Source organism: Lithobates pipiens, unplaced genomic scaffold (assembly GCF_037356315.1).
Source record: "Lithobates pipiens isolate NorthernLeopardFrog02 unplaced genomic scaffold, aLitPip1_a1.2 Scaffold_16, whole genome shotgun sequence".
In the NCBI taxonomy this organism is placed as follows: Eukaryota; Metazoa; Chordata; class Amphibia; order Anura; family Ranidae; genus Lithobates; species Lithobates pipiens.
The window spans coordinates 629,788,638-629,860,726 of record NW_027507748.1 but is presented as its reverse complement, the minus strand read 5'-3'; positions in this window follow the sequence as shown (position 1 = coordinate 629,860,726).

Sequence of the window (72,089 nt, the reverse complement as noted above, 5' to 3'; positions counted from 1 at the left end):
ATGATAGAACCAAACACACTGACGGAAGAGCAGGAGCCAGTGAAGAGTGCAGTTAGGCTGGCGTGGATGCAGAAGTAAGTCTCTTGATGGCAAGTGCTGACATGGATCTGGAATGCAGGGGTGGCCAAAAGACAGAGTCGGACAGTTTAAGTCAGCAACTAGTTAGCAGATCAGATTCAGGTGACAGGCTGGAGAGTAGTCAGGAAACAGGCCAGGTTCATTCAGGAGAACGGAGGAGCAGGAGGAGCAGGAACGTAATAGACCAAACAGAACTGATAAACTTCATTAGTGCAGCTGAAATAGCCATTCTGGTGCCAATGCATGCTCATGCATGTACGCACCCTCTAACTGGCCATGAGCAGGGTTTCTTAGGTTTGTGCATCTGCACACACAAATACTCCTTTCCTGGCAACTGCTCTCTTCTCTTCCTTGTCTCACATGAGACAACGATTGACTGGATCCATAGGCTCTAGTTGCTATCAGTCAAAATCCTGTGAGGATTGAGCAGGAGCATGGCTTACCGGTGCTGTTTGCAGCCCAGATCGCAAGTACGCATGGACAGGTGCCTCCATGCAAGGGTGCACACCGTAAGAAGGCATGGACAGCGCTAGCAAAGAGGTGGTAAGGGACTGCTCTGCGCAATATTGTTGCACAGGGCAGGTAAGTACACTTTGTTTATTTTAGCAAAAAAAAAAGTTTAATATCGCTTTAATGCATAAACAACTGCATACATTTTTGTTATTTATATCTGCCTTAAATTGAAATTTAAAGTTCAGCTTAAAATTCATTATCTATGTGATCAGTACTATCACTTACACAATATTCAAGAGGCTCATGAGCAAGAATTCTCCTTTATTCAGATTCTTACTGCAAAAATACATATTTCAACTCTGACAACACAATGCAGTGCTTCATTTCATCTGTTATGTCTTGACTAAATGCCAGTTACTGGATGTCATATATTCTCACCTCGTCATTGCAGATTATTCTGTAAATACCTTATCAGCAGCCCAGAAGAAAAAATATTCAATGAGAAGCTCACGGTGGATGAAGCCACACACAAAAGCTTAGATGACAGAAACCTAGATACTGTTACATGCCATTCTTCCAGTGAATCATTTCAAAGGAATTCATTACATGATGCCACATTTGTATGATTATACTTACTGGAAGTACCAGTAAAGCTCATGTTATTTTCCTTAATTTCAAAGCGAAAGCTTGGATGCGCTTGTTATTAAGATTATTCATCTGAGCAGGACTGAGAAACCAAGGGCCTTTGAGCTTCTGGAGAACTCTAAATCCCAATCCTGATAGGCTTGCTTATTTTTCTCTGTATGCTAATCCAGCAATGTGAACTCTTAGTAGATGTACACTAACAAGGGTGCTTAACGCAAAAAGGAGGTGCCCTGGGGATTTTATGGGCAAAGGATAAAGACCAGATAAAGGAGTAACAGGTGTATGTAAAAGAATTTATACAAAATCTATTAACTACAAATAAACAGAAATATATAAACCTAAAAACAAAACAGATAGTCATGCTAAATAGTTACATAACAGCTAGGTTCTGAAATGCACGGTTGATCTCATGATGGGAGGTCAAGCAAGGTGCATGTACATAGAAGTCCCAACATGTTTCGGAATATATGTATAGAGAATTAATTCCTTCTTCAGGGAGTGATTTGGAACAAGCTGTTATGTCTGGTAACACAACAGCAAAAAGATCAAAAAAAGGGTATAATATAAACAAGTATACAGATGTATGAAAACAGTAGGAAACAGCATGACAGATAAAAATGGCAGGCGTTTTAAATCAAAAAATACTCACAACGTGACTGTCTTTGGTGAACCAAGGTACACATCAGGATTCACACGTTGGCGATACTTTCATCTACAGAATGTCCCATCACACATTGGAGTACTCTAAGTTATGCCTGGACGGTAAAAATATGTCCCCCAAAGCACAGATGATACAGGGTTCACCGTGCCAAATTGAATTGAGTATATTATGTGACAATAGTAGAGCATGGAGAGTTTCTGCCACAAAAGCACTGGAGCCCATGAGGATCGGCCGAAATTGGAGATGGACCTAGCACACAAAATATGTCTATGTAAGAGAAATGGCATAGTAAATAAAGGGGCAAAAGCGGAAAAAGTAAGAATGCCAGGGTACAAGCATCCCACTCACAACAGGTCAAGTGACACACAAAATATGTCTATGTAAGAGAAATTATGTAATAAATAATGTGGCAAAAGCAGAAAAAGTAAGACTGTGTGCATCTACATATCATGCATATATGCATATGCATGTATGAAGATGCATCTACCTCAAAAACGCCAAGGTATAAGCATCCCACTCACAACAGGTCGAGTGACCTGTGCATCAGGATATCCTGACAATAATGAGCGCAGTGGGGGGGGGGGGGATCCAAAAGGAAACTTACTTATAACTTCCATTTAGGGTGGATATCCCCTACCTGGGATGTTGTGTGGTCCTGGCTGTGCAACAACCAGAGAGTGATTTTACTTAGCTTATGAAGGCAGAGGAGTCACGCCCCAAGTATGGGAGTAGTCAAATGGTCGGGGCTGGTGGGTATCAGGTGACCGGAGGGCCCACCATAATGTGATGAGTCTCATTGATCAGCTGTGTATCAAATATGTGCAGGGACTTGTCTACCTGACAGACGACATCTGGCGTCACCACACATGGGGCGCAATCGCGTCAGACATCACAAGGCCACCAACATGCTAAGTGAACGGTACGTCTCAGGTTGGGTGCAAATGAACAAACTGCACATGCATAGATCGGCATAAGACGCCGATCTACAGTGCAGCAAAAGGACTAAGCCCGAGGGGATGTCCCGTGATTCATTAAGCACTAGGGGGCCCCCCGTGCCTGGGAGCTTCGGTGTCAGAAAAGTGGCAGAACTAATAGAAATTGTAATCTCCTCCTTACAATGAGTCTCCAAAGGGCGTGCAAGAGGACGATGAAGGAGAAGAAAGCCACTCCTGAACATTAGAAAAACACAACAATGTTAGTATTAATAATACAAATAGCAAGTACATATGCATATTGCAAAATCACCACGCTCAATTGAGCATCATACATCTCCGGAGCCTACTGCAGAAGGATCCTGTGCATCTTTGGCTCTGTTTCAGGTCCGAATTTAGGCAAAAACTCGGACCAGATTTGCCCCTGAAATGGTGAATAAGAATGTACTGAACCCCTTGCTGCAAGCCGCTCCACAAATAGTGTGAACCCAGCCTTAGGGTTCTAAGGGAATTATCTCAGTTCTTTGATAAATCCTATGTACCAGTGATGTAGTGTAAAGTACAACATATGTCCTCCACATGCACAACAATATGGTGGGGTGCACTTGCACTCCTTAACCCATTCTTGCCTGACATAGGTTACCCCCCTAGGATCCGTGGGTCACTATGGCCACAGGACCCTTCCCTGGGTGCCATAAGAGAGGCCTATTGGAGGCCCTCGGCCTGGTCATACCAGCACGCCAGGGAGCATACCTTCCTCAGGTCTCATGGCAATGGACCTCAGCAGCAGCCCTTCTCACACAGATTTCATTTTCAGAATGCATTCCCATTAGAGGTTAGGAGAAGGAAGAGAGTCTATACAACAAGTGTCTATACAACAGTTTATTACATGCTCACAAGCTTCAGTTATATTAAATGGCGATGACATCCTCTTTCTGTTGCAAACAGGTAGCAGGCAAGCAGAGAGATGATTCAAGGAGCTGCCCATATCTTTAAAAATTCCAACATTCCATACTCAGGGCAGGTGAGCATTCTTAGTAGTAGAGATGGCCTTGCGGTTCGGCCGACGGTCGGTTCGCAGCGAATTTCGCGATTCGCCAAACCGGTGGCCTTCTGTCGCTGTTCGCCCGGTGGACATATGCGTTTACATTATGAAAGAACTTTGACCCATGATGACACATCCATCATGGGGTACAGGACAGCCAATTGAGACATTAGGTCCACAAAAGTCCTTTTAAGGACTGGTATAGGTGTACAGTATATAGGGTTCTGGTGCACTAATGTGCTGGTGATTGCTGAGTGCACTGTTGACTGATTCTGCAGCTGTCTTTTGTCAGTGTAGGGACAGGACGATATGTGGAGCAGGGACAGTCAGTTTAATCACTAGCTATTTCTATTAGGTCCACAAAGAGTGCACTGCTGCCCGATTCTGCAGCTGTCTTTTGTCAGTGTAGGGACTGAGGGACAATCTTCAAATCACTAGCTATTAGGTCCACAACGGTCCTTTTAAGGATTGGTATAGGTGTACAGTATATAGGGTTGTACACGTATAATCTACTTTCTTTCAAATATAGAATGAATATTATACTTGACTGCTGCCCGATTCTGCAGCTGTCTTTTATCAGTGTAGGGACTGAGGGATAGTCTCTATCATGGTGCTGGTGCTCTCTATCATGGTTCTGGTGTCAGTGCTCTCTATCACGGTGCTGGTGTCAGTGCTCTTTATCATGGTGCTGGTGTCAGTGCTCTTTATCACGGTGCTGGTGTCAGTGCTCTCTATCACGGTGCTGGTGTGGTGTCAGTGCTCTCTATCTCGGTGCTGGTGTCAGTGCTCTCTATCACTGTGCTGGTGTCAGTGCTCTCTATCACAGTTCAGGTGATCATCTCCTGCACCATCTTCATAGCCTGCCCTGACCTTTCCTCTCCTCCATGGCCTTCATGCGCTCCTGAATTGTCAAAATTTCACAGATAAAAAAAGAATGCTTGTCGTTGTCGATCCCAGATTCACTTAATACTTTTGTTATGTCAGTGTCCATGTATTGGGACTATGTGTGCACAGCTATTAAGTATTTTGTGGCTGAAAATATGACCTCTAGGTTCTTAAGGTTCGTCTGGCATTAAAGTCAATGGGGCCCTCCGCAAACTTTGCGGTTCGCAAACTTTTGGCCGCGTTTGCGGTACGCGAAACGTCCTGCCGGAAGTTCGTCCATCACTACTTAATAGTCCATCTTTGTTCTCCCGCAAGGGGAGCTCTCAGAAGCTGTCCTCAAAGATGACATGTTGAGTGTTCTCAATTCTGCACCGCTTCCCAGGCCCACTCAAGTATTGAAAGCCCTTTGCCCAAGATGCCCCACACTGGCAAGACTGACACTTTCTTGCTATCAGTAGTACACCTCATTCCCTTCTCTTGCTTTTATCTTGTCAACTTCACAGCTTATTCCAACTATAGGGTTCAGAAATCGTAATTAAGGCAACATCTGGTGACCAGTTTGAGAAAAACTATACCAGCACCTCTATGTTCTTTCACGTCAAATGAGATTTACTTGATATCCTACTTTAATTTTCTGCCACCCACCCCCAGCAACCTAAGAAGGATGTAATATATTAATTTCTTATTAGGTTATTATTGCCATATAAGGGATGTTGATTTTCCATGGATCTTTAAAAATGTCAGTTATAGCAGAATAATACTACTCCTTATAATAATAACATTTTTTTAACGTGTTATTACAATATCAATGGTAGAGTTGTACAGAACATAAAAGAGGGATATGAGGATATAAAAATACAGAAAAACCACAGATGTTTTAATGTCTTCTTTTGGATGTGCCTCAAGTAGTAACTGTTACAATATTGGATGATAAAAACCTAAGAACACATAAATCTAATTCTGAGAATTAATGTTCATTGTTGTGGACATGTGGTATCTATGAGTAGGTAAAACAAGAACCTAAATGAACACAGAATGACTCAACAAAAAATGTTCAAGATGGTCTTCACACATTGCTGTGATCCCCTGATTAGACCAAATTTGAGCATGCATTGAGTAACAGAACAGACATCCTTACAGTGTAATTTTAACAATATGTTTTTGGGAGGAGGAATATGGAAGGCAATACCATTTTAGACAATAAAAGCTTTTATTTGTTATTAATAATATGTACTGTATTATTAGCTCTATCTATGTTTTTGTGATGTAACCATACATAATACGTTTACTGATATTGAACTTAGCTAGAGATAGTCTTTTTACCACTCTACTCTACTATGTGAGTTGGTTCATTTAAAGGACCAGCCCACCCCAAACTGATATTTAATTTTTATATCCATATTATGGAATTAAATCACCAAATGGTTGTCTTTCAAGTTGTGTTAAAATCTCTGTGACTAAGGTCTAGGTCTGCAAAACTGTTCACAATTTAATTTAGATAAAATAGGAGAAGTGGCAATTGCCATTTTGTAGCAGGGGGTTATTGGGAGCAGAGCTTGAAACCTTGGTGCAAAGATTTTGCTTCATATTGAGACTATGGAGATGAATTACTAAAACTGCAGAGTGCAAAATCTGGTGCAGCTCTGCACAGAAACCTTTGTGTTTTTTTTTTTTTGCCAAATGCTAATTGAACAAGCTGAAATTAGAAGCTGATTGGCTACCATGCACAGCTGCACCAGATTTAGCATTCTCCAGTTTTAGTAAATCAACCCCACTGTTACCTACATTGAGGGCAGAGTGACAGTGTGCATCAGGCAGTAGTGTAGCATGGCATGGTAAGTTTGCCTTATTGGGGTGTATTCTAAATAGAGATGGGCTTGGATGTGTATGGGTTCCTAGTTCCAACCCCCCTGCTCAATCCCAACAGGAAGCCGACACTGCGCGCTGCTAACCACAGGCAATGAGACATTTCCCAATCTGTGCAGCTGTGGACCAGGAATTGTCTCACTGCCTGTGATTAGCGATGTGCAGTGTCGGCTTCCTGGTGGAATCGAGCAGGGGGGTTGGGACTAGAGCTCATTCCTAATTCTAAATGAGCAAAGCAACAGTGTCTATTATGTCACTGACCAATATCTGCAATTACACATTTAGTTTAATTGACTGTTAAAAAAAAGGTTAAGGCTGCTTTCACACTGGGGCGGGAGCAGCGTCGGCGGTAAAGCGCCGCTATTTTTAGCGGCGCTTTACCGTCGTTTTACCGGTGGTGTGCGGGCGCTAGCGGGGTGGTTTTAACCCCCGCTAGCGGCCGAAAAGGGGTTAAACCCGCCCGCAAAGCGCCGCTGCAGCGGCGCTTTGCCGGCGGTATTGCCGCGGTGTCCCATTGATTTCAATGGGTAGGAGCGGTGAATACACCGCTCCTTCACCGCTGCAAAGATGCGGCTAGCAGGACTTTTTTCACCGTCCTGCCAGCGCATCGCTCCAGTGTGAAAGCCCTCCGGCTTTCACACTGGAGTTAAAGGGGCCGGTTTTTTTCAGGCGTTACACAGGCGCTATTTTTAGCGCTGTAACGCCTGAATACCGCCCCAGTGTGAAAGCAGCCTTAGTAACAGACCTAACAGATGTCTGTCTAATTTTGTAAGCTAACAGCTATGTATATAATTGTTATTTTCAGACATGTGTCTGTTATTTTTTAGCTTTCATTGACTGGGCCCCCCTCCTTTAAGCCGGCTATACATGGATCAAAATTCACCCAGTTCAGCAAGGGCCGGCTAAATTTTGATCCACATAAAGGCAGGCTGGTTGTACACAAGTCAATCTACTAATCTCTCAACATTTAACTACTCATGTACTCACCTTATGCCTCTCTTGCCCCCCTTGCTGAGCAACAAACAATGCAGAGCAGCCCTAATAACCATAGGCAATCTCCCCTGCATTGTAGTAGTGTATATGGATTAATACAGTATCAGCCAAGGATATGGGGAGTAAGGCACCACATCCCGATGAATGCAAACTACTAGGAATATAGGGAATGGGGATTTTAAGGTGCCAGATCAAGATAATTCGCTACAACATATTTTTAAAATGTAACAAACTTTATTCCATACATTAACCACTTCGACCCCGAAAGGATTTGCCTTCTTAATGACCAGGCCATTTTTTGCGATACAACACTGCGTCACATTAACTGAAATTGCGTGGTCGTGCAATTCTGTACCCAAACAAAATTGATGTCCTTTTTTCCCCATAAATAGAGCTTTCTTATGGTGGTACTTTATCACCTCTGCGGTTTTTATTTTTTGCGCTATAAACAAACGAAGAGCAACTTTTTGCTATAATACATATCCACAAAAAATATCTAAAAATCTAATTTATTCACCAGTTTAGGACAATATATATTCTTCTACAAATTTTTGGTGAAAAAAGGCGTATATTAATTGGTTTGCGCAAAAGTTATCGTGTCTACAATCTATGTATTAGATTTAGGGACTTTAATTTTTTTATTGTTTTTACTAGTAATTGCGGTGATCTGTGACTTTTAAAGGGACTGCGACATTGTGGGGGACAAATCTGTCCCCAAATGACACTTTTTGGGGACCAGTGACATTATTACATTGATCAGTGCTATAAAAATGCATTGATGAATGTAAAAATGACACTGGCAGGGGTAAACACTAGGGGGTGATCAAGGGGTTAACTGTGTTCCCTCAGCATGTTCTAACTGTAGGGGGGGGGGGGGGGCTGGCAGGTACATGACAGAGATCATTGTTACTGATCACTGGTAACAGTGGATCTCTGACATGTCCCCTTTCAGAAAATAAAACCAAAAGAACATAAATAAAACAAAAATGTTAAGCAGCTAACACACCAAAATGGATATTTTAGTTCAAAACAGTGGAAAATTACGTAAAGTGTAGCGCTAAAAAGAAAATATTGTGCATAAATCTATGAATAGATATCACACATACGTGCAAAACCACATGAACTCACGTAATTCATATAACATGTGTTACATTAATTAACAGCAAAAAGTGTCATGCCACTTCCATATAAACATGTACTTGTATGTATCCAAACATATATGTGAATAAACAGATAATCAATGTGAAAAAGAAAATTATAAATATAAAAAGTCCCTTTAAAGGGAAAAAAAATTCAAGTCCTATGTGTGCAGTTGAATATCAGATAGATCATCCAATCCTAGAGGTATGACATGCAGACACCCATGCAACAATACCACCACCTTAGTAGATGCAGGCTTAGCAGATGTTTCTGACCCAAAAGAATGTATATTCCAAGGGTCATACATGGTTTTATGGTAACTGTAGGAAAGTAGAACTCCCAGGTGCTGGATTACCAAATTCAATAGAAAAATTTCTTCCAAACACAAATTGATATGAACAGGTTCTCTCCAATTACATGAAAGGCCAGACTCCACAGTGAACATATAGAGTGGAAAGATAAGGCCATATAGCGTAATTCCGTTTGTAAAATAAATTCATTAAAAAAGTAACAAACTTACATTTAAGTCATTTTTCAAGCGCTTTCAATATAAAAATGGTGGCTGCGGACCCCTCCCGCCAGGTTTCGTCCTCATAGACATCGTCTGGGGTTTACCCCCACTGCAGCCTGACTTACTTATATAAACAATTGGGCCCAATGAGCAAGAATCCATCTTCCTGTGCCACTGCTTATCACTTCCGGTTTTGAGTTAAGATGGCCGCCAGGTGTGCGTTCCACACCTCTATTAAATTATGTTGCTTTGCATTCCACCACGATAGCCTATGTTAGAACCCATTATATCACTTCCGGGTGGAATTTAAATGGCCACCGGGCGTGTGTTCCACGCCTCTATTTATTCTATCATTTTGCATTCCACCATGATATCTAATGGTGAAACCCAAAACATCACTTCTGGAAGTGATGCAATGAATCCCAATGCATCACTTCCGGGTAATCTCAGGATGATCTCTGGATGTGCAAACCACGCCTCGGTACCGTTGTACTATTTACGTTCCATTTGCGTTCCACAATCCGTCAATGGCGACATGAGCGGCCTCTAATTTTCAGCCAAAAAAGCCACCAGGCGTGCGTTCCACGCCTAGGTTGTGTCTATTATTTGCATTCTACATTCCTCTATATATGGAGTATGCTAAACGGCCCCACCCCAAACACAAATTTAGGATGGCCACACAGCTCCTCCCACATATATTAAAAATAACGCTGTGTCCTCATAAAAGCGAACAATACATCCGCATATTGGGGACAAAAAAACGCAAAATATTTTTGCTCATCAGAGCACGTATTTGCGATGTAAGTAGCGCAATGTAAGTAACAATATATTGTGGATATACCTCAAATGTAAAAAAAAAACCCGGAGTGATTCTAGTACACATTAACCACCTCAATACAGTGCAGTTACACCCCCTTCCTGACCAGACCAATTTTCAGCTTTCAGCGCTCTCACAGTTTGAATGACAATTACTCAGTCATGCAACACTGTACCCATATGAAACTTGCGTCCTTTTTTCCACACAAATAGAGCTTTCTTTTAGTGGTATTTAATCACTAGTGAGTTTTTTATTTTTTGTGCTATAAATAAAATAAAACGTACATTTTGTGAAAAAAATGCCTTTTTCTTTGTTTCTGTCATAAATTTTTGCTAATTAGTAATTTTTCTTCATACATTTTGGCCGAAATTTATACTGCTACATATCTTTGGTAAAAATAACCCACATTAGTGTATATTATTTGGTCTTTGTGAAAGTTATAGAGTCTACCATGGTGCCAATCGCTGAAAATTGATCACATCTGATCAGGCCTTCAGTACATCAGGTGTATCTCATTTCTTGAGACACTAACAAGTCAGGAAAGTACAAATACCCCCCAAATGACCCCTTTTTACAAAGTAGACATTCCAAGGTATTAAGTAAGTAGCATGGTGAGTTTTTTTAAGTTGTCATTTTTTTCCACAATTCTTTGAAAAAAATGAAGATTTTTTTTTATATTATTTTTTTTTACAAAATTGTCATATTATCAGGTTATTTCTCACACACAGCATATGCATACAACAAATTACACCCCAAAATACATTCTGCTACTCTGCCCGAGTACGGCGATACTACATGTGTGAGACTACGAGCACAAATTACGCATCTCATTTCTCAACCACCTATTACACTTTTGAATGCCCTGGAGTACCAGGACAATGGAATTTCCCATAAAATGACCCCATTTTGGAAAGCAAACACCCCAACATATAATCTGTGAGGCATAATGAGTCTTTTGAACGGTTATTTTTTTTCCAGAAGTTTTTGGAATATGTGGAAAAAAATTAAAACGCATTTTTTTTTACACAAAATTGTCAATTTATAAGATATTTCTAGCACATAGCATGTATATAGCAAAAATTACACACCAAGGGGGGGCTTGGCTTAGCAGCGAATGTAGGAGGACGTGTGTTCCCGAAGCTCCGCCGGCCATCCGTGCATTCATCCTCCCCAGCCCGCTTTCGGGCAGCAAAACACTCCAGGATAGCTCCACCGGGTACCGGGAGACGAGCGGGCTTTGCCACCGGACGCCGTAGGACACCAGACATGTCTAAAGGGCATAAGATGAGCAAGGATCCCCCTGACCAAGATGGCGCCGGCACGCGACGGGCGGCGAAAGACTACTACAAGGAGGCCGCACAGAAACTCCTGTATGGAGGGAAATCTTACAAGGAAGCCCTAGCTGGTCAACCCACATCGGGGGCTACCCCTCGGGGGTCTCCAGACGCCGATGACACTCTCCCCTTGGAGGATGCTGACGGATTCCCTGTGGTGTGGAACACAGTGAGTACCCCTAGTGGCGCTGTCCCTGAGTCGCAAGCTCACTCTCCTGCTGCTGATGTGTCACATTGAGAGACATATTTACTGCGGTCACCTCATGTAATCTCTCTATAACTGCTCTTTCTGCTGATATCAAAGGTGTAAAGGCTGAAATTACATTTGTCCGCCATGATATGCAAAAACTCAGGGAGAGGGCCTCAGCCCTGGAGGGTCGGCTGAGCACAGTGGAGGATGACATGGTACCTATGCAGAGAGACTTGCGATTTAATTGCCATCTCACCGAGCAACATGCTATGCGACTCGACGAAATGGAGAATCGCATGAGGCGCAATAATGTACGTGCCCTGGGGATACCGGAAAGGACTGAGGGCAAGAATCCTGTAGACTTTATTGAGAACTGGTTGATCTCGACATTTGGTAGAGAGTCCTTCTCCCCCCTCTTTGCTGTGGAGCGAGCTCATAGGGTGCCCTCCCGCCCATTGCCTCCAGGTAACCATCCGCGACCCTTCCTGTTCAAACTTCTCAACCACAAAGACAGGGATGCTGTACTTTCCAAGGCCAGGGGATTCTCTGACAAGATGGTGATTGATAATGCCAGAATATCGCTGTTTCCTGACTTCTCAGCAGAACTGCAGAAAAAACGAGCAACATTTATTGAAGTCAAAAAGAAGCTCAGGGATCTTAATGTCCAATATGGCATGCTGTACCCAGCTCGTCTTCGGGTTACCGCCCTGGGCTCTACCCATTTCTTTGACAGTCCTGCTGCGGCCAGGCAATGGCTGGACCGTGAAGTTAAAGTGCTCAAAGAAGCCAGGCAACAACGTCCTCCTGTTTGATCCTGGATCCGGAATGATTCTTTCTGACTGGGACTATCTTTCTGCAGATTCGGCGGAGTGAAAAGAACTCAGATCTTACTTCTACCTAAAAATAGACTATGCTGCTTGTTCGGGTGAAACCCCTTTTGTTACCTGGGAATGTTTTCCCTGGGTGTTTCCGTGGCCTTCCCCCCCCCCCCCATAGAGGAATTGGGGACGTGTTCCACCTCTGTTCTACAGGTCCAGGGCCAGGTTGGCTCTGCAACTGACTTTCTTATCCCCTACATTTTGGATTTTCTTTTTCTTTTTTGCTTTGTTTCACTTCCCCTCCCTTTTTTTTTGCAGAGTCACTCTGATTCAGTAACCTTTTTTTTGCTGCAGAGGCATCACCTTCATGACTGGTTCCAGAACTATGGAGGGAGGCCCTTTCTTTTCCTGCCCGGGTACTTTAGCATCAGGAGTGCCTATGCCGGGGTGATTTGGTTCAATAATACCTCTCTGTTTATCCTAACACTTATGCTGGGTATGCACATTTTTATGTTTTTGTACAATGTCCACAACCGTTAAGTGCCTTTCCTGGAATGTTAGGGGGCTGAGCAGTCCTGTGAAGCGTCTGGCGGTCCTCAGACATTTGAAGGTCATGGGTTCAGGTATTGTCTGCCTCCAGGAGACTCATTTCCCCCCGGGTCACGTGCCTAGCCTGAGTCCAAGGATATATGCCACTCAATTCCATTCCACGTTTTCTGCATTTGCTAGGGGAGTGAGTGTCTTGATTCGTCAGGATACCTGCTTCACTTGTTCTTGGGCGGTTATTGATCCTGGGAGAAGATATATATTTCTATTTGGTAGACTTGCTCACTGGGCATGCATTATTGCTAATATCTATGTACCACCCCCTTACTCGGCTGAAGTTCTTTGCTGTTTAGCCAGGTTTATGGCCCCACACCCCGCGGTCCCCCTGTTGGCGCTGGGTGACTTTAACAACTATCTAAATCACCGGTGGGATAAGATACCCGTCCCCCCATCCATGCCCTCTCGCCCCATGGGTGATACTCCATTTGCAGACCTACTGGCCGAACTTGGGTTGACGGATGTGTGGCGGACCTCCCACCCCCAGGTCAAGTGTTACTCGTGTTGCTCTACCGCTTATGGAAGCCTGTCGCGCATTGACCTGGGATTGGGTAATGCGGCCTTACTCCCTTTTGTCGTTGACTCCGGTTATGGAGATAGACACATTTCTGACCATTCATCTTTTTGGGTTGAACTTAAACTATTTACTGCTGTTAGCCCTAGGACGTGGAAACTGAACCCTTTCTGGCTGGCACTTTTTCCCTCACCCGACCCCATTAATGGCAATCTCCAGAGCTTTCTGCGGGACAACCTTGGCTCAGCTCCTCTGGGTACGGTTTGGGACACCGCGAAAGCCTTTTTAAGAGGTCAGTTCATTGCTGCCATTAATTCTGTTAAAACAAACACCAAGGCCTGGGAGAGGGAGGTATGCAAAACCCTTAGGGACACGGAAGACCAATATGTCAACCACCCCTCAGACACTACCAAAAAGCTCTGGTTGGGAGCCAAGGCTATGGCTACTCAGCTTGCTCTACAGTTAGCGGAAAATAAGAGATTTTTTTTGCAGCAAACACATTTTGAGGAGGGAGAGTCTACTGGTCACATGCTGGCCATGCTGGTGAGAGCCCAGGGATCCACCCCAATGGTTACTTCCCTGTGTGATACACAGGGAGTACTCCACACGGACACCCCCTCTATATTGCAAATCTTTCCCTCATTTTATACAGATCTGTATGCCTCCAAGGTCCATCCCAGTGCAGAAGAGATTGATGCTTTTCTGGCACGGAGTGAACTGCCTCGCTTATCTGCTTCAGACGCTCGTAGGTTGGATGCCCCATTAGCTATAGCTGAACTTGCTCTGGCACTGGAGCAAACTCATAACAACAAATCTCCAGGGGCGGACGGGCTTCCCTCTGAGGTGTATAAGCGATATGCGGCCACTTTACTACCAACACTTTTGAAAGTTTTTAATAGTGCTTTGGAATCTGGCACGCTCCCGGATTCCATGAATGAGGCAGTCATAATTGTGATATTGAAACCGGGTAAAGAGCCCACGTCCCCTGATTCCTACCGACCCATCTGCCTACTTACTTACGGATATCAAGCTGTTAGCTAGAGTCCTGGCAAACAGGTTATCCCAAGTTATTCAGAAGTTAGTGCACTGTGACCAGTCAGGCTTCATACCCACAAGATCTACGGCACACAATATACAACGTCTCTATTTAAATATTCAAATCCCCGTACTGAATCCCGGTAACCGAACCATCCTCTCGCTGGACGCAGCTAAGGCCTTCGACAGCGTCGAGTGGCCTTACCTGTGGAAGGTTTTGGAAAGAATGGGTCTGGGCAAAAGGTTTATTAGCTGGGTTAGACTACTTTACGCCAAACCTGTGGCTAGGATCCGGGTTAATTCTGTAACGTCAGAACCCTTCCCACTGTTTCGTGGCACTAGACAAGGCTGCCCTCTATCTCCCTTGCTGTTTGCCCTGGCTCTAGAGACTCTTGCTGCTAGAATAAGGGGAGATGACTGTATTGTGGGATTTACTCGGGATACGGGAGTGGATGTGGTGTCGCTGTACACAGACGACACTCTGTTATACCTGGGCGACACGCAGGGCTCCCTGACGGCCGTTATGACCCTGATTACGGACTTTGGCACTCTTTCTGGCTTCTCTATTAACTGGAATAAGTCGGTGCTCTTACCCCTGGATCCTATACTGGGCCCCCTCCCTGACTGTGCAGCTACGATTCAGGTAGTGTCCACTTTTAGATATCTGGGGGTGCAGGTCTCCCGAGAGGTCACTCACTATGTCCAATTAAATCTGGTCCCCCTGCTGGCTAAATTTAGGGAAAAATGCAAGGCTTGGTGTAAACTACCATTGTCAGTGGTTGGGCGGGCTAATCTTATAAAAATGGTCTGGGCCCCCCAGTTGTTGTACATTTGCCATAACTCCCCGGTGTGGATACCCAAGTACTGGTTTGATAAAATAGATTCCCAATTCAGAGAGCTAATTTGGCGTAAAAAAGCTGCTAAAATTAGTCTAAGAATACTACAGTATGGTAAGGAGGCGGGGGGCCTGGCTGTTGCTCATGCCAGGGCCTATTTTTTGGCTTCCCAATTGCAGCAGCTTGGTGGATGGGGACTGGAGGATTCGCTGGACCCCGTTCGCTGGCTGCTGAGCCACGTGGCTCGCCACCGTGTGGCATTCTCAAACTTAGAAGCGGGCTTCCCCTATCTCCCTAGGGGGGCTCCAACTGTGGTTTTATTGAACACACTTTGGAAATATGTTAAGCGGCTGCTGAAGATCCAGGGCTTTTTCTCTCTTACTCCTATTTGGGACAATGGTTCTTATCATCAGCTGCTGAAGCTCAAGGGTTTCCGCGGCTGGCAGGCGAAAGGCCTGGAATCTTTGTCCCAATTGCAGTGTCAGCCTCCCAAAAACGTTCACATCTCTATCTATTGCATAGAGCCTACAAGACGCCGGCTAAACTGTATGACTGGGGCCTCTGGGACTCTCCCTTGTGCCCTAAATGTAAAAGAGACCACGGAGACCTTCTCCATATGTTCTGGAAGTGCCCTAAATTGATTCGCTATTGGACTGCGATTTTGGAGACCATTCATCAGGTTTTCAGAATCGTGATTCCCACAAATCCGATAGTCTGCCTGCTGGGGGCCCTGGATGAAGAGTCCCTAACCCCAGCCGTCCACACGACGATACTCCGGTTGCTTTATGTAGCCCGTAAACTAATAGCCCAGATGTGGATCACGCCCAGGGTACCCAGCAGGCAGCAGTGGATTGATCAGGTTAATAGGATGCTGATACGTGAGAAGCTGGCATACCAACATAGGAACACCCCCCAAAAGTTTTATAACTTATGGCAGGACTGGCTGGACCTGCCGGGCCTGGCACCGCACCAGTTGATTCAAAATAGATTGCTGCAGGGCTGATTTGACCTCAACCTCTACCATGAGATCTAAACTACCTGTCTAGAGCTTCTGTACACAATTGTTTGAGGCATGTTATTGAATGCTACTAGGTGAGGGTATTATGCCCGCTACTACTCTCATGTGTTATGATTCTCAGGGATTTCTGACTCTCTTTCCCCCCCACTATACTTTTTTTTCTTTCTTCTTCTTTTTTGTTTATCATGAAAAGAAAACGAAAAGTCAAGAATTGTAAATGTACGGAAAGCTTCTCCTCCTTCCCTCTTGTTTATTGTGAGGATGTCCTGACTGCTGACGCCTTGTTTATTTTGTTTATATACCAACGCTTCTGTTTCACTTATTCACATTTACTGTATCCCTTTGATTTAGTACCTATGTGGAGACTATGTTTGTTATCCAGATTCTATACTCTGTACGTTGGTACATTGCGTGATTTCTGATTAAAAAAAAATGACACCCCAAAACACATTCTGCTACTCCTCCCGATTATGGCGATACCACATGTGTAGGACTTTTACACAGCCTGGTCACATAGAGAGGCCGAACATTGAAGTAGTACCTTCAGGCGTTCTAGGAGCATAAATGACACATCTCATTTCATTCCTACCTATCACACTTTTGAAGGTCCTGGACCACCAGGACAGTAAAATTACCCACAAAATGACCCTATTTTGGAAAGCAAACACCCCAACGTATATTCTATGAGACTTGGGCTGCAAATAGGTACTCGGGTACTCTGATGGGCTGGAGATAGGTACTTGGGTACTCTGATGGCCTGGTGACAGGTACTCGGGTACTCTGATGGCCTGGTGACAGGTACTCGGGTACTCTGATGGCCTGGTGACAGGTACTCGGGTACTCTGATGGCCTGGTGACAGGTACTCTGATGGCTTGGTGACTGGTATTTGGGTACTCTGAAGGGTGGTGACAGGTACTCATATGGACTGTGACAGGTACTCAGGTAATGAGATGAACTGTGACAGGTACTCAGGTACTCAGATGAACTGTGACAGGTACTCAGATACTCAGATGAACTGTGACGGGTACTCAGATGGACTGGGACAGGTACTCAGGTACTCAGATGAACTGTGACAGGTACTCGGGTACTCAGATGGACTGGGACAGGTACTCGGGTACTCTGATGGACCGTGACAGGTACTTGGGTACTCTGATGGACCGTGACAGGTACTCGGGTACTCTGATGTGCCGTGACAGGTACTTGGGTACCTTGACGGACCGTGACAGGTACTCGGGTACCCTGATGGGTCGTGACAGGTACTCGGGTACCCTGATGGGTCGTGACAGGTACTCGGGTACTCTGATGGGCCGTGACAGGTACTCGGGTACTCTGATGTGCCGTGACAGGTACTCAGGTACTCTGATGTGCCGTGACAGGTACTCGGGTACTCTGATGGGCCGGGACAGGTACTCGGGTACTCTGATGGGCTGGGACAGGTACTCAGGTACTCAGAAAACTGTGACAGGTACTCAGATGGACTGGGACAGGTACTCGGGTACTCTGATGGGCTGTGACAGGTACTCAAATACTCTGATGGGCTGTGACAGGTACTCGGGTACTCTGATGTGCCGTGACAGGTACTCGGGTACTCTGATGTGCCGTGACAGGTACTCGGGGTACTCTGATGGGCCGTGACAGGTACTCGGGTACTCTGATGGGCCGGGACAGGTACTCGGGTACTCTGATGGGCCGGGACAGGTACTCGGGTACTCTGATGGGCTGGGGCAGGTACTTGAGTACTCTGATGGGCTGGGACAGGTACTCAGATGGGTTGGGACAGGTAGTCGGGTACTCAAATGAACTGTGACAGGTACTCGGGTACTCTGATGGGCCGTGACAGGTACTCGGGTACTCTGATGTGCCGTGACAGGTACTCAGGTACTCTGATGTGCCGTGACAGGTACTCGGGTACTCTGATGGGCCGGGACAGGTACTCGGGTACTCTGATGGGCTGGGACAGGTACTCAGGTACTCAGAAAACTGTGACAGGTACTCAGATGGACTGGGACAGGTACTCGGGTACTCTGATGGGCTGTGACAGGTACTCAAATACTCTGATGGGCTGTGACAGGTACTCGGGTACTCTGATGTGCCGTGACAGGTACTCGGGTACTCTGATGTGCCGTGACAGGTACTCGGGGTACTCTGATGGGCCGTGACAGGTACTCGGGTACTCTGATGGGCCGGGACAGGTACTCGGGTACTCTGATGGGCCGGGACAGGTACTCGGGTACTCTGATGGGCTGGGGCAGGTACTTGAGTACTCTGATGGGCTGGGACAGGTACTCAGATGGGTTGGGACAGGTAGTCGGGTACTCAAATGAACTGTGACAGGTACTCGGGTACTCTGATGGGCTGTGGCAGGTACTCAAATACTCTGATGGACTGTGACAGGTACTCAAATACTCTGATGGACTGTGACAGGTACTCTGATGGACTGTGATTGACAGGTACTATGAGGGGTGGTGACAGGTCCTCTTTATTTGGGGGGGGGCAATCAGTGTTATTGGTGTACACTAGGCGGTAACGAGATGTTACCGCAATCTCCTCCTCACACACAATCGGTGTGTGAGGAGGAGAACAACCCGGTAACATCTCGTTACCGCGGTTTGTTTACATTTTAGTGATCGGCGATGAAAGGATCACAGCCGATCACGTGGGTAAACAGCCGACCAATGGCTGTTTACCAGCATCGGTGACGAGCAGTGTTCCCGGGGAACACACCGCCACCGACGTGCATGTGCAGCGCGCTCGCGCGCATTCCCTGTTTAAACGGGAGGCCGTCATATGACGGCCTCCCGCCACAATAGGGGCGCCGCCTGGCCGTCATTTGACGTCGGGCGGTCAGCAACCAGTTAACAAAGGGGATGAGATGGATTCTGCTATAGTGCTACCTGTATAAAAACAATCATAAATGAATAAGAATTTTTACATAAAACCCACATAAATTGAATGATCAAATAATCATAGTACCACAAAATTTATATGATCTAATCTACACAGAAACCCACAGAAAAAAAAAAAAAAAAAAAAAAATATATATATATATATATATATATATATATATATATATATATATATATATATATATTTCTTGATCATACATCACGGGACAAGGGAGCTTCATTACATAGTGGGTTATATAGGCACCTCTGGTGATTGGACACTGGTTAACACTCAATTAAGGAGAATTCCTCCCCTATATAACCCCTCCCATATGGGAGGCACCTCAGTTTTTTCGCCAGTGTCTATGGTGGTTGGTCACGTAAAACATGTGCTATGAAGAAAGCTCTGTGCAGGTCCCTGCGGGGGCCTAAGGGCTACAACGAACCTGATCCATATCTCGGGCTGATATTTTGACTCCCAAGATGGTATGGTACCCGGGCCTCGTCATCCGAAGAAACAAGGTTTTGCCTGTAAGTCCTCTCCTATTGGAAGACTGGGCTCTGGGAAAACCAGACTTGGTGTACTATTTACATAGTGGCACGAAAGTTTCTTTTACAAGGTCCAGGAAGGAGGCTCCTCTGAGAAGCAACCCCAAAAAATCCTGAAGGTTGGCACAACTCTGCTCGCCGTGATGGGTGAAGGCTGGAATCTGTCTGTTTTCAGCAATTCCTGCGGCGAGGACAGGTAAGGGAAGTTAATCCTATATAAAGGTATATTATGGATTTCTTCATTGAGTAGTTGTATGTCTTACCTGGTTTCCACCACTAGAGGGAGTAAGAGCAGCCTGATGCATACTTACATGCCTTTCAGATACACACGCTCAGTAAAGCCTGGTTCTCCTAGATGACTCTCGTCTCCAATGCACTCTCTGCCACAATAAAGGTAATACAGGGGTCCCACGTAGTCTGGGGGTCCCGCGCAGCTCTGATGGTGGTCCCCTTACCCCCTGGACGTCCGGTGGTCCTCGTGCACACGCGCTAAGCGCGCTCCCGTGCTAATGGAGGGGGGGGGAGTGTGGTTGCGAGCCGTGCACGTTGGTGTGCACGGCGCTGTACTGCGCAGGCGCCAGGCGGCAATTTTAATAAGCCCAGAGAGCTAGGGGGCTGTAAGTGGAGACACAGGAGCTGTGGGCAGTAAGCATCCTAAGGGATTGGATCCAGGCAAACCTAAGATACCTACTCAGCATCAGGTTGTGCAGTTTAAGCATATATATTTATTGTGAGACTTTGAGCACAACAGTGATTGCACTTTGTACTAGTACCTCTGCTTTGTAGCTTAGGACTATGTCTCCTCATAAGAGGGTCTCAGGGGGAGGTAACAAAGGCACTGGTAAATCACTGCCTAGGTCTAGGGGTTCTAAAAATGCCTGTAAGTTACCATCCCCCCCCCCCCGCAAGACTGGAGCCAGCCTCACAGGACGAGTCAGTGCCCCTGTCAGGATTTGCAGCCTCTCCTAATATTTCAGCCCCGGTATATGTCACTGAGGACTCCCTTAGGGCTACATTGGAGGGTTTTGAAGGGAGAATCATGAATTTTATTTCAGCTTCCCTAAAAGATAGCAGGAAAAGGGGTAGATCCCCTCCCTCTGCTGAGATTCCTCTTTCAGATGACACTTCTGACAATGATGAGAGATCCCTATCTTGGGACAGGGATCATGAGCAGTCGGATGAATCAGAGGAAGAGGAGAGAGTCCCCTCCTCCCAGGCACTCAGAAAACAGGTGCAATATTATACCGAATTGGTGCGTACCACATTCAGAATGCCCGCTACTGAGGTCACTACGTCCTCTGTTTCTTCCCTGGGAGTCAGGAAAATCCCACAGACTGCCTTTTCCTTTCCAATTCATCCCTTAAAGGATAAATTGTTGTATGAGGATTGGGGACATGCCGATAAACTGTTTGCTCCTCCTAAAAGGTTTTCTATGCTTTATCCTCTGGAGGAAAGTTTCGCCAAGAAATGGGGGGTCCCATCTGTCGATGCGGCTGTTTCTTGTGTGAATAGAAACCTGACCTGTCCTTTGGATAATGCTCAGGTATTTAAGGATCCAACTGATAAGAAGCTGGAAACCTTATTGAAAGCCTCCTTTTCCATGACTGGCGCAGTAGTGCAACCTACAGTCGCAGCTGTGGGGTTGTGTCAGTTCCTCAGGGAACAAGTTAAGCAGATGCTTGGCCTCCTTCCCAGTGAGGAAGTGGAGAACTATGCAGAAATACCTCAAATTCTGTGTTTTGTGATTGATGCGATTTTGGATTCTGTCCAACAAGCATCTCGTTTGTCTCTCCTTTTGGCACACATGCGAAGGGCCCTATGGCTAAAAAATTGGGCAGCTGAGCTATCATGCAAGAAGCATTTGATTGGGTTCCCGTTTAAGGGGGAACGTTTATTTGTAGAAGAATTAGACAAGTTCGTCCAAAGAATTTCAGGGGGTAAATCTACTCTCCTTCCGATCAAAAGGAGCAAACGTCCATCATTAAGGCATTCTCTCTCTCCCGGAGCATCAAGCTCTAAGCAGTGGTGACGGTCTTCCCAACCTCCCTCTACAGGAAAGGCTCAAGGCCGGGCCCAGGGGGAGAAAAAGACTTGGGGGCGAAAACCTGCCAAGCAGAGCCCAAAAGCCTCCTTGTGAAGGGGCGCCCCCGCTCGGCCGAGTGGGGGGAAGGCTCCTGCAGTTTGCAGAAGCCTGGCGGGAAGAGAGACGGGACAAGTGGGTAGTCCCCTCGGTATCTCTGGGCTACAAGCTAGAGTTTCAGGAGATTTTACCTTCTCGCTTTCTAAGGTCAAGGATCCCCAGGGATCCAGTAAAGCAAAGACCGCTATTCCTGGCCTTAGATCACTTACTATCCCAGGGGTTGATAGTGGAAGTGGACCCAAAAGAACAGGGTTCAGGTTTTTACTCAAACCTCTTCACCGTTCCAAAGCCAAATGGAGGTGTCAGACCTATCCTGGATCTGAAGGATCTGAACCGGTTTTTACGCATCCGGTCCTTCCGAATGCAGTCAATACGTGCTGTGGTCTCCTCCCTGCAAGGGGGAGAGTTTATGGCATCAATAGATATCAAGGATGCATACCTTCATGTGCCAATATTTTCCACACACCAAAAGTATCTAAGGTTCGCGGTAGAGCGGTGCCATTTCAATTTGTGGCTTTGCCGTCCAGGCTCGCTACGGCTCCTCGAGTCTTCACAAATATTCTAGACCCTCTCTTGGCAAACCTAAGAGCTCGGGGTATAGTCGTCATGGCTTATCTAGACGATTTGCTTCTCATAGAGATAACAGTAGCGCTCCTGAACCACAGTGTTACCAGAACACTAGACCACCTGGAACGCCTAGGTTGGATTATAAACCTAGAAAAATCGTCCTTACAGCCTGCTACCAGGTTGGAGTACCTGGGTATGGTCATCGACACCACTCAAGGCGGGGTGTTTCTACCAAGGCCAAAGGCCTTGGCCATTGGGGGTCTGGTGCGACTAATTCTGGGCAGAAGGTTGTGCATGAGACTGTTAGGGAAAATGATCGCCTCCTTCGAGGTCGTTCCATTCGCCCAGTTCCACTCAAGGCCTCTGCAAAGATGCATCCTTGCGGCGTGGAACAGGAAGCCCCAGGCCTTGGATCTTCCTATGTGTCTGTCCCCAGGGACACGCAAGAGGTGGTTACAAACCGAGAATTTGCTGAAAGGCAAAACTTTCTTCCTCTTCCATGGAAGATTATTACGACAGATGCCAGCCTGACAGGCTGTGGAGCAGTGTTGGAGGAGACGTGCTCGCAGGGGAAATGGTCTGCGATCGAGAAGCTATTGCCCATAAATGTCTTGGAGATCTGGGCAGTTTATATGGCTCTCATAAAGTGGTCTTACAGACTACGGGGTCTCCCTGTTCGAGTTCAGTCCAACAATGCCACAGCAGTGGCCTATATCAATCACCAGGGTGGTACCAGGAGTCTGGTTGCACAAAAAGAGGTGAATCGCATACTTGCCTGGGCAGAAAGGCATGTTCCATCCCTTTCTGCAGTCTTCATTCCAGGAGTGGAAAATTGGCAGACGGATTTTCTGAGCCACCAGCAGTTGTGCCCAGGAGAATGGGCTCTGCACCCCGACGTGTTTCAGAATATATGTCGCAGGTGGGGTACTCCAGACGTAGATCTGTTTGCGTCCAGATTCAACAGAAAGCTGGACAAATTCGTGTCAAGGACAAGAGATGTTCTTGCTCAGGGGTCGGATGCTCTGACTGTTTCCTGGGATCAGTACAATCTAATTTATGCCTTCCCCCCGTGCCCGCTTCTGTCACGGTTCCTGGGAAGAATCAAGAGGGAAACAAAGTCGGTGCTTTTGGTAGCCCCGGCTTTGCCCAGGTGACCTTGGTACGCAGAGATCATGAAGTTGGCAGTAGGCAGGCCATGGATCCTTCCTCTCCGGCCAGATCTGCTCTCACAGGGTCCAATTTACCATCCTGCTTTACAAAGTCTGAATTTGACGGTTTGGCTGCTGAGACCCACATTCTGAGGGATCGTGGGCTTTCAGGGCCAGTCCTTTCTACTCTGGTCAATGCCAGAATGTCGGTCTCCAGACTTATTTACTACAAAATCTGGAAGGCATATGTTTCCTGGTGTGAACTCAGGGAATGGCATCCTAGAAAGTATGTCATTAGCAGGATCTTGGCCTTTCTCCAGTCAGGCCTAGAAATGAATTTGGCCGTAAGCACTATCAAGGTGCAGATTTCGGCCTTGTCAGTGTTTTTTCAGAAGCCACTTGCATCACATTCCCTGGTGCGGGCTTTCATCCAGGGGGCCATGCGCATAAGACCGCTAGTCAAACCTCCGGTATGCCCATGGGATCTGAATTTGGTTCTCTCAGCTTTGCAGGGGCAACCATTTGAACCTTTGCATCTGGCTTCATTCGTTCTTTTGACTAAAAAATTGGTTTTCTTGGTAGCCATTTCCTCGGCTAGGAGAGTGTCAGAGCTAGCAGCTCTCTCCAGCAAGGAACCGTATCTAATTATTCATAAGGACCGGGTGGTAATGCGTCCTAACAGGTCCTTTCTGCCTAAGGTGGTTTCGGGATTCCATTTGAATCAAGATGTAATCCTACCATCCTTTTTCCGGATCCGCAGTCCGCAGAAGAAGAATCTTTGCACACTTTAGATGTGGTAAGGGCAATCAGTACCTATCTTCAGGCAACTGCTCAGATAAGAAAGACTGATTGCTTATTTATTTTGCCGGAAGGCCCTAGGAAGGGCCAAGTGGCATCAAAATCCACTCTCTCAAACTGAGCATTGCTTTGGGACATCCCACTATGTAATGAAGCTCCTGTGTCCCGTGATGTATGATCAAGAAAATAGGATTTTTATATACAGCTTACCTGTAAAATCCTTTTCTTGAAAAGTACATCACGGGACACAGGGATCCCGCCCCTCTTGGGTTTTACATGGTTTCTTATTACTTTGCTACAAAACTGAGGTGCCTCCCATATGGGAGGGGTTATATAGGGGAGGAATTCTCCTTAATTGAGGGTTAACCAGTGTCCAATCACCAGAGGTGCCTATATAATCCACTATGTAATGAAGCTCCTGTGTCCCATGATGTACTTCTCAAGAAAAGGATTTTACAGGTAAGCTGTATATAAAAATCCTTTTATATAATTAACTGCCATATGTCTCAAGCTTCCTTGATGAAAGCATTAACCTCCCTGGCGGTACGATTATTTCGGATTTTAGGTGCTAAAAGCGGTACCATTATTTTGCATGAAAATTTGGCGTTTTATATTGTAATCCTGCAATTCTTAGGAATAACTCACTTAAATCTGTCCAAACCAGAGTCTAGCAGACATCCCGGGTATAATAAAATTTTGAAAAATGAAATCATTAATTATAATATAATAAATAATTATAAATAATTGTACCAAATAATAATATAACAATAATAAAAATTATTCAATAATGTAATCACATCAAAAACACTGAAATTTGCTCAGTTGCAGAATTGTCACTGTCATAACTTTTCAGTATTTGATCTCCCCACAAATTGCTATCGCTCAATTCTGCGAGTGATTCTAATTTATTATCGCTGTTTTCTAGCTGGTCTAAAAACATTTTTGATGTAAAAGGACAGTTTTGGTTGCTATGGACAATCTCCAGTTTCCAGGCATAAAGAACAGTTTTTATTACATAAAACTGCATGCAGGACACTGGGCAGACCACTAGGGACAACGGGGATGTGAAATATTTACATACAGCAATGTAATCTGTAAGATTACATTATACTGTATGTTTACTGTTTGTTTCACTTTTTGAATTTGGCGCCGATCTCCAACCCCGTGCGTCGCAACGCTCGCAGGGCACGGAGATCGGCGATGTGATGCATCGAGCGAGACACGGCTCGCTCGTACAGCGGGGAGACAACGCTGGATCCGAGGGAGAAGGTAAGTAAACCTCCTCCTGGATCCAGCGATGCAGTCCTGAGTCTGGCTCGGGGATACCGCTTTTGGTATGAAAATTAAACCCCGAGCCAGACTCGGGAATACCGTCAGGGGGGTTAATGTCCCACTTCACATTCATACCGAACGGGAGTGGGACTGGAGCACATAGATCCAGTAGGTCTCTAACCAAGACACCCCTCTCGTCATAGCACCTCCCCTCCACGGGGGTACGTATTTGTCAATGGCAACAAATTGTGTTCCCTTTGGGTTACTGCTGTGGAACTCCTTATAGCAGGGGTGTCCAAACTTTTTTCAAAGAGGGCCAGATTTGATGAAGTGAACATGCACGAGGGCCGACCATTTTGTCTGACATTCTTTAAACCATTAAAATTCGATCTAAGTGTGTTCATCCGAGCACTAATACACGGCCCAACAAGAATTATCTTGCCTTTGTGCTGTGTGTGGTGAACAGATGAGCTCGGGTGTGTTATTTGGATATACTGTATTTAATCGGCTTATACCACGCACCTTAACTTTAAAAAGGAAGTCTCAGGAAAAAAATAAAAATAAAAAAATCTTACATTTTAAATAAAGACATGTGAAGCAAAATAAGGGTCAGTGCCCATCTGCAGCCCCCAGCGTATTGCCATGAATGCAGCCCCCAGCGTATTGCCATGAATGCAGCCTCCACCGTATTGCCATGAATGCAGCCTCCACCGTATTGCCATGAATGCAGCCTCCACCGTATTGCCATGAATGCAGCCTCCAGCGTATTGCCATGAATGCAGCCCCCAGCGTATTGCCATGAATGCAGCCCCCAGCGTATTGCCATGAATGCAGCCCCCAGCGTATTGCCATGAATGCAGCCCCCAGCGTATTGCCATGAATGCAGCCCCCAGCGTATTGCCATGAATGCAGCCCCCAGCGTATTGCCATGAATGCAGCCCTCAGCGTATTGCCATGAATGCAGCCCCCAGCGTATTGCCATGAATGCAGCCCCCAAATTGCCAGGAATGCAGCCCCCACATTGCCAGGAATGCAGCCCCCACATTGCCAGGAATGCAGCCCCCACATTGCCAGGAATGCAGCCCCCACATTGCCAGGAATGCAGCCCCCACATTGCCAGGAATGCAGCCCCCACATTGCCATGAATGCAGTCCCCACATTGCCATGAATGCAGCCCCCACATTGCCATGAATGCAGTCCCCACATTGCCATGAATGCAGCCCCCACATTGCCAGGAATGCAGCCCCCACATTGCCAGGAATGCAGTCCCCACATTGCCATGAATGCAACCCCCATATTGCCATGAATGCAGCCCCCATATTGCCACACATTGCCATGAATGCAGCCCCCATATTGCCATGAATGCAGCCCCCATATTGCCATGAATGCAGCCCACACATTTTCATGAATGCAGACTCACCATTACCATCAGTGCAGCCTGATTCATGTCCTCTGCAGCCTTGGAGGAGACAGGGAGGGGGGCGGGATGAGCGCCGACAGACATACAGGAGAAACTCCTGTTTCTATCGACGGCCTCTTTAATTGAAAGTCCCGCCTCCTGTGATGGACAAAACGGTTGTCCAATAGCAGCGCAGGACGGGACTTCCTTTTACACAGGACGCTGTCCTGTATCCAAGGCACTCGTTCCGCCCCCTCCATGGCAGCCAGCACATCTATCTTTTGTGGCCCCCGGCGATCGGGGATTCGTTGGGGGCCACAAAAGATATATATGGGAACATGACCAGAAGGGCCGTCCGAAACCGGAATGCGGGCCGCGATTGGCCCGCGGGCCGGACTTTGGACATGCCTGCCTTATAGTGTCTGGGGACACTGTGTTTAGAGTCCTTACTTTTAATCAAAGCAATATGTTTCCCTACTCTGACTGAAAATGTCCTTGTTGTAATAACATATTGCTTACCACAAGGGCAAGAGATTAGGTACACCACGTATCTGGTACTACACATGCAAATGTTTTAATAGTATATTACTTATTAGTGACCGATGATGTAAACTCGACCATTTTATGTTCCCCGTTCTGCCTCTGTAACAGGCGATCGCGGGTCGCTGGCAGATATCAAGTCTGCCCGACCCGCGGGCATGCTCTAACAGCGGGCAATGGGAGTGAGATTGTGCCTGCACGAGCCGTCGTACAGGTACAGCGATTCACGCAGAAGAGCCGACCTGCCGCAGTATATCTGTGTGAGCAGGTCAGCAAGTGGTTAAAAAAAATTATAATCTTCTCTAAAATATTTTTTTTACAAAGTGAAAATTATGCGCAATCAAATTGTACTCTACAATGATATTTGCTCAACATGTTTCGCCAGAATTACATTAATTACATCTTTTGATTCGCATAGTTACATTGGATCATCTGAGAGACCACTCTTACCCCCAAAAAATATGAGGTCAGTGTGCATGTACACCAGGGCCACAAAACTACCACCAATAAGATATTTTATTGGTGGTAGTTTTGTGGTCCCGGTGTAGATGCACACTGACCTAATGATTTTCTGGGGTAAGTGTAAGAGAAATGTAATTAACAAGGTCACTTGGACCTATTGTTTGCTAATGTGTATTTTTCTGCTTGCAGTGAATATCCTGTACAATAAAATATAAAGTTCCTGAAGAAGACATATTCTGGTGAAACATGTTGAGCAAATATCATTATACAGTACAATTTGATCGCACATGATTTTCACTTTGTAAAAAATTATTTTAGTGAAGATTGTAATATATTTTTTAATGTATGAAATAAAATGTTACATTTTAAAAATATGTTGTAGCACATTATCTTGATCTGGCACCTTCAAAGCCCCCATTCCCTATTTTCCTAGTAGTTTGCATTGTAGTATAATCTTCAGGTAAGTTATTAACTCTAGCTCCCCTGTTTGAAGTACAACATTTTAGGCACTAAGCAAGATAATCACAGCAAACTTCTTGTTTTATGTTCCTATACATTGCAACAATCTCAGTTTTATTTCACTTACATCAAATACTACACAATGTGGTAGCTATTTAAGTAGTCTAATCCTTTCTAATCTGTTCATCAAATGTTTTAGATGCACAGGCCTTTGTGTGGATTACTTTGAGTTGATTATGTAACAAGCTGTTTTTCATTGCTTAAGGAAATTTTAAATTGTTCTTTAGTTTGGGAGGAAACATTTAACATTGCTTCACTATCACAAGGCCAACTAAATCAGCATAATGGTAGGGTAGAGGAGCAATTTGGTTTACTTGTAAGCCAGATTTATGGTGTTACTGACCTCATCAGATGCTCCTTGCTGCCTCAGGCTTTTCACATGTGTACTGCTAAATATTTCTGAAACACAGTGGCAAGACATAGACATACAGTATGTAGAAGAAGCACTTTATGAAATGAATGTGATTGATACGAAATGTAAAAATTTACAATGACAAAATACAGTTAATGGTTCACTGGCCCCAGGAATATTTTGATTATTTAATTGTATAGAGTACATGAGAATATATATGTTTATATGTTGATAACAGTTCTCTATTACCTATATTACAGCATCAAATGCTTCTTACTCATTGAAGGGTCATCATGCAAAACCACCACATCTCACCCATAATGGGGTACTTTACATAGGCAGGATATTTTAAACTAGCAAATGGTAAGTATTTCACACAGTTGTGTTTCATTGATATGGTCTACTTGGAACTTGAAGCTTCAACAACACTTTGGGGGTTATTTACTAAAGGCAAATCCACTTTGCACTGCAAGTGCACTTGAAATTGCACTGGAAGTGCACTTGGAAGTAAAATCACTGTAGATCCAAGGGGGACATGCAAGGAAAATAAAAAACTGAATTTTAGCTTGCATGTGATTGGATGAAAAAATCAGTAGAGCTTCCAATCATTTCAGATCTACCCCTTAGCCCTTGTACACACGGTCAGACATTCTGACAACCAAATCCTTTGGATTTTGTCTGACGGATTTTGTCCGACTGATTTTGTCCGAAACTGTTACATACACAGGGTCGGACAAATTTTTCGGAAAATCCGATTGTACATAACGTGATGACGTTATTTAGTTCCGACTGGACTATGTTCAGGCTAGTAGCCAATAGCTTTGGTCTAGGAATTTGATCTGAGCATGCGTGGCACTTTGTCCGTCGGAGTAGGCTACATATGATCGGAGTATGTCCGATCGGAGCATTTTGTCGGAAAATTTTACCGGCAAGTTGGAAAAGTTGGTCCGTCAGATATTCCGATGGAAACAGTCCGATGGAGACCACACACAGTCGGAATATCCAACAAAACGGTCCGATAGGACACATTCCGTCAGAATCTCTGACCGTGTGTACAAGGGCTTAGATTTAGATTGACTGCACTTCCATGTGCACTTGTAGTGGAAAGTGGATTTGCCTTTTGTAAATAACCCCCTCTATGACAGGTCAACACAGATGAAGATCACATTAGCAATCTCTGAGATGAATGGTGAAGTGAACAACATTTACCAAGACATTTGCTTCTTACTCTGTCCTCTCTTGTACAGTATGTACCATTACCAGAATGGATATGATTTATATATAAGACTGGGATGAAATTCTCCAGAACTTCTACAGTGTTCTTGCTCACAGGGTGGCCCATTACATCCTTAGAGCAAAGCCACAAGGCCTGACGATTTTACCTCTAAACTTAGGAGTGGATTTTGCTTTCTATACACAGGTGCTTGTCTAATTTCCCAAGCATGCTACCATATTGTCTATTTGGGTGAACACAATGGAAGCCGACTGCTAATTTCTGAACCAATCAAAGCACACTCTGAATACTCAAGAATATTCTCGGACATTTCTATACAGTTAAGTTAAACCTGAAATAATTCAGTACACCTCATCTAATGCTTTTAATTATTTTTGGGCTTTGTGACTATCTCTTCTTTTTCAGCTGTCCTCTATGTTTCCACCTTCGGACTAGTCATTTGAACATTGGCCTTAAAAATACCCAACTGCCTATAGAAATTAGAATGTAGGCTCATGATTGGTGGTATGTTCATATTCATGCATGTTTATCATGGTTATCCCTGGCAAAACAATAACAACTTAGGAGCTAGCCCAACCATCTTTTTTAAGATTTTCCCAGTGCAGCTATTAGTACTAGCATAGAAATGTATCTTACCATTTTTAATTTTGTAGGTGTATGTGGATATGTGGTCAAAAACATTGTTGGACAACTGTTTGTTAGATAACAGATGGTTTCAACTAGTCTAAGTAGACTGGAAAACTGATGAACTTTAAAATGATAATAAAAGGACATTAATATAACTGAAATCTGGTTAAGAAATTAAAGTGTTACTATACCCACAACAGTAAAATCAGCCTGTACATGCAGTAAAGCATGCTTGTTATACTCACTGTGGAACCTAAGGTGTTAATCATGTGCATTGGGGAAAAAGACTGTTTGATCCTGTCTTCTCTGATCCCCCCCTCTTATTTAGCAGTCTCTAATCCATCTCCTGATAGCACAGAGCCTTGGGGCACTCTGTACATGCTCACTTTGGTATGTATTGTATTGCTCAAGAGTTTTTTTTTGGAGGGTGCATGTGATCAGCAAAGGGCCAATCAGCACTATCCAGACAGAGGGTCAAGGGATTTGCAGCCCCAAAGCACAGTCAGAGAAGCATGAAAACAGCTCCTACAAGCTTTAACCAGTGCTCGGCTGGACACTGATAGAAGTCACAAGACTGCTATATACTGCTGATGAGAAAAGGTATTTAGCAATTTATATTTGCTAAAATAATTGCGTTTCCATGTTCTGTGTACTGTGGGAGACCATATAGAGTGAATTCAGGGTAATGGGTTTAGTAACACTTTCAAATAATGTACAAATGAATATAGTTCTGCTTCTTCCCCCCATCAACATGCCAATAAAATAATTAGGCTACATTTACACTGACGATTAGGGCTGTTGAGAATTGTAGCGGCAGTTCCTTTTGCAGATGTCAGCGGCTCTCAGTGGATAGGTGCAGCTGCCGGCTCCTTTCACTATAATGACAGGTTGCTGGCAACCGCAGCTATTCATGTAATCCAAGAAGAAATGTCTGCACACCACGGCAAGTCCTTACACCATGTATTGTAACATCTTCAAACACAGGTGACGCAACCAGAACACAGAGAAGCTGGTTGTGTCACCTGTGTTTAAAGATGTTGCAATAAATGGTGTAAGGACTTGCTTTGGTGCGCAGCAGTTTTTTTCTTGGATCACATGTATTGAGGAGGTGAGCTGGGGCAGGCACCCATGTGTGGCGTTCATTAGGCTGGTCCTTCTCACCTGGAGCGACGTGTCCCTTTACTTTTCTAGCCGCAGATATTCTCCGTTCTATGCACAGCCAGGAATTATCTGTGATCGCTGCTAGACACACTTTGTAGATATAAAAGTTTCATGTCATTAGATAAATGAACAACTTTACAGATATCAGTTTTACAGATACCTAATATTAACAGAAATTAATAATTACAGAAGGTGTGACTGCAAAACTTAAACTCTGCGTAATAACCTACAAGCAAATGCTTCTTCATGGCTTCATATTTATGGTATCTTGAATTAATATTTTGTGCAAACAGGCTATACTTTTTAATTGAAAAGAGTTTTGAGAGCGTTTTTGATAGCGTGGTGAGGCATAAACTCTCCTGTCAGGTTTTATTGTTGTCTTTGTCACCACAGGCGAAATTCAGTCTCTTTGCTTCTCATGATGATCACTGTCAGAAGACAGAAAGTGGAGGTGAACCTAAAATTTTGAGTTGTCTCCAGAACAGGAATAGAGGAGAAATCTTCTGAAGAGGACACGTGTTCTTGTGACACCTGTATAAAATAGAATTTCTCTCACTTTGGAGGAATTTTACATAACTTTCCTCTTTCTGTTGGGTCCGCAGGACAGGAAATAAATATAGATCATCTTATTGTGGTACAGTTGGGAAAAAAGCTGACTAACCATTGCCTATATTATTTTAAAAAAAAAGTTTTGGTTCTAGATTTACTTCACTCCCAACCCACATTTCCTCAATGACAAGTATCAAATAACATATAAATATCCATCAAGGACAGGCAACCACTATGAGCGGTGAACTTGTGAATAGGAATGCTGATGCGAAAAGATGCATAATAACGTGAACTTCATACTCTATGCAGTAGAAAAGTAAAATCAAAACTACAAGAAGATATAATAAATCAAAACTTTTGTTAAATCCAAGCATTGATATAATTGAGTTTGAAGTTTGATGGATATTTCTATGTTTTACCTTTATTGATACATCAAATATATCACTTACATTGGTTTGTGTTTTGTAAAAGAAATTGTCTTTTTTTCCTTGCTTGTTTGAAGGTAAGCAAAAATAAAAAAAAAATATGACCAAAGCAGCAGGGAAGAAAAGCAGTAGTGAGAATTAGGGAACAAGAGAGCCAAGGTTACAACTGAAAACAAAAGAAAAAATTGGCAGAGCATGGGCCTTGACATGAGAATAATGTTGGCCAGCTTGGAACGACATATTGCTTCTCTGCTTAACAAAAACAACTTATTTCTTCACAGTGTTTTTAAAGTTTTAATCTTTTGCAAAATGTTCAAACTTGAGTGATTCTGAAACAGGCCAATTCAATTGAATTGCTCCCAATCAGGGCCATCTTTAATATTGATTGGACCCTGGGCAAAAAAATTATTGCCCCTCCATTCAATTTCACTCTCCACCTGCTCTGAGACATACAATAAATAGCAGCGAGACTTAAAATCAGTATACTGTGTCAGATCAGGCAGAAATTGCTATTGGTTGCAAGCTGTTACAGTATATAATTACTGCTGACTAGTTGCTAGAGATTACAGCACACATTACGGCTAGGGATGAGCTTTGTGTTCGAGTCGAACATGCGTTCGACTCGAACATCGGCTGTTCGCCCGTTCTGCGAATTCTGAACATTATGGCCCGTTCACGCCAAATTCGTGTGGCGCTCACGGCCCACAATGCACTGCGTCATCGCAGTGCATTGCTGGCTCATGATTGGCCAAGCATGCACTGTGACCCCGCATGCTTGGCCAATCACAGCGCCAGCAGTGAGGAGAGCCATGGTTAGCCACAGGCAGGATGCCTGTGGCCAATCATAGCTCAGGCTGTGTAGTACACGCCCCACACTATATAAGGCCGCCAGCGCGGCGGCCTTGTGTAGTGTGTTGGCGTCTGAAGCAGTTAGTGGGTGTTCTGTGTACCTTCAACACAGTATACACCGATCGTTATCGGCAGATTTTCGATCTTGCTGTTGTGTAGTGGTTGTTGTCTGCGTGCCCTGACCGCAGTATACACCGCTATATTCACCTCACCTATATAGCTAGTGTTATATCTTTTATAATAGAGCTTGCAGTCAGTAGTGTTAGGAGCTTGTGCGTGCTGTCTGCGTGCTCTGTACCCAGTACACACCGCTATATCCACCTACATAGCTCTTCTCTATTTGAGCCCACTTGCCATCTGCAGGAGTTATTGGAAGTTGTGTGTGCCTCCAGCACAGCACAGTATACATCTGTATATACCCCTTTATCTCTGGTGTTCTATAATAAAGGCATCTGCAGGAGTTAGTGGGTGTTTTGTGCCTCCAGCACAATATACACCTGTATCTACCCTTTATTGCTGTTCTCTAATAGAGCCATCTGCAGGGCTTAGTGGGTGTTGTGTGACTCCATTACAGTATACCCCTTTATCTCTGGTGTTCTATACTAAAGGCATCTGCAGGAGTTAGTGGGTGTTGTGTGCCTCCAGCACAATATACACTACCCAGCTGCTGTTTTACCCAACTCCCTTCAGGCCATTACCATGTCTGGAAGGCCAGCAAGGAGAGGCAGACAGGCGCGAGACGATAAAAGAGGGCAAGCAGGCTCTGTGTCTAGAGACAACAGTGCTGGTCGTGGACGCGGTGCATTGTCATCAGCACGTGGCCATGGGACACGCTTGTCCTTCTTTTCGGCAGCTGAACATGTTGAACCGCAACATGCCAACGACTTGGTAGAGTGGATGACCAAGCCCTCTTCATCCTCCTCATCCTCTCTCACCCAGTCTCAGGGTACTAGCAAAGCAGCTGCCAACCCATCGTCTTCCCTCGTCTCAATGTCATCATCAGTGACTCATTCCCTAGACCCACCACGTCCTCCTGAGGAGTCTCCAAAACTCTTTGAGCACAGTGTTGGGTACATGCTCCAGGAGGATGCCCAGTGTTTTGTAGGCTCTGATGATGACACTTAGCTAGAGGAAGGCAGTAGCGTGAATGCAGAGAGAGGGGATGCTCAAGAAGGACAGCAATCTGGCAGTCATGTTCCACAAGCTGCAGCATATTGCCAGGTTTGCTACAGTGATGAAGAGGGAGGGGATGATGAGGGCACTGACTCCACGTGGGTGCCTGGTAGGAGAGGTGAGTCATCTGTACACAACAATAGAGCAGAGCTGGGCAGCATTAGTAGCAGCACATCACAGTGAGATATCGGGACACAGCACAGGACTAAAACTTCAAGAGATGAGGGAATGTAAACCTGGATAGTTGGCAAGTATGAGGCAGCTGTTTTGGGCCCCACAACAATGACAGGGCCCAGGGCAGCTGCCCCTTTTGCCCTGCCTTAAAGACGGCCCTGCTCCTAATATCTATACCTCCTATCCAGAATGTATTTTGAAATGAAGCATACATATCATTAAAAAATAGGTAGAAATTACCACACCAATTAAAATATCTGACCATATAAATTGTTTGGCTTTATGATGTTGTTGCTTTGGGGGTATGGAGTGTTGGCTAAAGTTGGAGTGTGGCCAAGACAGCACCTATATGACAAACTCAGGCCTCCTGCACAGTGATGAGGGACAATCATACATGAGGTAATTGTTATGGAGCTGCTAAAAAACTGTGATTAACCTGTCCCACTGCTAACGTTCAAGAGAATTCACAAAATTAGTCATTCCGTCAATGAGCAGCAAGACGAGTTAAGACTTCAATGCACAACATAAAAAGACCTGACGTCTTTTCAGTGGGTTCGCCAATTAAGTCATACCATGGCAGCAAACAAAGACTAGAACTGATACATTTCCAGTGGAGTTCACAAAGGAGGTCATATCATGATAGAACAACAAGTCAAAACTCTAGTGCACAAAGCAAATAATTCATACTTTAACAGAAAAGTTCACAAACTTGATAAAAGCAAGAAAGAAGAGTGCCTCAAAGCCAAATGTAAGTAAGCTTTCATTTCAAAACCACATATTTGCTAATCGAGAGCACACACAATAAAGGTAAAGTGATTTAAAGATTTGTTTAAAAAAATAAAAATAATAACAAACATGTCATACTTACCTCCTCTGTGCAGTTGGTTTTGCACAGCGCAGCACGGATACTCCATTTCTTGGGTCCCTCTTTGCTGCTCCTGGCCCCTCCTTCTTGTCAAGTGCCCCAACAGCAAGAAGCTTGTTATGGGGGCACCCGAGCCGAGTCACAGCCTCGTGTGTCCATTCAGACACGGAGCCCCGACCCGGCCACACCCCCTCTCCCCTGACTGGCTAACTGACTTTGATTGACAGCCACAGGTGCCAATGGTGCCATGCTGTGTTTTAGCCATTCAGGAGGAGAGCCCCGGATGTCTAAGACACTCATGGACATTGCTGAAGACACACACACAGAAGATTTTTTATCCTAATGCATAGGATGCATTAAGATAAAAACCTTTTGCCTTTACAACACCTTCAAATGACCTACCTCGGCAACGTAAAGATTGCAGGACATAGCCTACTGTAGGACATTTTAAAAACTTTAAGCTAAAACAGTGGCCAAGGATATGGCCAATCCATTATTTATTTATTCTAAAAAAAAAACTGTATATAACCATTAAAATAAGCCCCCACTGATCTTTGTAACTGCAACCACTGTGTTGTAATTCATCCTTAAAGTTTGAGCCCAGTGTCAATTCAGCAGTGTTGACAAGAGCAGCTTTTCTCCTGGCTCTCTCCCTCCTCACTGCTATTGACTCCCCCTGCTGTCAATCGAAGTCAGTAAGGTGGGAGTGGGGGGCGGGATGAAGCAACATTCTGTGTGTCAATGGATCACAGAGCAAGCATGCATGAATGCCCCCATAGCAAGAGGCTTGCTATGGGGACACTCAGCAAGGGGAGAAGAGGAGGAGCAGGGCTGCTCTGTGCAAAATCTTTTTTTTTAATTTCCTCTAGTTTGACTTTAAGCAGTAGTAAGTGTGCATTCAATGTTCTTTTCCATTTAACAGATATAGATTTCCGTTTATTTTTGGATGGGGAATTGCACTATCCGTAAATTAAAGGGGTTGTAAAGGAATTTTTTTTTAAAATAACAAACATGTTATACTTACCTACACTGTGCAGCTGGTTTTGCACAGAGTGGCCCCGAACCTGGTCTTCTGGGGTCCCTTGGTGGCTATCTCGGCTCCCTCCCGCAAGGACTCCACAACTTCATGCGAGCTCCCTCGCATGACGTGGAGTGCTTGCGGGCGAGCTCCAGTGATACAGCCAGCGGCTATAGCCGCTGGCTGTATCACTCGGCCTCACCCCATGACACGCCGCGTCATTGGATGTGATTGACAGCAGCGCGAGCCAATGGCTGCGCTGCTTTCAATCCATTCACTGTAACCAATCAGGGGCCAGGCTGATCGGCGAAGAGGATGTCGGGGACGAGCACGGGACTTTCGAGGGGTCAGGTAAGTATAACGGGGGGGGCTGGGGAGGCCAGTATTGTCTGATGTTTTTTGTTTCTTCTTTCTTTTTACAAAAGCTTGGCTCAAGGGATGACTTTCAATAGATCGCAGCGAGGTAGCTGCTCTGCTATGCACAAAACCCTGACCCAAAATCAGGTCGTCTACAAATGATTTAGCACCGGGTTCCCAATGAACATGCAATGCGCTCCGGGAGAGAAGCAGCCCAATTCCGTCCATGCTCCGGTCCCGAGGCGAGCGGCACTACGTGCCCCCCCCCCGGCAAAGGGGTGGTGAGGGCCAGCAATCTCAGGCCACCTGGGTTCCGCAGCACTGTGGTATCGTCACCTTTAGGGGGGATTCTGACTTAGAGGCGTTCAGTCATAATCCCACAGATGGTAGCTTCACCCCATTGGCTCCTCAGTCAAGCACATACACCAAATGTCTGACCCTGTGTTTCCTCTCGTACTGAGCAGGATTACTATTGCAACAACACATCATCAGTAGGGTAAAACTAACCTGTCTCACGACGGTCTAAACCCAGCTCACGCTCCCTATTAGTGGGTGTCAGATGTTTTTTCACCTTAATGCATAGAATGCATTAAGGTGAAAAGACTTTTACCTTTACAACCCCTTTAAAGATTAAACCTTGCTTTCCACTAAGCATGATTTGTCTGTCTCTCCTCTGTTTGCTAGAGAAGGTCACAGAGCCAGTGGAAGGTCTGATGGTGAGAGGGTCGGCCTTAAGTTTGGATATAAAGCGCTTATGGTCTCTGTAATTTGAGATCATTCCTGTCTGGGAAGAGGCCTCAATATCTGGAACCCTGAAGCACCTTTGTCATTTATTTGCGCACTGAGCACTTTGATTATGGATTTTATTAATGTTTAATTAGAATTTTGCATTTTTTATTTTTTTACCTGTTGTGTAATGAAATATGTTGTGACTAGGGATGAGCTTCGTGTTCGAGTCGAACATCGGCTGTTCGCCCGTTAGGCGAATTCCAAACGTTAAGGGCCGTTCGCACCAAATTCGTGTGGCGCTCACGGCCCAAAATGCACTGCGATGGCGCAGTGCATTGCTGGCTCATGATTGACCAAGCATGCACTGTGACCCCGCATGCTTGGCCAATCACAGCGCCGGAAGCGAGGAGAGCCATGATTGGCCACAGGCAGGATGCCTGTAGCCAATCATAGCTCAGGCTGTGTAGTACACGCCCCACACTATATAAGGCCGCCAGCGCGGCAGCCTTGTGTAGTGTGTTGGCATCTGTAGCAGTTAATGGGTGTTCTGTGTACCTTCAACACAGTATACACCGATCGTTATCGACCGATTTTTCGTTCTTGCTCTTCTGTAGTGGTTGTTGTCTGCGTGCCCTGACCGCAGTATACACCGCTATATTCACCTATATATCTAGAGATATATCTATCTTTTATAATAGAGCTGTCAGTCAGTGTTAGGAGATTGTGCGTGCTGTCTGCGTGCTCTGAACGCAGTATACACCGCTATATCCACCTATCTAGCTAAATATCTTGCTCGTTTTAAATAGAGCTCTCAGTCAGTGTTAGGAGATTGTGCGTGCTGTCTGCGTGCTCTGAAAAAGACGGCAAAACAAATTATACAGGGGTGATAACCCTTCCCTATGTTTTCCAAAAAGCTTAAAAATAGTTTTTTTGACTGGAGCTACACTTTAAAAATGTACCAGTTGAAAATTACAAACCGATTCAACTTAACACAACAAACCTACACAGTCCCTGTCTTGTTTGCACCGCCTGTATACTGCTGTTCTGAGTATATAGGGCCTGGGGGCCACACGTATTTCCTTTTTTTAACCACTTCCCACCCGGCCACTGCATATAAACGGCCAGGTGGGAGCTCTCTACTCCTGACAGGACGTTAGTGAACGTCATGTCAAAGAAGCGGGATCGCGCGGGCGCGCTCCCGCGCAGCTGCGCGATCCCGGTGCGCGCGTGTCCCCCGCACACGCCGCATCTCGGATCGGCAGGAGAGCAATGTCATTTGCCCTCCTGATCCGCACGATGGCTGTGTCTAATCACAGCCATCGTAAGGTAAACAAAGGGGGATGGGCGGCAGATAACCGGTGATCGCGCCGCCACGTGCCCGCGCAGCGGCGCGATCCCGATCTGCCTGAGACCCCCGGAGACCGGAGAGAAAAATACAACAGGAGGGCCATGTGATTGGCCCTCCTGATCACATGACGACTGTGTCCAATCACAGTCGTCATGTAATGTAAATAGAGAGCAGTTGTAACTGCTCTCATCTCTTCCTCTCCTCACACAGAACCTGTCAGTGAGGAGAGGAAGAGAAATCTTTGCTTCAGCCGGGAAGATCAGTGAGTTTTCTAGCTGTTTGTCTGCTGTTTACCCACTGATCTCCCAGCTAGTGTCCCCCAAAACACAGTGTCCCCAAAAACACAGTGTCCCCAAAAACACACAGTGTCCCCAAAAACACAGTGTCCCCAAAAACACCTGGCACATCGGCCCGCCATCTGACACATCAGCCACCCGCCATCACCAGGCGCATCTGACCCGCCATCACCAGGCGCATCTGACCCGCCATCACCAGGCGCATCTGACCCGCCATCACCAGGCGCATCTGACCCGCCATCACCAGGCGCATCTGCCCCGCCATCACCAGGCGCATCTGCCCGCCATCACCAGGCGCATCTGCCCGCCATCACCAGGCGCATCTGCCCGCCATCACCAGGCGCATCTGCCCCGCCATCACCAGGCGCATCTGACCCGCCATTACCAGGCGCATCTGACCCGCCATTACCAGGCGCATCTGCCCCGCCATCACCAGGCGCATCTGCCCGCCATCACCAGGCGCATCTGCCCGCCATCACCAGGCGCATCTGCCCGCCATCACCAGGCGCATCTGCCCCGCCATCACCAGGCGCATCTGCCCGCCATCACCAGGCGCATCTGACCCGCCATCACCAGGCGCATCTGCCCCGCCATCACCAGGCGCATCTGACGCCCGCCATCACCAGGCGCATCTGCCCGCCATCACCAGGCGCATCTGACGCCCGCCATCACCAGGCGCATCTGACGCCCGCCATCATCAGGCCCATCTGACGCCCGCCATCATCAGGCCCATCTGACGCCCGCCATCATCAGGCCCATCTGACGCCCGCCATCATCAGGCCCATCTGACGCCCGCCATCATCAGGCTCATCTGACGCCCGCCATCATCAGGCCCATCTGACGCCCGCCATCATCAGGCCCATCTGACGCCCGCCATCATCAGGCCCATCTGACGCCCGCCATCAGGCCCATCTGACGCCCGCCATCAGGCACATCTGACGCCGCCATCTGACATCTTCCGCCCGCCATCTGACATCTGCCCATCAACATGACTAAAAGGTCGTACAGCGCAGAGGAGGCTTTCCAGATGCTCCAGAGTATGTCGGACGAGAGTAGCGGGGAACTCTCTCCGTCAGACTCGGATAGCGATTATGAGCCAGTGGAAAGCAGTGGCTCAGAGATGGAAACCGAGGAAGATAGAATCCTAACAAGGAGAAACAGGAGAAATGAGCAGGCGCAGACATCAAACAGCAGCGCACCACTCCAGGATGATATGCAGGCATCCACCAGCAGCGCAGCACTCCGGGATAGGCAGGCATCCACCAGCAGTTCTGCAACCTTCCTTGAAGATAGGCCAGATACTAGCAACGGAGCATCCCATCAACGAGGCAGTGCCCATACTAGCCTTCCAGATGTTCTGCTGTATCCAACATGGCTGCCCGATACGTCAGTAGAACCTGTTATTCCCCTTTTTACATCCCAGCCAGGCCCTCAGATACAGACGGAAAATGTAACCCCACTTTATTATTTTCATTTATTTTTTACCAATGATCTCCTAACTGACATTGTGGAGCAATGTAATCTATATGCCAGCCAACATATAGCCAACAATCCCAGTTCCTCCTATGCCCGTCCTTTTTTTTGGAAACCCCTCACCGTGGAAGAATTTAAAATTTTCCTTGGCCTAACCCTCAACATGGGGCTAACAAAAAAAAATGAAGTCCATTCCTACTGGTCTACCCAACCTATCCACCACATGCCGGTCTATTCATCAATTATGTCCAGAAACCGTTATGAGATGATCATGAGATTTTTACATTTCAATAACAATGCCCAATGCCTCCCTCGAAATCATCCCAGTTATGATAAATTATTCAAAATTCGGCCCCTAATCAATTTTTTTTCCGCCAGTTTCAAACAGATGTTTACCCCTGATAAAAATATTTGTGTGGATGAATCCCTATTACACTTCACTGGGCGACTTGGAATACAACAATACATGCCCAGTAAAAGAGCCAGACGTGGGGTAAAATTTTATAAGGCGTGTGACAGGGCCACGGGTTACACATATGACTTCATAATTTATGAGGGAAAAGACAGACAGCTAAACCCCCCTGGATGCCCTACCTACATGGGAACAAGTGGCAAAATTGTCTGGCAGCTGATCCAACCATTGCTTGGGAAAGGTTACCACCTATATGTAGACAATTTCTACACAAGTCTCCCACTTTTCCGCCATCTATACCTAAAGCAGACTGTGGCCTGTGGGACAGCACGGACCAACCGCAAAGTTTTCCCACAGGTGTTGGTCACCAAGAAATTAAAACAGGGTGAAATGGCCAGTATGCGGACTGACGAGGTACTAGCGGTGAAGTGGAGAGATAAAAAAAGAGATGTCTACATCCTTTCCACAATACACAATGACACCTTGGTGGAACTGCAAAGAAGAAAAGGCCCCATCCAGAAGCCAAAATGTATCCACGAGTATAACTTATACATGGGGGGGGTGGATATGAATGACCAGATGATGCAGCCCTACTTGGCCACCAGGAGATCACTGTTTTGGTACAAGAAAGTCGCCGTTTATTTGATGCAATTGGCCATGTTCAATTCTTATATTATTTTTTCTAAGAGCACCCAAAGTTCCCTGACCTATCTAAGATTCCAAGAAGATGTCATCACAGCCCTTGTCTATCCCCATGGCCAACCCACTCAACTAATTCGCTCTGATGCAGTAGCCAGACTCCATGAAAGGCACTTTCCCGACATCCTCCCTCCTACCCAAACAGGTCGCAAACCCCAAAAAAGATGCCGTGTGTGTACAAGTAGAGGAATTCGCCGTGACACCCGATACTACTGTCCAGACTGTCCCTCCCAGCCAGGCCTCTGCATTGGAACTTGCTATCGAAGCTATCATACTTCACTAAACTATTAGTAAAGTGAAGATGATTTCTTTCCAGTATCCACTTTCTGCCATTTCTGTGTATGACCCGGACTGTTAAATGACTATGCCTCTGCCAAACATATTTCTGCCTTCAACGTGAATTGACCTCGGCCTGTTAAATGACCATGCTTTTTGCCTGCCTCCTGAACTGATCATTTGCCCTGCCACTGTACAGCACAGGGGTCTCACATGTGAGGGGCTCCAGAAAAAGTTTTCCGAGTGGAGAAAACCTTTTTCTCCAGGTTTTTCGTTTTCTCGGATTAGGGTCTGGAGACTCGGAGGCTTCGTAGAGATTTGGGTGGGAAGAAGCCTCTACCCCTGTCCTCGGGTCTTACCTGACCAAGGCCCAATGTACAAAGTGCCGCCTGCTGCCATCTGAACTGGCCCTGCCTTTGCCTGCCACCTAAACTGGCCATGCCTGTGCCTGCCACCTGAACTGGACATGCCTATGCCTGAACTGCCTGCTAAACCTTGGACTGTACTGAACCATGTTCATAATTTTCCATATCTGTCTGCTGCCTGGACAATTCCTGGACATTTCCTTTGGCTGTCTAGAAAATGCTTTGACTGCTCTGGAACGGTGTCCCTGTCTGCTAAAACCACAGGTGAGCCTTTTTTTTACCCTTTGCTCAGCAGAATGTATTTTGGTGTGTAATTCTTGGTGTGTACATGCTATATGTTAGAAGCCTGAAGGTGGTACTTGTATGTTGGGCTTCTGTATGCGGCCAGGCTGTGGAAAAGTCTGACACATGGGGTATCGCCATACTCAGGACGAGTAGCAGAATGTATTTTGGGGTGTCATTTTGGCTATGTACATGTTATGTGTTAGAAAGATCTTCTAAATTGACAACTTTGTGAAAAAAAAATAGGTTTTTATTTTCTTTCCACATTTTCCAAAAACTTGTGGAAAGAAATTATATGTTCAAAAGACTCATTATGCCTCACAGAATATACATCGGGTTGTTTTCTTTCCAAAATGGGGTCACTTTGTGGGTAATTCCATTGTCCTGGTGCTCCAGGGCCTTCAAAAATGTAATAGGTACTCAGGAAATGAAATGTGTAATTTATGCCTTTAGAACGCCTGATGGTGCTATATGGATGTTGGGCCTCTGTATGTTGCTAGGCTGTGGAAAAGTCTGACACATGGGGTATCGCCATACTCAGGACGAGTAGCAGAATGTATTTTGGGGTGTCATTTTGGCTATGTACATGTTATGTGTTAGAAAGATCTTCTAAATTGACAACTTTGTGAAAAAAAAATAGGTTTTTATTTTCTTTCCACATTTTCCAAAAAATTGTGGAAAGAAATTACATGTTCAAAAGACTCATTATGCCTCATAGAATATACATTAGGTTGTTTTCTTTCCAAAATGGGGTCACTTTGTGGGTAATTCCATTGTCCTGGTGCTCCAGGGCCTTCAAAAATGTAATAGGTACTCAGGAAATGAAATGTGTAATTTATGCCTTTAGAACGCCTGATGGTGCTATATGGATGTTGGGCCTCTGTATGTTGCTAGGCTGTGGAAAAGTCTGACACATGGGGTATCGCCATACTCAGGACGAGTAGCAGAATGAATTTTGGGGTGTCATTTTGGCTATGTACATGTTATGTGTTAGAAAGATCTTCTAAATTGACAACTTTGTGAAAAAAAAATAGGTTTTCATTTTCTTTCCACGTTTTCCAAAAACTTGTGGAAAGAAATTATATGTTCAAAAGACTCATTATGCCTCACAGAATATACATTGGGTTGTTTTCTTTCCAAAATGGGGTCACTTTGTGGGTAATTCCATTGTCCTGGTGCTCCAGGGCCTTCAAAAATGTAATAGGTACTCAGGAAATGAAATGTGTTTCATGTGTTGAAATGTGTTAATTTATGCCTTTAGAACGCCTGATGGTGCTACATGGATGTTGGGCCTCTGTATGTGGCCAGGCTGTGGAAAAGTCTGACACATGGGGTATCTCCATACTCAGGACGAATAGCAGAATGTATTTTGGGGTGTAATTGCAATTATGCCTGCACCATGTGTGAGAAATAACTTGTAAATATGATAATTTCGTGAAAAAAAAAATATATATATATATTTCTTAATTTTCCAAAGCATTGTGGGGAAAAAATTGCAACTTCAAAAAATTCACTACGCCTCTTACCAATTACCGCAGACTGTCTTCTTTCCAAAAAGGGGTCATTTGGGGGGTTATTGTACTGTCCTGACATTTTAGGGCCTCAAGAACTGAGATAGGCCATCAGTGCATTAGGATTGATACATTTTCAATTATGCATAGCATGGCTTGTAGGCTCTATAACTTTCACACAAACCAATGATCATACACTTATCAGGATTTTTTTTACCAAAGACATGTAGTAGAATACATTTTGGCCTAAATTTTCGCCAAAATTAGATTTTTTTGGTTTCTTTTAAAAGAGAAAGTAGAAAATTTTGTTTTTTTTTCAAAAAAATCGCTCTTTTTTCGCTTATATTACAAAAAATAATAAATGAAGTGGTGAATAAATACCACCAAAAGAAAGCTCTATTTGTGTGAACAAAATGATAAAAAATTCATTTGGTTACAGTGTAGCATGACTGAGTAATTGTCATTCAAAGTAAGAGAGCACTGAAAGCTGAAAATTGGTCTGGGAAGGAAGGGGGTTTAAGTGTCCTGTATTGAGGTGGTTAATATGGGTACGGGGTTCCCCTTAATATGTGTACAAGACCGAAAGGGGCTGGTAATGGGCAGGGAGGGCTACCCATGCCATTTTTCTCAATGATTTTCAACCATATTGCAGGAACCAGATATAACATTAAAACCGCAAGCAGCTTTAAATGACGTTATTTCCGTTAAATGTCATTTTGTGCAGGGACTGTTCTAAACACCGGAAACACGTGGCACTTCACAGGCATACTACAGACACCCCCCAGGCACCATATTTAAAGGAATATTTCACTTTTTTTTCATTTTATTCATCATTAAAATCAGTGCTCCCGCCAAAACGGCCGTTTTTAAAAGTTTTTTTTGCAGTGACCCATGTCCCCTGGGGCAGGAGCCAGGTCCCCAAACCCTTTTTAGGACAGTATCTTGCATATTAGCCGTTAAAATTAACACTTTTAATTTTGAACGTTCGAGTCCCATAGACTTCAATGGGGTTCTAACGTTCGTACGAATTTGGGGTCCGTTCGAAAGTTCTGGTGCGAACCGAACCGGGGGGTGTTCGGCTCATCCCTAGTTGTGACATTCACATTAAGCAATTGATATTTTGACCATGGATATTGTATATAAGTATTTCTGAGCATTCACATTTCATAAAATATCTTTTTGATTGATATAATTTTTAGATATTAATTTTACTTGGTTTGCTTGATATGTAAAGGAACAGTGCACTTTTTTGAGAGTACCATATAAATTCTGTCTGATTAAGCAGCCTGAAATTTGCTCTTCTCACCAGCCTGACCGCCATTCATCCCTATGGGGAATAGAATAGCATCTGGAACTAATTCCATAAAATTATTTCTTTTTTTTTAACAGTAAAAATAAGACTGTTCTTTAAATGGAAACATAATAGTACCAGGCTTTCTTGCTAAATCTTAGGAAGTGGAACGATTGTACTAACTATACATAGAACACTACGTATATGCAAGCAAAGCAATCTGCTTTTCTCATTAAACTTTCACGGACTTTAGGCTTCTTTATTTTTCCATAGTCATTTAGTAAGAAGCATCTTATATTATCACCATTGTCAGTTGGATTCTGAGAAAAACAGTTGTCACATATTAGTCATGCACATGTGGGGTAAGGAAATGGATGTTGCAGTTCACTATCTAGATTTAGCACTGTTTTAGACCTTATAAGTTAAGTTACTCATGCACATACAAGTGCAGCTGTAGTTCTGATTAACGACAATAGCCATTTATGGTTATGAAATGCCTCATTTATCCCACTTCTTTTCACTTTTGTGTAATATAGAAATGGGCTACAGTAAAGCGTAAAGGAAGGGGTCATAATGAAAAAGGCCAAACTGTAAATGCTTATGAAGTCATCCATTGTCCTTCTCTAACACACGCTATAAATTATAGAAGGGTGTAAATTCTATTTGTCATTGAGACAATGTTTTATTTTATGTCTAGGAAAGTTCTGTAGCTTCAACTGTGGAATACTGGTCATGGAGAGTTGATATAACTTGAAAATAGATATAAAGGCTTTAATAGACTTGGAGACCAGGGTGTGAGTGTCTCATGGTTTGATGGCACGCAGCCATAACAGTGATGACCAAACTGTTCAGTCTGAGAAAAAAACGTGTTTATGAGGAGAACTGTGGGCTAGACAAATCACTGGCCCCATCAGTAAATCTCTATGGGATGCTGTGTGGTTTAGGAGGACAGAGCCATTCCAACTATTTTGTAGAGGTTGCAGTGGAAACAGTTGGTGCCAGAAAAGATTTATGCCTCTAAGAACATACACACAGCATGTAGTATTTATATGACCACAATATATCACCTTCCAGGTCTGAGATAAAGTGAAGAAAGGGGAACAAAACAGGATGCATAGCTTTTTTTCAATCTAATGAAATGAAAAAAAAATCTTATTGTTCATGAAATACGGTTTTATTTATTTAATGCATTTATATGGCACCTTTATATCATTTAGGAAACATTCATGCCATACACCCCCCAAAGCAGTGGCAGAATTATAGGGGTCGCCAAGATCGCCCCCTTGAGGGCCCCCTGTACTCTTCCATAGCCGAACTGAAATCGGCACTGTGCGGGAGCTCCTCACCTTAAGTGTAAAGTGTGTGCTCTTTGTCTCCCCCTACAGTGCAGTACCCAGCAGGAAGAGCCAAGGTAAATGTTTGACTTTTTTTTTTATAAGACTATCTACTGTATGTGTTTATATGTGTGTGTGTGAGCATGCATGTATGTGTGTGTGTGTGTGTGTGTGTGAGCGTGCTTGTATGTGCTTGTGTGTGTGAGCATGCTTGTATGTGTGTGTGTGTGTGCATGCTTGTATGTGTGTGTGTGTGTGCATGCTTGTATGTGTGTGCGTGTGTGAGCATGCTTGTATGTGTGTGCGTGTGTGAGCATGCTTGTATGTGTGTGCGTGTGTGAGCATGCTTGTATGTGTGCGTGTGTGAGCATGCTTGTATGTGTGCGTGTGAGCATGCTTGTATGTGCGTGTGTGTGAGCATGCATGTATGTGCGTGTGTGTGAGCATGGGTGTGTGTGTGTGTGTGTGAGCATGCATGTATGTGCGTGTGTGTATGAGCATGCATGTATGTGCGTGTGTGTGAGCATGGGTGTGTGTGTGTGTGTGTGTGTGAGCATGCATGTATGTGCGTGTGTGTATGAGCATGCATGTATGTACGTGTGTGTGTGAGCATGCGTGTGTGTGTGTGTGTGTGTGTGTGTGTGTGTGTGAGCATGTGTGTGTGTGTGTGTGTTTGTTTGTGTTAAGAATGCGTGTGTGTGTTTGTGACCATTCATGTATGTGTGTGTGTGTGAGCATGCGTGTGTGTGTGTGTGAGCATGCGTGTGAGCATGCGCGTGTGTGTGTGTGTGAGCATGCGTGTGTGTGTGAGCATGCATGTATGTGTGTGCGTGTGTGAGCATGCTTGTATGTGTGTGTGCGTGTGAGCATGCTTGTATGTGCGTGTGCGTGTGAGCATGCTTGTATGTGCGTGTGTGTGTGTGAGCATGTGTGTGTGTGTGCGTGTGAGCATGCATTTATGTGTGTGTGTGTGTGAGCATGCTTGTATGTGTGTGTGTTCATATATGTATGTGTATGTATGCATGTGTGTGTGCGCATGTATGTGATGCATATGTATGTATGTGAATGTGCATGCGTTTATCAGTGGCGGTGCATCCAAAAGGGTGCACAGGTGCCGCCCCCTCTCTCCAGCCACCCCCTCTATGACCAATGGATAGATTCATGCATAGCATAGCATGAATCTATCCATGGCCACCGCTGCCACCCCCATATTTAGGTGTTTGGTCCCCTTTGGGGTGCTGGGCACCTGAATTACTGCGGTGGGGGGTGTTTTTGCAGCACCTGATTAGAGCCATGGGCTCTAATAGGCTTCAAAATAGGTGAACTGCGAGCGCCATGCACCAACAGCATTTGATGGGCACAGTGGAAGCATTTGATGGGTACACTGGCAGCATTTGATGGGCACAGCGGTGGCATTTGATGGGCACAGTGGTGACATTTGATGGTACAGTGGTGACATTTCATGGTACAGTGGTGGCGTTTGATGGTACAGTGGTGGCGTTTGATGGTACAGTGGTGGCGTTTGATGGGCACAGTGGCTGTAATTGATGTTTTTTAAATTGGTTCCTTTATATGCGGCCACCCACTTGGGACTGGGCCCTGGTGTTCCACCATCGGGCTCCGAGAAAAGAGCCCTGTCCGGAGGTGGGGGGGGGGGGGCCTCCAAGGTTTCCTGCATCCGGGCCCTGAAGGATCTAGTTACGCCACTGCCCCAAAAGGTTTAACAATCTAATGTGACAGTCACACTTCACAAATATACCGTGCACTAGGGTAAATCTGGCCTTGTATCAAAAAATGCTAGAAACAAAAAGCTTTTGTCCTGTATAGCCGTCTTTTGAGGGGGTTTAGGGGAATGACCTATCCTAAACATGATATTGGTCTGAACCTGTAGGTAAATAAGAGAACTAGAACCTCCACTAAGTGGGAGAGTTGGTTTGATAATAAAGTTGGCAGTGCCTCCACCCAGGACATGGCTTCTTTAAACAGAGGTGATGCCCTTCCGGGGAAATGAATCAGTAATCTAAACAAAGTAACTGGGAGCAGAAGAACTACAGCAATCATCACATAACATTAATCATACACATACAAGTGGGGAAAATAATTATTTTATCCCCTGCAGATTTTGTAAATTTGCCTACCTACAAAGAAATGAAGGGTCTATCATTTTTATCATAGGGGTATTTTAAATGATAGAGACAGAATATTAACCAAAAACCCTCAAAAAAACACATAAAACAAATGTTTTAAATTAAGTTGCAGTTCAGTGAGTAAAAAAAAGCATTTGATTCCCAAGCAAAATATGTGTTAGTACTTGGTGGAGAAACGCTTGTTTGCAAGCACAGAGGTAAGACATTTTATGTAGTTGGTGACCAGTTTTGCACACATCCAGTGGCGATGCAAGTAACCATGAAGGGGCCCCCCTGAACCTTAGCCAGGGCCCTTCCCTCCGAATCCGGCGGTGGAACTCCAGGGAGTGGTCACAGGTATGACCTTTGTGAGCCCTGTAGTTCCACCACTGGTATCAGTAGTTTTTTTTTATTATTATTTTTTTTTATTTTTAGGTGCCCCATTGGGGGACTGTCCCTGTCCCCAGAAGAGATGAGGTCCTTTTCTCCAGGGCAGATGAAGTTACTGCCCCCAGGTGAGAAGGGGTCCCTGTCCCCAGGGGAGGTGGGGGTCCCTGTCCCCACGTGAGAAGGGGTCCCTGTCCCCAGGGGGAGAGGGAGGGAGTATGTAATGGTGTGTGGGGTCCTCTCCCTCACCTTGACCAAGCTGTAGGCCGCGCACTCATCCATGTTGGCCTGGGCTCCATCCAGTGTGCTGGATGGGCGATCGGCATATCTCCCAGAAAGACCTTTCATCATCTGTGTATGACGGGGGAGGAGGGGGGCTGGCAGACAAGCCTGCAGTGTCCTCCGGTGGGCTCTCATAGGGCTGCACTGCATCTGTGTGCTTAAAGTTTGTTTACCCGGAAGAAGTATGCAGTGCAGTGTGGGCCGGACTCTGGCTGGGGAGACCAGACATTGGACTGAGCGGCAATGCATGGAGCAGGAGAGGGGTACTCTGAGGAGCCGGCCGTGGACACAGGTCATGTGGGGAATGCACAACTAAAGAGCAGCCGGTGTGATAGTCGAGCATGGAGCTCTGCTAGTCACCCTCCACCTCCAGCCACCCGTGTGCATGGTGCACTGGTACCCCTAGCTGCCTATGCTGCTCCCGTCCATATGTAGAGGGGGCTGCATAGGCCCCCTGCATCACAGGGCCCAGTTGCGGTCGCGACTGCTGCACCCCCTATAGTTACGCCCCTGCACACATCTCAGGAAGGATTTCAGTCCACTCTTCTTTACAGATCTCTAAATACTTAAGGTTTCTTAGCTGTCTCTTGGCAACTCAAAGTTTTAGATTCCTCCATAAATTTTCTATAGGATTAAGGTCTGGAGACTGACTAGGCCACTCCATTACCTTAATGTGCTTCTTTTTGAGCCACTCCCTTGTTGCCTTGGCAGTATGTTTTGGGGCATGTCATGCTGAAAGACCCATCCACGCCCCATCTTTAGTGTTCTGTCTAAGACAAGAAGGTTGTCATCCAAGATTTTACAATACATGGCCCCGTTGAATGGCCCTCAATGCAGCAAAGTCGGCCTGTATCTTTAGTAGAGAAATAATCATGTTTCCACCTCTGTGATTGACTGTAGGGATGGTGTTCAGCATTTTTCTTCCTCCAAAAATGGCAAATCGAGTTAATGCCAAAGAACTCAATTTTGGCCTCATCTGACCACAGCCCTTTCTCCCAATCCTTCTTTGAATCATTTAGATGTTCATTGGCATGTCTGTACATGTGCCTTCTTGAAGAGGGGGACTTGTTGTGTTTGGAGGAAGAAAAATGCTGACTATGACCCTAAGAACACCATCTCTACAGTCAAGCAAGGAGGTGGAAACGCTATGCTTTGGGGCTGTTTCTCTGCCAAAGGTACAGGCTGAAATTGCAGCATTGATGGGCCATTGGCTGGAAACATGTATTGTAAATTCCTGGATGAGAACCTTCTTCCCTTCAGAACACTGAAGATGGGACATGGATGGGTCTTTCAGAATGACAATAATCCAAAACATACTGCCAAGGCAACAAAGGAGTGGCTCAAGAAGAAGCACATTAAGGTCATGGAGTGGCCTAGCCAGTCACCAAACAATAATCCTATAGAAAATGTATTGAGGGAGCTGAAACTTCAAGCTGCCAAGCAACAGCCAGGAAACCTTAAAGTGTAACTCCACTTTTGTTGAGAAAAAAAACATTCCTCTCTGGGTGATCTAAGTACATTGCAAGGATTATAACATGCTTTGTTGCAGACAGTGGTGTCCAGGGCCGCCATCAGGGGGGTACAGTCGTTACAACTGTAAGGGGCCAACCCGGGCCAGAAGAAGGCAGGACAGGTAAAGGTGTAGAAACGATCTCACAGTTTCTGCAGTTGTCGTGTCATTGATTTTAGACATTGAGCTCTTTACTGCCACCTCTGGCTACTATGTGCATGTGCACCTCTTGTCTAACAGTGATCTGCCTGTACTATGCTTCTCAGCAACATGTCAGCTTTGTAGAAACAAGCTGGGACCAGGTAGGAAGTTACAAGTAGGGGCTGTGAAGGAAAGAGAGGATGGCTGTTTGTGTACAGGGAGGTGCCAGAGGCTTGTATGTGTACAGATTTGTGTATGCAGGGCTGACATGTATACAGGTGTGTGTGTGTGGGAGGCTGACATATATACAGGTGTGTGTGTGTGGGGGGGGGGGGGGGGGGGGGGCTCTGACCTATATATAGGTGTGTGGGGAGGGCGGACCCCCCTACACTAAGTACAGATTGCCCTCTCCCACAGTTCAGACCCCCTTCATCAAGTACAGACCCCTCTTCCTCAGTATAGATCCCCTCCACTAAGTAAAGACTCCTTCTCTCAGTATAGACCCCCCCACTGAGAACAGACCCCCCTCCCACAGTATAGATCCCCCCTCCATCGGTACAGACCCCCTCACTAAGTACAGACCAGCTTCCTGCAGTATAGAGCCCCCTCCCTCAGTACAGACCTTCCTCACTAAGTACAGCCCCCCCCCCCCCACAGTGCAGACCCCCCCTCACTAAGTACAGACCCCCCTCTGGCAGTACAGACCTCCTCATTAAGTACAGACCCCCTTCATCAAGTACATACCCCTCTTCCTCAGTATAGATCCCCTCCACTAAGTACAGACTCCCTCTCTCAGTATAGACCCCCCCACTTAGAACAGACCCCCCTCCCACAGTATAGATCCCCCTCCCTCAGTACAGACCCCCCTCTGGTAGACAGACCTCCTCATTAAGTACAGACCCCCTTCACTAAGTGCAGACCCCCCTCCTGCAGTACAGACACCCTAACTCAGTACAGACGCCCCTTACTAAGTACAGACCCCCTCTTCCCACTGTTCAGACCCCCTCATTAAGTACAGACCGCCTCCTGCAGTACAGACCCCCCACTAAACACAGACCCCCCTCACTAAGTACAGACCCCCCTTCCGCAGTACAGACCCCCCTCACTAAGTACAGACCCCCATCCTGCAGTATAAACCCCTCTCCCTCAGCACAGACCCCCTTCATCAGTATAGACCTCTCCCCTCAGTACAGACCTCCCTCAGTATAGACCCCCCTCCCTCAGTGCAGACCCCCTTCATCAACATAGATCCCCTCAGTGCAGACCCACCCCCATCAGTATAGACCCCCTCAGTACAGACCCCCTCCATCAGTATAAACCCCCCTCAGGGTAGATCCCCCTCCAGCAGTATAGTTCCCCCCTCAGTGCAGACGCCTCTCCATCAGTATAGACCCCCCTCAGTGTAGACCCCCCTCCATCAGTATAGTTCCCCCCTCAGTATAGACCCCCCTCCATCAATATAGACATCCCTCAGTGTAGACCCCTCTCATAGGGCCCCCCCAGAACATGTCCCCCCATAGTTTTTTACTTGCCCATCTTCCTGGTCACTGTCCCCAGCACATGCCCCCCCATCATTTTTTTACTTGCTCCTTCCTGGTCATTGTCCCCCTCTTCTGTCCATCTACATTATAATACAATGAACAGACCTCAGAACAGCGCAGGATATGCACAGCTGTGTGTTCCTCTGACCTCCCTCCTCCTATGTAGATGTAAACAAAGAGGAGGGTAAGGTGGCTTCAGTCTGCTCCACTCCATGAGACAGGGACGCAGCCAGTGATTTAGCAAATGTAGGGGTGCGGTGTTAGTGGTGCTGCTGCCCACTGGTGTCACCTATCTGGCGGGTGTCACCCGGGTGCGGCCTGCATCCCCTGCTCTCCCCTAACGACGCCACTGGTTGCAGATTCCTATCTTTTGTTATTCTGAAGAAATCACTATTTGTTCCTCTGTGCCTCTGTTCTGAGTGAGTGAGTGTAATGGGAGTGGTTTCATAATTATCTATCAGCTGTGCAGCTGTAAGGCTCTAATGAGGAAAACTGCTGGGCCTGCATCCCTTTGGACATGTTCCTATTGGGAGTATCTCACCAAAAATGAAACTTTTCTGGCAGGGGATGCCTGAAATCTGACTTGTATCTTAGGCAGACTTCTGAGGAAATTTTTGAGCCAATCACACAAGCAGGAAATTGTGTTTCTGGGGGGTGGTCAGTACACACTCTGTGTATAGACCAACTCAAGGCAGCCATATTGCATTGCATTTTTAGAACATGACAGTGGCTGCAGATTGCAAAGGAAAGGTAATTTTTAATAACGTTCAATTACAATATGACTTGTGTCACAATTGTATATTATTTTTCTTCATTTGCTATTTTTTCCCCCCACGAAAGTTAAGCTACCCTTTAAGGATTTAGAGAAGATCTTTAAAAAAGATTGGACCAAAATCCCTCCTGAGATGTGTGCAAACCCGGTCACTAACTACAAGAAACTTCTTACCTTAGTGCTTCCCAGCAAGGGTTTCTCCACCAAGTACTACCGGTAAGTCATATTTTGCTTGGGGATCAAATACTTATTTTACTCACTGAACTGCAGCTCAATTTATAACATTTGTATCATATGTTTTTATTTTGGTGGATATTCTGTCTCTATCATTTAACCACTTGCCTACTGAGCACTTAAACCCCCCCCCCCCCCCCCCCCCCCTTGTGACCAGACCAATTTTCAGCTTTCCGTGCTCTCACATTTTGAATGACAATTACTCACGTAACACTGTACCCAAATGAATTTTTTGCCCTTTTTTTTCATACAAATAGAGCTTTCTTTTGGTGGCATTTGATCACCTCCTGTTTTTTTTTTTTGCACTATAAATGAAAAAATAATTTGTCTTCATAAATTTTGGCCACAATTTATACTGCTACATATCTTTTGTAAAAAATAACCCAAATTAGTGGATATTATCTGGTCTTTGTGAAAGTTATAAAGTCTACAAACTGTGGTGCAAATCATAAAAAAAATTCATCACACCTGATGTACTGGAGGCCTATCTCATTTCTTGTGACCCGAACAAGCCAGGAAAGTACAAATACCCCCAAATTACCCATTTTTTTTGAAAGTAGACATTCCAAGGTATTTAGCAAGAGGCATGTTGAGGTTGTTGAGGTTGTAATTTTTTTCCCACAATTCTTTGCAAAATAAAGATTTTTGTTTCCACAAAATTGTCATTGTAATAGGTTATTTCTCTCACAAGGCATGTGTATACCCCAAATGACACCCCAAAATACATTCTGCTACTCCTCCTGAGTATTACAATACCACATATGTGGGACTTTTCCACAGCCTAGCCACTTAGAGAGGCCCAACATGCAGGGAGCACCATCAGGTGTTCTAGGAGCATAAATTACACATCTAACTTGTTGACTACCTACACTTTTGAAGGCCTTGGAGCACCAGGACAATGACACATGACTGATGTGGCACTGATGACAGATGGCACTAATACATGGCACTGATGACAGATGGCACTAATACATGGCACTGATGACACGTGACACTGATGACAGATGGCACTAATATGTGGCACTGATGACACGTGCCACTGATGGCAGATGGATTAATACGTGGCACTGATGACAGATGCCACTAATATGTGGCACCGATGACAGATGGCACTAATACGTGACACTGATGACATATGACACTGATGACAGATGGCACTGATATGTGGCACTGATGACACGTGACACTGATACCAGATGGCACTTGACACTGACAGGTGGCACTGATGAGAGATGGAACTGATACATGGCACTGATGACACGTGACACTGATGACAGATGGCACTAATATGTGGCACTGATGACACGTGACACTGATGTTGCACTGATGACAGATGGCACTAATACGTGGCACTGATGACAGATGGCACTAATACGTGACACTGATGACAGATGGCACTAATACATGGCACTGATGACAGATGACAGTAATACGTGGCACTGATGACAGATGGCACTAATAGGTGGCACTGATGACACGTGACACTGATGTGGCACTGATGACAGATGGCACTTATATGTTGCACTGGGGACAGTTGGCACTGATAGGTGGCACTGGGGACAGATGGCACCAGGGACAGATGGCACGGGATAGATGGCACTGACAGGTACTCTGAGCACTGTGTCTTGTGTGTTTTTTTTTTTCACTCACGCTGCAGCAGGTCGCTCTCCCTCCTCACATGCTGTCTCTGTGTGAGGAGGGAGAGCTGGCAATGAGAGATGATCTCATATGTTTACATATGAGATCATCTCTCATTGGACACTCAGATCGAGTGCTAAATGGCCGCTGTGATTGGCCATTTAGCACAATCTGTGATTGGCTGTGTCAAAGGGACAAGGCCAACACAGAATTTCCCTGATGCGCGCCCGCTGCGGCACGCATCTGGAAAGTAAACAGGAGGACGTCCAGGGACACCATTGGGCGCCGCGCTGTAGCCATCTTTCGTTGAAGGCATTTGTTTAAAATACACCTATGATAATATTTATAGTCCCTTCATTTCTTTGTAAGGGGGCAAACTTACAAAATCTGCAGGGGATCAAATAATTATTTTCCCCACTGTATACTGTAGATGCACAGCAGTATATAAATAATATAAGCTTTATGTAAGAAGACATTAAACACAGTACATAAAACAGTCATTATCAGCAAAGGGCTCAAAAGGAGATTTGGTGGAAATGTGCACATATACCCAGGTATATATATAGTTACTAATAGAGATACAGTGCCTTGAAAAAGTATTGATAGCACTTAAAATTTTTTACATTTTGTCATGTTACAACGAAAAACTTATTTTAATTTAAGAATATTTTTTATTGAATTTTCGAAGTTATACAAAAGAACAATGAATCAAATAAAATGATGCATCATATAACAAAAAGTCAGCCGGTACAAATGTACATCCATACAGGAGCAGAAAGTGCTAGTTATACATAAAGATCACAGTGATCCAGGCAATCACCGTGGATAAAATGTTTTAATAAACACTCACATTGAGGTCTGGTCTGTCAAGAGAAACCCTTCCAGTCCAGAGCAACCCAACCCAGAAGACAAGAAGTATAAAAATGAAAATGAAAATGAAGAGGGTGACCCAGTATATGGCCTCAGAGTGACCCCAGAGAGTCCATGCTCCGCCACCCCAATGGGAGCTAACTGTGTGAGAGCCCAGAAATCCCATGGGCCACCCCCCGACCCCTCAACCAGGGTTGCTCTCCGCTGGGAGAACCTGTCCGAACAGCAGGGTTCCCATGCACCTGAAGCAAAGGTAAAATATATAGAAAACTAATGCAAAGAGATAATAGGTCAAACTGTAACCCCTCGACATTCCAACCCACCGCTTACCACATAGAGTGTGTGGGTACCTTTACAGGTTTTGTAGAAAGAGTAGAGAGGGAGGGACTAGATCGTCTCAAGAGAAGAAAGAAGAAAAGGTGTGAAAGGAAAGAGGTACAAAGGAGGATAGTGCCAGAGAGGGTAGGACTTGTGGATCCAGAATCAAATCTTCATTCCTGGTCTAAGGGGTAAGTTGCAATAAGTCGCCCAGCGATCCCAGGTGGCATAAAAGCTCTCCACCTTATCATGCAATTTAGCTACTAAATGTTCCTGAGACATACTCCAAGAGATTTTTCTCCTGCAGCACTGGAATGAGACCATAGGCTTCTTCCAGGATTTCGCTATGGTGGTTTTCGCCCCCAGTAAGATAAAGAAAGCTAGTTTCTGTTCATGTTTGGTTATTTTGGGGATGTATTGGATAAGGAGAGCCACATTAGGGTTGGGATGGGCTGTGGTATTGGTTAATATGCTAATAGTGCGAAAGATTTTCTGCCAATATGGACGGATGCGAGGACAGGTCCACCAAATATGCATCATTGTACCCTCCAGCTCACAGCCCCTGAAGCATATAGATGAAGTACCTGGGTAGATCCGTGCCAATCTAGATGGGACATAGTACCAACGGAATAATATTTTAAAGCTGGCTTCTATTAATGAAATATTACAAATACCTTTGAAGGAACGTGTAGAGGTCTGGAACCACTCAGTCGTGGACCATGTACTGCCTGTGTCTTCCTCCCAGGCCCGAGCATAAGTCGGCTTTTCCACATTCGTCATGAGGGCTGTGTAAATCAAAGAGATGCGGCCTTTCTGGTCTGAAGTGTTAACACACCAATGTTCATAAGGGGTGATTGTGGGAGGTGTCTGTTGTTCAGACCAAATGGATTTAAAAAAATTTGATATTTGGGAGAATCGGAATAATTCTGTGTCTGACATTTCCAGTTTTTTCCTACAGTAGGAAAGGGACAGGGGACCCAAAGGAGAAAGGAAGTGGCCTATGCGGTAAAGACCTTTGTCCGTCCACCATTTAAAAGCCTGTATATTTAAACCCGGTGGGAAGTTTGCATTGTGAAATAGGTGGGCCAGCGGTTTCAGGGGGAGGTCAAAGTGTTACGTGTGAATACCTTCGAGCAAATCGCTACGGAGTGGGATAGGGTGGGTGACATAATTGCCGGTCATACTTTCGGATCACACCATAGAAGGAAATCAATTGTGTTGAGGGGGACAGCTTTCCATTCCATTGAAAGCCAATCAGGTTTTGGGCCCTTGGAGAAGATTATAGAGATTTGCGTCAATCGTGCTGCCAGATAATAGCTCCAGAGATCCGGGAGACCCAACCCTCCTTGGGATTTCAAGCGAAGCAGAATTCTTGATGGGCACCTGTAACCCTTTTTCCCCCAGACAAAGCGTATGATCTCAGATTGTAATTTGTTGAGGAACTACTTTTGGACAGGGATGGGTAAGGACCGAAATAAGTACAGGGAACGGGGAAGGAGCGTCATTTTTACAGCATGGACTCTACCCAGCCAGGACAGGCACATCTCGACCCCTGATCAAGATCTCTTCTGCAGTTGGTTAACATAGGGGGATAATTTGCATTAAAAAGGTCTTTGATGTCAGGTGTTAGTTTGATTCCTAGACAGGAGATATCTTTAGGTGCCCATACAAAGTCAAAATTTCTAACTAGCTGCGTAAGGTCCGGTGGGATATTAATATTTAGTGCCATCGATTTATGCATGTTTACTCTAAGTCCAGAGATCTCACTAAACTTACCTAACACTTTGTAAATCATTGGTAAAGAGATTAGTGGAGAGGTGATGTACAGGAGGAGATCATCAGCATATAAAGCACATTTGTGTATCTGGTCCCCGCAGACCACCCCCCGAATGTCAGGGTTCGTTCGGATAGCGATAGCCAGGGTTTCAATGGCGACTGCAAGCAGGAGGGGGGAGAGTGGGCACCCCTGTCTGATACCTCTTCTTATGTGGCACTGGGTTGAGTACCTACCCATCAGATGAACCTGGGCAGAGGGGTTAGGCCGCGTACACACGGGCGGACTGTTCGCCCAACTTTGTCCGCTGAACAGTGTTTGGGCGGACAGTCCGCTCGTGTGTGGGCTTTCAGCTGACAGTTTCAGCGGACAGTTTGACGAACAAGGTTTTACGGAATTTCCGAAAAACTGTCCGCTGAAACCTTGTTTCAGCGAACAGTCCGCTCGTGTGTAGGCTTGTTCGTCAAACTAAGTTCCGCGCATGCTCAGAAAGGATTTACACGCCGAAAGTTATAATGCAGTGTATAGGACGTCGTATTTTTCGTCCCGTCGTACGTGCCGTTCACGTCATCGCGCACGGTTTCAGCAAACTGTTCGTCCGTCGTGTGTGGCCATGTCCGTCCATGCTAATTTTGAGCGGACTGTTTGCCTAAACTGTTTGACGGACAAAGTTGGGCGAACAGTCCGCGCGTGTGTACGCGGCCTTAGAGTAAAGCAAGTTGATTAGGTTAAGAAAACATGGGCCGAAGCCCCATCTCCTTAGGATATCCAATAAGTAAGCCCAGTCGATAGAATCAAATGCTTTATGTAGATCGAACGAAAGGAGGAACCCTTCCTGTGGGGGACCTCCGTCCCATCGGGAATTTAGGAGTGAGATGACATCAATGGACCTTCTGATCTGGTCTGGGCCCTGTCTCCCAGGGGTAAAGCCTACCTGGTCTCTATGGATGTATGAGGGGATGAAGCCTGCCAACCTATTGGCCAGTATCTTAGTCATAATTTTTATGTCGTTATTTATGAGAGATATTGGACGATAATTGCCCACCTCACTGGCGTCCTTACCAGGTTTGGGTATTATCGATATATAGGCTGAGTTAAGGTCAGAGCTCAGAGGAGTCCCTTTCCTAAGGGAGTTGAATAGAGTGGTCAAGTGTGGTGCTAGGGTGGGACCAAACTTCTTATAGCAACCAGTGGAGAAACCATCTGGTTCAGAGGATGAGCCTACTTTCAGGGAGTTGATAGTATTTAGAACCTCCTCTTGAGTGAACGGGCTTTCTAAGAGGTCTTTGTGGTCAGTGGTCAGAGAGGGCAGCGGGAGAGAGTCCAGGAAACTTTTCTTAGTCGGGCCCGATGGTGCGGGGAGATTGTTTGTAAAGTTCAGAGTAAAACTGGAGAAAAGCCTCCGTTATTTTTTCCAGGTTCTGCGACAACTCTCCCGAGGGTAGCTTAATCTTAGGAAAGGCTAAGAGGTTGGGTTTGGGGCTAAGCTTACCAGCAAGTTTGGAACCGGTCTTGTCCCGTTGACTGTAAAATTTAGCGCCTGTCCACCTAAGGTGTCTTTCGGCAGCTGTCATTAAGTGTAAATTCAAAAGGGTCCGAGCCTTATCAAGTTGGGCAATGGAGTCCGAAGTAGGGTGATGCTTGTGGGCCTTTGCAATGATCGGAATTCTTCAGTCCGCTTTATTGTGTCAGCTTTACTTTCCGCTCTAAGTTTCGCCGATATCCTCATAATTTCCCCCCTAACAACTACCTTATGAGCTGCCCAAATTGTCATAGGGGATACATCATCTGTCGTGTTGTTACGGAAATATTCCTGTATGACACCCTCAAGCACCGTACACTGGACAGGGTCGCTTAAAATGGATTCCTGTAGATGCCAGCGAGGAGGGGATCCCGCCCCCATGGGCCTGTTTGCACACAGAGTGACCATCGAGTGATCCGATAAGGGAGTATCAACAATCTTAGAACAGGTTACAAGAGGGATCGACGCAGGGTGAGTAAAGATGTGGTCTATCCTGGCCAAGGAGTTATGGGGTGCCGAAAAATGCGTGTAGTCTTTAGTATGGGGATTGGTCTCCCTCCAGATATCAATCAATCCTGCAGTATGAAGCAACTGAGCGATCTTAACGCTTTGTCGTATTTTATTGGGATTTTATGTGATAGACCAACACAAAGTGCCACATAATTGTGAAGTGGAAGGATTTTTTTTTAAATTATTATTATACACGATTTATATAGCGCCAACAGTTTACACAGCGCTTTACAATGTATGGGGGGGGGGGACACAATTACAGTACAATACAAAAGGTACAGGAGGGCCCTGCTCGTAGAGCTTACATTCTAAAGGGAGGGGGTGGTGGTACAAAAGGTAATAGCTACAGAGAATGATTTGGTGGGGGTGGGTGAAAATGATAAATGGTTTTCAATTTTTTTTACAAATAAAAGAAGAATGCCATGTGGGGAACACAGCAAAGATTTGGAAGAAGGTGCTCTGGTCAGATAAGGCCAAAATTGAACTTTTTGGCCTATAAACAAAACACTATGTGTGGCGGAAAACTAACACTGCACATCACTCTGAACACACCGTTCCCCCTGTGAAACATGGTGGTGGCAGCATCATGTTGTGACAATGCTTTTCTTCAGCAGGGACATGGAAGCTGGTTGGAGTTGATGGGAAGGTGGATGGAGCCAAATAGAGGGCAGTCTTAGAACAAAACCTTTTTTTGGGGGGACGCCAAACAAGCACCCCACCTCTGGGCAGCTGGCGGCGCGGCACTGCCAGCACCCCCCTCCCCTCCTCCCCAAGAGTGTCCCGCAGCGCGGCACTAACAGGAGGCGGGCGGCGCATCATTGACACCAAACCTCCCCCTGGGAGCTGGCAGGGTGTGGTCTCCTCTCCCAGGGAGCAGACAGCGGCTCTGGTGGCCGCTTCTCCCACGGTTTTCTCTGCCATGTGTTTCCTCTCTGTTCCTCTTAAGCGCTAGGCATTAAAAAAAAAAACCCTCCCCCATTGGAATTCATAGTTAGGCACCCTAATATGTAGATCAGGGGGCCGGATGCATGAATGGGGGGGGGGGCGTCACCTGTGTGCCCTCTATGGTCGGCCTGCCACCGGTTACAGATGCTCTCCATCCAATCTGACAGAGCCTAAGCAATTTTGCAAAGCTGGTAGAGACATACCCAAAATAACTTGCAGCTGTAATTGCAGTGAAAGGTGATTCTACAAAGTATTGACTCAGGGGGGCTGAAAACAAATGCATGCCAAACTTTTCAGAAATGTATTTGTAAAAAATAATTTTTAATTTTCTGTCCACTTCACAATTATGTGCCGATTTGTGTTTGTCTATCACATAAAAGCCCAATAAATTACATTTACGTTTTTGGTTGTAACATGACAAAATGTGGAAAATTTCATGGAGTGTGAATACTTTTTCAAGGCACTGTACCTCCAGTTGAATATTGCAGCAAAGGCCAATTGCAGGGACCCTTGAGGATGATGTGGCATCTGTCTTTGTGTCTTAAACCTGAAGAAAAGGTCTGTGGTCATGGGGAGATCCTCCAGCTATTATCCATCCAGCCTGGAATGGAGCTTCTCATGGGCAGGGACTGTGGTGTGGCACTGGAACTCAAAGTCAGCCTATCTGCTCTGAACTTTAGGCCCTCCCTATTAGTTTTTAATCTAACATGCGACCGGAACTTTGCTGTGTTCCCCACATGGCATTCTTCTTTTATTTGTAAAAAAAATTGAAAACCATTTATCATTTTCACCCACCCCCACCAAATCATTCTCTGTAGCTATTACCTTTTGTACCACCACCATGCGACCGGAACTCTAAAGCCGCGTACACACGGGCGGACTGTATGACCAACTTAGTCCGTCAGACAGTCCGTCCTGCTTTCGAATGAACGGACTTGACCACACACGGATGCACAAACAGTCCGTCGAAAGTTTGCGCGATGAGGTGTAAGCACGTATGACGGGACTAGAAATAGGAAGTCCAATACACAGCAATGCAACCTTTCGCCGTGTAAATCCTTTCTGAGCATGCGCCATACTTAGCCCGTCGAACTATCCTACTCACGAGCGGATTGTCCGCTGAAACCAAAGTACGACGGACAATATTACGGAAATTCCAAAATACTTAGTCCGCCAGACTGCACGCTGAAAAAGTCCGCTGAAGCCCACACACGAGCGGACTGTCCGCTGAAATGTGTTTCGACGGACTAAGTTGGCCAGACAGTCCGCCCGTGTGTACGCGGCTTAAGGCCTCATACACATGATCCAATCTTTGGCCAACTGAGCATTAGATTTTTGTCGTAAGGGCATGTGCCTGGATCTTGTCTTGCATACAATGGTACACAATTATTGGGCAAAAAATATGAACATAGTGACGTACGTAATTTCAGCTCTTGAGCGCCACCCTTTGGGCCCCACTGCTAATTTCATGTTTGGTGACCACTGATTCCAAGCATGCGTGTTTGTACTTTCAACTTTTGTGTGATGGATTTGTGTACTGACCATCAGAAAATCTGACAACCAACCTTTGTCTGTTGAAAATTTCCAAAACAAACCATCCAACATTTGTTGGCCGAAAGTTGAACAACAGTTGTCAAAAGGAGTGTACTAGCGGTCAGATTTTAGGACAACAGTCTGTCAACAGACAATCCCCTGCCAACAATCGGATCGCATGTACGAGGCTTAAGATGATCCTAATGTGATCCTAATGTGGCCAACAAAAACCTAAGCTAATTCTAGTTTAAACTAAAAATAAAACTGTACATGGTGCAAATATTGTACAAATAAAAACATAAAAATAAAAAATTGTGTTCAGCAGCACTCAAAGATAACATAAAATGTGATAAGACATAAATACCAAACTATGTTGTTCTGTGCCATTAAATCAATATATGTCATGTATGTCCCTAAAATTGTTCAGAAACCACAGATGTCACTTTTAGACTGGGTGTGGGCGGGTATGCAATCTTCATAGGAACATTTCTACATGATGTTTGAGTTTGTTTTGGATACCAAATCAATGGATCCATCAATTGTAACCATTCCTGGGTATAGCCAGCCCATCCAAAGTTCAGGTCTCCTGATTGCTCTGCCGTTCTATTCTCATTCCTCATTTACATTTTTTTTCCATCTCTTTTCTGCAGATACTATGACAGAAAATGCCTGATTCTCATAATCTGACCTGTTTCCAGAGGCATGTAATCCTGAAAGTACATTTTTATCGTCATGAGTACAACTTTATGATAAGCCCTATGTTATATATTATATAGCGCCTGGAGCATCTACATTACTATTCTTGTTCTTCTAACTTTTTCACACTGTCTGATGTCTATACTCACATGGATCAATTGAATATTTATGAGAACAGATCTGAGATATAAATCTTACAGATTTAGGACAGATTTTAATGTTTTGGCAGAGTATGTATCCCTTAGGCGAGAAGGGAGCGCTCAGCAGACATTACAAATGTAATAACAGTTGGATGATAATGTTTCAGGAACAACTAGCCTAATTAACAGCTTACTTTTTATATTCAAATATTTTTTTTATTTTTATTTTTTAAATCAATTAATAAATTCAGTGTAGTATCTCACAGACAGCCATACTGTAATGGCTCCTACAAATAAACTATATTCAGATTTGAGCCACTTCCTATCTAAACACTTCTGCTCCAGTGTTACATGTCATTGTTCATGATAGGCTTACTGATGTTGACAATGGCAGAACATGTCTTTGCAAAAAGTGACGGCATGGCCACTTTGAAATTGGAGTGACCATATGGGACAGCAGTTGGTATAGAGGGACAGAACATTGTCATGCAATAACAAAAAATACCTAAACAAGGACCTTCATGGCAGGATCAAGAGGTGTTAATTCAATGAAGACTGCAGATTTTAAAAGATTAAAGACTATTCTTGAAATTATATTAGCATATCCAATGTTATATGATATTTCAGCAGTTGGGTTCACATATACTAATATGAAATAATAAAGATAGGTAGCTTGAGCCCAGCACATTCATCTTGTTGGCTTTCTGCTTACTGAGTACTTGGATAGGTGCTGGGACCAAAACACATATGGGTCAATTTACTACGAGTTAAATAATGCTGAAAACAAATGCAGTAAAATAATGCATGTGGAGACAATTGTGCAAATGTTTAATTCGCTAAGAGTTGTGCAGTAAATAACTACTGCGGTAAAGTTTAGATAATGTGGTAATTATCGCATTTTCATGCAGTAATTTATTGCATTAAGCTGGTTGCTAAGGAGCAGGCGGGAAGCCGGCCCACTGCATCCTTAGCAACAGATGATTTATTAGCTGTCATCAGGGAACCTGCTGACAGCTGAATGTAAAGAAAACATGCTGGCAATTAAAAATTATAGAAAAAAAAACTGCATGGGGTCCCCCAATGCATAAGGGGAACCCCACACCAAAATAGTTTTTTTGGGGGTTCAAACCAAAATCCATACCTGATCCTTTTTTGAGCATGCGGCCAGGCAGGTCAGGAAAGGGAGGGGATGAGTGATTGCCCCCTCCTGAACCATGATAGACCACATGCCCTCAACATGGGGGGTGCTTTGGGACGGGGGGCTCTGCATTGGGGGGCCTCACACTGTTGTTTTACATAATTTTTAATAGCTTCTTTACATTGAGCTGTCAGTGGGAAACCTGCTGACAGCTGATGAGTCATCTATTGGTAAGGATGCAGCGACAAGCTTCCCGACCCGCTCCTTAGCAGCCAGCTATTGAAGGGGCACACAGTTTTTGACAAATACCGCATTAGATACCACCAACAAAACCCTGGTGATAAATATCCAATTTTTTTTACTCTCTTTTCCATTTGTGAATTGGAATTAAGAGTTTACTGCATGGTATTTTGACAATATTTACAGGCACAGTTTGCATTAATATCACATAATCGTTATTTTATTTATTTGTATTTACTTTTTTTCCCCGCATGTGATAATTTTGCAAATGAGTCATGTAATCATGTTATCATGTCTTGAGTGATAGTGAATTGACTTATTCAATAAAACATTTTTCTCTTGAAGAAAACGTCCCCTCCTTCCCACTATCCATTACACACCAGATTCAGATTCACTCACCTTTTGGCTCCCACCTGAAACCATATGTATTGACATATAAGATAATAGATAATACAAATTGATGATTTGCATACCTGAGACCAAATGTGCCCTAGGTTTGAATAGGAAACCTCTTTTTCAGCCTGAGTAGTTTTGAATTTTGCCATAGTGATGTATAATAAGGATTTTATCAAATGGTATAAATAATCCAAAATGACATACAAAGATATAGCAAATAAGAGATAATTGAAAGCAGAATAACCTGGGGTTATAAACATAGCAGTCTTGACTTGCACTTGTGTTTTATTTATTTAACACCAAATTCTGGGAAATCAGCTAAGTACATAGTTGATATACATATTTAGAAGCTGTTTTACACACCAAAGGATTTGTATTTCTGTCCACCTAATCCTTACATTTACATAGCCCTGGCAGACAGCACAGCAAGTCTAGTGATTTGGCTTTTCTTTGCTGTAATTAAACACTATAGCTAGATCAGCTCCCTGCCTACAGCCTGTGATTGGACAGTGGAGGAGTAGAACCAGCTGTTCTCTGTTCACTCTTCTTTCTCATCCAGTCAGCATGTTACTCGTCAGCACACATTTATGTGGCAAACGTGATTGGCTTCTAGTTCTGCCCCTCCTTTTACCAGTCTGAGCTCTGCAGTTTGATATGAGGTCAGATTCCGGTACTTAAAGTGGTTGAAGTGAAGTGAGTAGCCTTATGATGATACACAGAGATAAAACAAATCCTACTACATACTTGTTTATCTGCACTTTTCTCTTGTCCACAGTAAATACTACAGATATAAGTACTCTGTTTGGATTTCCTGGCTGGGGTTTTACAACCACTTTAGGATAGCGGGCATTTAAATTCTTGTACTCTCATTAACATTAACAAAAATGTAAAGAACTTCCTCTTTAAATCTGGCTGTGGATTTTGTTTTTATTACTTTTGTAAAAATGTGGAGTTGGACTTTAACTTCTTCTGGACCGCTCTGTGCAGATATACTGCGGCAGGGCGAAATCGCGCACCTGTTTGATTTTGTGCACTGAGCCTGGGGCGCGTGCGCGCGTCGCCGGCCACCCACTCCCGCTGTCAATTGGGCACAGCGAGTGCCAATCAGTGTGTCCGGTGTACACGATGTCTGCCGGGACACAGCGATCGCTCCCAGGAGAGGCAGAACGGTAGTCTGCCTATGTAAACCAACATTCTGTGCGATGGGAAGATGGAGATCTTGTGTTCCTGCTAAGCAGGAACATGGATCCCTGTCTTCTCCCGTTCATAGCATCCCCCTTACAGTTAGACCCCCCCTTACAGTTAGATCCTTTGATTGTCCCTGGTGTTAACCCCTTCCCTGCCAGTGTCATTAGTATAGTGACAGTGCATTTTTTTAACACTGATCACTGTATTAGTGTCACTGGTCACCAAAAAATGCCACTTAGTGTTAGATTTGTCCACCACAAAATCGCAGTCCCGCTGAAAATTTTTGATCGCCACCATTTAGTAAAAAATTAAAAATAAATTAAAATTCAATAAATATATCCCATAGTTTGTAGACGCTATAACTTTTGCACAAATCAATCAATACAATCAATATACGCTTATTGGGGTTTTTTATTGGATGTGTTTTATAGATAATTAAAAAAAAAAAAAATATATATATATATATATATATATATATATATATATATATATATATACAATATATATATATATATATATATATATACAGTATATATATATATATATATATATATATATATATATATATATATATATATATATATATATATATAGTCATGGCCGAAATAGTTGGCACCCCAGAAATCTTTCCAGAAAATCAACTATTTCTCACAGAAAAGTATTGCACACGTTTAGCACAATTTTGCTATACACACGTTTATTCCCTTTGTGTATATTGGAACAAAACAAAAAAAGGGAGAAAAAAAAAGCAAATTGGACAAAATGTCATACAAAAGTCCAAAAATGGGCTGGTCAAAATTCTTGGCACCCTTTCAAAATTGTGGATAAATAAGATTGTTTCAAGCATGTGATGCTCCTTTAAACTCACCTGGGGCAAGTAACAGGTGTGGGCAATATAAAAATCACACCTGAAAGCAGATAAAAAGGAGAGAAGTTCACTTAGTCTTTGTATGGTGTGTCTGTGTGTGCCACACTATGCACAGACAACAAAAAGAGGAGAAGAGAACTGTCTGAAGACTTGAGAACCAAAATTGTGGAGAAATATCAACAGTCTCAAGATTACAAGTCCATCTCCAGAGATCTAGATTTGCCTTTGTCCACAGTGCGCAACATTATCAAGAAGTTTGCAACCCATGGCACTGTAGCTAATCTCTCTGGGCATGGACGGAAGAGAAAAATTGATGAAAGGTTGCAATGCATGATAGTCCAGATGGTGGATAAGCAGCCCCAAACAAGTTCCAATGAAATTCAAGCTGTCCTGCACGCTCAGGGAGCATCAGCGTCAGCGCAAACTATCTGTCGATATTTAAATGAAATGAAATGCTATGGCAGGAGACCCAGGAGGATCCCACTGCTGACACAGAGACATAAAAAAGCAAGACTACAGTTTGCCAAAATGTACTTGAGTAAGACAAAATCCTTCTGGGAAAAAATCTTGTGGACAGATGAGACCAAGATAGAGCTTTTTGGTAAAGCACATCATTCTACTGTTTCCTGAAAATGGAATGAGGCCTACAAAGAAAAGAACACAGTACCTACAGTGAAATATGATGGAGGTTCAATGATGTTTTGGTGTTTGTCTTGCCGCCTCTGGCACTGAGTGCCGTGAATGTGTGCAAGACATCATGAAATCTGAGAATTACCAAAGGATTTTGGGTCGCACTGTAGAGCCCAGTCTCAGAAAGCTTGGCTTACATCCGAGATCTTGGGTCTTCCAGCAGGACAATGAGCCCAAACATATACGTCAAAAAGCACCCAGAAATGGATGGCAACAAAGCTCTGGAGAGTTCTAAAGTGGCCAGCAATGAGTCCAGATCTAAATCCCATTGAACACCTATGGAGAGATCTTAAAATTGCTGTTGGGAAAAGGCGCCCTTCCAATACGAGAGACCTGGAACAGTTTGCAAAGGAAGAGTGGTCCAAAATTCTGGGTGAGAGGTGTAAGAAGCTTATTGATGGTTATAGGAAGTGACTGATTTCAGTTATTTTTTCCAAAGGGCGTGCAACCAGATATTAAGTTAAAGTGGTTGTATACTCAATTTTTTTACTTTTACCTACAGGAAAGCCTATAATAAGGCTTACCTGTAGGTAAAAAAAATATCTCCTAAACCTGTACGGTTTAGGAGAAATTCCCCTCGGTATGCGCCGCTGACTGCAGCGGCGCATGCGCACAAGGGGATTCTCGGCCTGAAAATCCGGCAGTGGCCAACCGGCCGGAATGAAATCTCCCCGGCGCGCATGCGCGGGAGTGACGATATTGTGGCTCCGGCCACTCACAGCGCTGGAGCCGCGATACCCGGAAGAAACGCCGAGGGAGCATGTCGGCTCCCTCGGTGTGGATCGGGCCAGATGTCGGGGCCTCGTTCTAAGGTAAGTATTTCATAATGAGCTAGTATGCGGTGCATACTAGCTCATTATGCCTTTTGCTTTGCAGGTTTAAGGGTGCCAAGAATTTTGACCAGCCCATTTTTTGAGTTTTGTGTGACATCATGTCCAATTTTCTTTTTTTCCTCCCTTTTTTTGTTTTGTTCCAATACACACAAAGGGAATAAACCTGTGTATAGAAAAACTTGTGTTACTGAAATACTTTTCTGTGAGAAATACTTGATTTTCTGGAAAATTTTCTGGGGTGTGAACAATTTCAGCCACGACTATATATATATACATAATTGTTTTTTTTTTTTTTTGTTTCTAGCGCAAAAAAATAAAAATAAAATTACAGAGGAGATCAAATACCGCCAAAAGAAAGCTCTATTTGTGAGAAAAAAAGTAATGCAGTGCCGTATCACAAAACATGGTCTGGTCATGAAGGGGGGTAAACCTTTCAGGGTTGAAGAGGTTAAGTAGGGCAGTCCTTGGCAGAACCAAAGAATAGCCAAGTGTCAATCCAAATGACAATCCAGGGCAACTCAGTCAAATGACAGCTCACATCAGAAATAAGATGCTCACAATCAGACAAGAGTCAATATTAATAACATGTAATGACATACATCAAGGAGCACACCTTCTACAGGCAATAAGGTATCAAAGGAAGATGGCATTGCCAAAAAATTTACTTCTAATGTAGTGATGTGGTTAAGTTTTGCTATTATTATGGATTTGTGGTGAATCCTAGGGATTCGTGAAGTTCACAAATCAATATGTTTTGGCCAAAAAGTTTGAAATTTCACTCCAGAAGTAAGGAACAAACGAAAATGCAGTGCATAGCCTTTTCCCTGGTCAATGGAATCAAAAGAGCCAATAGGTTGTAAGAATAAATAACACAGCCCTTTTTCTATAAAAGGGTGAGCTCACAGCAGCCATATTCTGTGTAGGGAGAGATACTGTTTTCTTTAATTTTGTTATAATTACATTTTTTTTTAAACTTGTACATTTGGTCATTGATACGTGTACTCCAAATGCGGTTCCTTACTTGATTTTCAAATGACAACCCCTTTCACACTGGGGCACTTTTCAGCACCTGGAAAGAGCCTGAAAACCGCCTCTAATGCCTCCCCAGTGTGAAAGCCCAAGTGCTTTCACACTGGAGCTGTGCACTTGCAGGACAGGAAAAAAAGTCCTGTAAGCAGCATCTTTGGGGCGGTGTATACACCGCTCCTGCACCTCCTCTGCCATTGAAGTCAATGGGCAGGTGATTCGGCAACGGCGCTTTTTGGGCACATTTAATCCTTTCCTCAGCCGCTAGCGGGGGTTAAAAGTACCCTGCTAGCAGCCAAAAAGCTATAACAGGCGCCACTAAAACTCCGCCCCCAGTGTAAAAGCCTTAGTGCTACAAACTGTCAGATCCAAAAAAGCAAGATTCTCACCTCATAGATTTTAATGAGGTTCACTGCAAAAGTTCACATTTTGAACAAAGCTTGTGAAACTTAGCAAACTGATTCCAGGCAGATTTGCTCATCCATATTTTAAAGGGCACAGTGACTCCATTCATAAAGTGTTATCTGCTGCTTTAATAAATGCAGTAAAATACCGCATAGCGTTTTTCAAAAAAAGTATTTGCCCCTTCCCGATATTTTTATTTTTTTTGAATATTTCTCACACTTAAATGATTCAGATCATCAAAAAATTTGTAATAATACACAAAGATACCCCAAGTAAATCCAAGATGCAGTTTTTGAAATTATTATTTCATTTATTAAGGGAAAAAAGCTGTTCAAACCTGCCTGGCCCTATGTGAAAAAGTAATAACCCCCTCCCATGCTGAGCCATGAATGAACAGTGATTAATCACAATTTTTTGGAAAGCTGAGTTAAATTTCACTTGCCGCACCCAGGCTTGATTACTGCCAGATCTGTTGAATCAAGACATCAGATAAATAGAAGCTGTCTGACAAAGTGAAGCACAATAACAGATCATAAAAATCCACACACCATTCCACAATCTAAAAAAATTCAATAACAGATTAGAAACAAAGTAATGTATGTGTATTAGTCTAGGAAGGGTTTCAAAGCCATTTCTCAGGCTTTGGAACATCAGTGAACCACAGGGAGAGCCATTATCCACAAATGGAGATAACTTGGAACAGTGGTGAACCTTCCCAGGAGTGGTAGGCCTACAAAAAACTTTCCAAATGCATGACTACGACTCATCCAGGAGGTCATAAAAGAACCCAGAACAACATCAAAAGAACTGCAGACCTCACTTGCCTCAGGTAAGACCAGTGGTAAGCCCAGACAAGAAAGAGACTGGGCAAAAAGGGCATACTTGGGAGAGTTCCAAGGCCAAAGCCACTGC